This window comes from Myotis nattereri (assembly GCF_964212035.1).
Source record: "Myotis nattereri genome assembly, chromosome: 1".
In the NCBI taxonomy this organism is placed as follows: Eukaryota; Metazoa; Chordata; class Mammalia; order Chiroptera; family Vespertilionidae; genus Myotis; species Myotis nattereri.
This window is the reverse complement of record NC_138075.1, coordinates 7,568,990-7,641,078: the sequence shown is the minus strand read 5'-3', so window position 1 is coordinate 7,641,078 and position 72,089 is coordinate 7,568,990. Positions and strand designations below refer to the sequence as shown.

The 72,089-nt window shown below is 50.8% G+C and overlaps 1 long non-coding RNA gene across 1 annotated transcript; it reads right to left on the bottom strand.

Annotated features, from left to right (window-relative positions):
• Positions 1-19,587: 19,587 nt before the first annotated feature.
• On the bottom strand, positions 19,588-58,578 carry LOC308519266. The gene is made up of 8 exons (XR_013995991.1): positions 58,280-58,578; positions 57,812-58,014; positions 55,038-55,142; positions 54,138-54,824; positions 52,430-52,542; positions 48,050-48,177; positions 39,412-39,486; positions 19,588-19,968 (listed from the first exon to the last, which is right to left on the bottom strand). It is a non-coding gene; the product is annotated as an uncharacterized lncRNA (long non-coding RNA).
• Positions 58,579-72,089: the final 13,511 nt, after the last annotated feature.

The following is a 72,089-nucleotide window of genomic DNA, read 5'->3' as shown; positions in this document are numbered from 1 at the left end:
GAGGGGCTGTCCTGAGTGGCTGGGGGGTGGATGGATGGCCTCTCATGTCCCTGCAGCCCAGGTCAGCACTAGAGGAGGGTCAACGGGGCCACTCCTTAGTTAAGGCCAAAGGGATAATTTGTCACCAAACATTCAGACCTGTCCTTCAGTGGGGAGTCCCAATACCCACTATGGTGCACACGTTTTCCACAGTGACACGCACGTGTGCGTGCACACACAGGGAGACCAGAGGGGCTGCCTGCACTGTAGTGGCCATGGCCTCCTACACCACCTGACAGGGAAGTCCTGGTCGCCCCGGGTCCCACCGAATCCAACCAGAAGGGCTTTCTCCCCACTCACAGAGAACAGAGGCAGCCCCCGGGGCTGAGGACGGCTGAAAAGGCAAAGACATTGGGTGATAAGGTCCCCACTTCCTAGAAACAATTAAACATACGCACAATACAAACCTTTTTTTACTCCTGAAACAAAAAAGAAAGAAAATTCATATTAAATGACATACTGGGCTTTGATATCATGGCCACCACAAAAAAATACAATAAAAACTCAAGACAAGCATCTGATGACTCTGGACAACAGGTGCCCAGCACATAAGCCAGTGGCCATGCTAGACCACGCCCCAATGCGCCATGTCCGCCTTCTCCAGCTGCCAGATTTCTGGCGTCCACCAAGCTCTGACACCATCTGAGAGGCCAGGGGGACCCCTGAGTTCCACCCCAGATGAGGCTGTTGACTATTTCCCACCTCAGCCCACCCCTGCCCTCAGGCAGCTGATGGTACTCACCTCTCAGATCCGGATTTGCCCATCCTTCCTTCACGTGGCCACTGGTCCAATTAGGGGCTCCGTGGGAGAGGTGTGGCAGGAGCTCTGGAAGCTCGAAGCCCCCTCCCCGCCCACCGGGGCAGCCCTGCCCCACTCCTCGAGGGGGAAAGAGGAAAGGACAGACGGAGCCCATCTCCCACCCGCAAACACCCAGGCCCCTGCTGCTGGCTGATGGGCATCACCAAGCGGGGATGGCGGACCCAAACGGCAGCCCTCATCCTGACCCCTGACAAGGTCTCCCAGAACAAACAGGGTTTGTTTCTGATGTGCCTTCCACCTACACCATCGCACAGCCACCCGGCGGCAGAACCCAGGCCTCCGCAGAGGTCAGTTTAGTTCTGCAAAAAGGAATCTTAGGAGAGAGAGGCCCGCCTGCCACCCACTGTCCTCTCCTCTTTTTATATCAAAAAGCGTCACTGAGTGGGATAGAGGCCTGTCCTGAGCTCACAGCATTCCATGGTGGCACCTCCATTCCCTTTGTCACACACACACACACACACACACACACACACACACACACACACGTCTTGCTCCAACCCACTCACCCAACAAATGCACACACCACACACTCCCACTGCCCCACGAGGTCACCCGGCCTTTGTGCAAGCTGTGTCCTCCTCGGGAAGGTCTTCCCGGAGCAACAACCACCTCCTGATGCCATGAAGAACCAAAGTTGCAAAGGTGAGGAGGGGGCACGGGAGAGGGGGTGCGGAGGAGGCAGGGGAGGAGAGAGCGCGGGGGGTAGGGCAGGAAAGGAGGCGGGAGCCATGACCCCTGTCCTACTCTAAGGGCCCTCCCCGCCCTCCTCCCACGCATGTGCCTGGGCTGGCTGCATGGCTGGTTAGTGGGTTAAGGATGCCACTAGCACAGGGAATGAGCACAGGTTACCTCCCACCAGGTACCCGAGATAGTGAGGGACACAAAAGACAGAGGCCCTGGCCCAGGGGGACACTGGTCTAGAGCCCTTTGGGCACCCAGACTGGGCAGGGCTGGACAAGAGCGAAAGCAGGGCACCTGTTGGCAGCTTTCGTCGGAGGGAGGGGACACAGAGCTGGGAGTCCTGGGGAAGCCGGGACTGTCTCCAGACTGGGTTCCAGGAGAGAGGAAGCAGCCGCCTGTGAGGGCCCTCAGCCTCCTGGTCATGGAAGAGTCCTGGGTAGAGGCTAAGGCCCCTCAAGGAGACCCTCCTCTTGTGGCAGCGAAGGGTCAGTCTGCTCAGAGCCCCGCCCCCCTCCCCAGTCCTGGGAACAATGGACACGGTCACCCCAACACCTGCCCCTCTTTCCTGGGAGCTGGATCCCCTCAGAGGGCTCCCTACGAAAGCACAGCACAGCCCCGTCGGTGGGAGAAGCCCTGATCTACATCTGGCCTGTCTGCTCTTAGCCACCAAGTCAGACGGTGGCCCTGGGCTCAGCCCTGGGGAGTGTCCCACTGCGGGTATAGCCTTTCCCTCCAATGATGGGGTCTCAGAGATGGCCCAGCCCCAGGCACCCCTCCAAGATCTCGGGGAGCGGCAGAAGAGAAAGAGAAGAGCATGCTGGGAAGAGACTGGCAGGGCAGCACAAGCGTGAGGGCGTGACCCATGCAGCCAGGGGTGCAGAGGAGGGTCCGGGGCTGCGCTGGTTGAAGGGGATGAAGAAAGGCATCATCTAGGCGCTGGATAACTGGGCATCAACTCCTGGATGAAGCCGTTCTCACCCCCCACTTACTGACTGTGGCCGCGACCCTCCTCCAGGAAGCACAATGCAAGCGCCATGATAGCAGGTAGGACACCTGCTGCTAGCGGTTAGAGGAGCGACAGCAAGGGACAGCCAGCCCAGGTAGCATGGCATGCCACTGGGGACCTGTGGCAAAGTGGTGCAACCCACCTCGCCCTGCCGCTCCCTCTGCTGGCCAGGGCCTGGATTTCCAAGAGAAGCCCAGGAGACTGTAAAGAGGGGCCAGGTTGCAGAGGTGGTGGGAGAAATGGGGGGGAGCGGGGGGAGCATGGCTGATGCTGGCGCAGAAGCTGTGAGTGACATCAGAGGTCTGATCCCATCCCATCTGCTTCACCTTCTATGTCTGCAGTGGGGCTCAGCGGGCACTTCTGGGAGCCTGTGAGGAGTCATTGAGCCCCATGGGAGCTCAGTCTCCCCCAGACAGAAAGCGGATGAGGGGCTGACTAGGGTTGGGGGAGCAGGGATGGGAGCATGGGGAGGAGAGCTCAAGCCTGTGGGGTTTCTTATAGGGGTGATGAAAATGTTCTAAAGTCAAATGTGTGCATGGTCACACATACCTGTGCATGCATTAAGAACTATTGAATTGTGCACTTTAGTGGTTGGATTATATGTCTGTAGAGATCCCAATAAAATGTTGTCTTAAAAAAAAATAAAAGGGCTTCCTTTATTCCTGCACATATTTCTTGCCCACTATGTCCGCCTTCCTCTGTGAGGGGCCTCCCAGTGAACTCACTCACCAACACCACATTCACACAGCCTGCCTCATGGCTGGAGGCCAGTAACTATCCCAGGCCCCAAGGAGAACTGGGCTTGGAAGCGGGAAAGGGTACACAGATGAGGAGGTCCATGTGATACATGGGTTGGGGAAGGGCTCCATGTGACAAATGAGTGGGAGAAGGACTCACTGTGACACCTAAGTGTCATACATAGTGAAGGGCTCAGTTACACATGGATGAAGGACATGCTGCATGAGACACATGAGTGAGGGACTCTATGTGACAGGTGCATTTCAAGGGCTCTGTGACACATAAGTGGGAAAGGGGGCTCAGTGTGACAAATGGTGAAGGAGGTACTACTCTATGTGGGACAGGAGAGGAGGAGAGACTCTATGTGACACGTGAGTGAGTGAGAGCCTTAGCATGACACATGAGTGGGGGAAGTGCTCAGTGTAACACATGGGTTGGAGAGAAATTGGATGTGGTACATCGTGGGGGGGGGCATGTGACATTAAGTGAGGGAAGAGTTCATTGTGACACATGAGTGCAGGAGGTGCTCCATGTGAAACATGAAAGGAGAAAAGATTCTATGTGACACATGAGTAGAAGAGGGGACCAGTATGGCCCACAGGATTGACAGAAAATCAATGTTGTACATTAGTTTGACAGAGGCTCAGTGCAACACATGATTAGTGGAAGGGCTCAGTGTGACATATGAGCGGAGGAGGGGCACAGTGTGACATATGAGCAGAGGAGAGGCTCAGTATGACATATAAGCAGAGGAGGGGCTCAGTGTGACATATGAGCGGAAGAGGGGCACAGGGTGACATATGAGCGGAGGAGGGGCACAGTGTGACATATGAGTGGAGGAGGGGCTCAGTGTGACATGTGAGCGGAGGAGGGGCACAGTGTGACATATGAGCGGAGGAGGGGCTCAGTGTGACACATGAGCGGAGGAGGGGCACAGTGTGGCATATGAGCGGAGGAGGGGCACAGTGTGACATATGAGCGTAGGAGGGGCACAGTGTGACATATGAGCGGAGGAGGGGCACAGTGTGACATATGAGCGGAGGAGGGGCACAGTGTGGCATATGAGCGGAGGAGGGGCACAGTGTGGCATATGAGCGGAGGAGGGGCACAGTGTGACATATGAGCGGAGGAGGGGCACAGTGTGACATATGAGCGGAGGAGGGGCTCAGTATGACATATAAGCAGAGGAGGGGCAGAGTGTGACATATGAGCGGAGGAGGGGCACAGTGTGACATATGAGCGGAAGAGGGGCACAGGGTGACATATGAGCGAAGGAGGGGCACAGTGTGACATATGAGCGGAGGAGGGGCACAGTGTGACATATGAGCGGAGGAGGGGCACAGTGTGACATATGAGCGGAGGAGGGGCACAGTGTGGCATATGAGCGGAGGAGGGGCACAGTGTGGCATATGAGCGGAGGAGGGGCTCAGTGTGACATATGAGCAGAGGAGGGGCTCAGTGTGACATATGAGCGGAAGAGGGGCACAGTGTGGCATATGAGCGGAGGAGGGGCACAGTGTGGCATATGAGCGGAGGAGGGGCACAGTGTGGCATATGAGCGGAGGAGGGGCACAGTGTGACATATGAGCGGAGGAGGGGCACAGTGTGACATATAAGCGGAGGAGGGGCTCAGTGTGACATATGAGCGGAGGAAGGGCTCAGTGTGACATATGAGCGGAAGAGGGGCACAGTGTGGCATATGAGCGGAGGAGGGGCTCAGTGTGACATATGAGCGGAGGAAGGACACAGTGTGACATATGAGCGGAGGAGGGGCTCAGTGTGACATATGAGCGGAGGAGGGGCTCAGTGTGACATATGAGCGGAGGAGGGGCTCAGTGTGACATATGAGCGGAGGAGGGGCTCAGTGTGACATATGAGCGGAGGAGGGGCTCAGTGTGACATATGAGCGGAGGAGGGGCTCAGTGTGACATATGAGCGGAGGACGGGCTCAGTGTGACACATGAGCGGAGGAGGAGCACAGTGTGACACATGAGCGGAGGAGGGGCACAGTGTGACATATGAGCGGAGGAGGGGCTCAGTGTGACATATGAGCGGAGGAGGGGCTCAGTGTGACATATGAGCGGAGGAGGGGCTCAGTGTGACATATGAGCGGAGGAGGGGCTCAGTGTGACATATGAGCGGAGGACGGGCTCAGTGTGACATATGAGCGGAGGACGGGCTCAGTGTGACATATGAGCGGAGGAGGAGCACAGTGTGACATATGAGCGGAGGAGGGGCACAGTGTGACATATGAGCGGAGGAAGGGCTCAGTGTGATATATGAGCGGAGGAGGGGCACAGTGTGACATATGAGCGGAGGAGGGGCACAGTGTGACATATGAGCGGAGGAGGGGCACACTGTGACATATAAGCAGAGGAGGGGCTCAGTGTGACATATGAGCGGAGGAGGGGCTCAGTGTGACACATGAGCGGAGGAGGGGCACAGTGTGACATATGAGCGGAGGAGGGGCTCAGTGTGACATATGAGCGGAGGAGGGGCTCAGTGTGACATATGAGCGGAGGAGGGGCTCAGTGTGACATATGAGGGGAGGAGGGGCACAGTGTGACATCAGTAGATGGTCTAAGTGCAACACATGAATGAAGGAGGAGCTCAGTGTGAAACATGAATGGAGGAGGAACTCAATGTGATACATGTGTACAGGAGGAGCTCAGTGTGACAGATGAGCAAAGGAGGGGTTCAGTATGACACATGAGTAGAGGGGGTACACATTGTGACAAATGAGTAAAGGCAGAGCTCAGTGCGACACATGAGTGGAGGAAGAGCTCAATTTCACATATGAGAAGATAAAGAGCTCAGTGTGACATATAAGTGGAAGAGAAGCTCAGTGTGACAGATAAGCAGAGGAAGGGATCATTGTGACACATGAGTAGAGGAGAAGCTCAATGTGATATATGCATAGAGGAAGGGCTCACTGTGAAACACAAGTAGAGGAGGGGCTAAGTGTGACACATCAATGAAGGAGGCGCTCAGTGTGAAACGTGAGTAGAGTAGGAGCTCAATAGGGCACATGAGTAGCGATTGGGTTTAGGAGCTCAATGTGACACAGACAGGAGAAGCTCAGTGTGACAAATGAGTGAAGGAGAAGCTAATTGTGAAACATGAGTAAAGGAGGAGCTGATTGTGACATGTGACTGAGGAATCTGAGCAGAGGAGGGGCTCACTATAGGAGCAGCTAAGTATGCCATTATCGGTGAAAAAAGAGTTCAGTATGGAACACGAATGGAGTAGGAGCTCAATGTGACACATGTGTACAGAAGGTCAGTGTGACACATGAGCAAATGAGGGGATAAGTGTGACACATGAGTAGAAGAGGAGCTCACTCTGACATGAATGGAGGAGGTGCTCAGTGTGACGTATGAATAGAGAAGGGGCTCAAGGTGTCATATTGGTAGAGGTGGTCAGTGTGACATATGAATGTAGGAGAGAATAAGTGTGACACATGAGTAGAAGAGGAGCTTAGTGTGACATACGAGTAGAGGGGGGGCTCAGTGTGACAAATGAGTGAAGGCAGAGCCCAGTGTGACACATGACTAGAGGAGGAGCTCAATTTCACACATGAGAAGAGGAGGAGCTCAGTGTGACACATGAGTAGAGGAGGGGCTCACTGTGAGACAAGTGGAGGAGGAACTAAGTGTGACACATCAGTGAAGGAAGAGTTCAGTGTGAAACATGAGCAGAGCAGAAGCTCAATGGGACACGTGAGTAGAGGAGGGGCTCAGTATGATACATGAGTAGAGGAGGGGCTCACTATGACACGAGTAAAGGAGGAACTCGGTGTGACATATGAGTAGAGGATGGGATAGTGTGACATATGAGTAGAGGAGGAGCTCCCTGTGACACACGGGTGGAAGAGGAGCTAAGTGTGACACATCAATGAAGGAAGTGTACATGAGTAGAGCAGAAGCTCAGTGGGACACGTGAGTAGAGGCGGGCCTCAGTATAAAACATGAATAGAGGGGGAGCTCAGTGTGACATATGAATGGAAAAGGAGTTCAATTAGACATAAGAATAGAGAAAGAGCTCAGTGTGACACGAGTACAGGAGGGGCTCACTGTGTCACATGAGTAGAGGGGGAGCTCAGTATAGCACAGCAGTGAAGGACGAGTTCAGTATGACACATGAGTGGAGGAGGAGCAAAGTGTGACATGTGAGGAGAAGAGGAGCTCACTGTGAAAGATGAGTGAAGGAGGAACTCAGTGTGACATATGAGTGGAGGAGGGGCTAAGTGTGAAACATGAGTACAGGAAAGACTGGATATATGAGAGAAGGAGGAGCTTAGTATGATGCACGAGTAAAGGAAAGGTTCAGTGTGACATATGAGTGGGGGTGAAGCTAAGTGTGACACATGACTGAAGCAGAAGCTCAATGAGTGGAGGAGGAGCTCAATTTGACACATGAGAAGAGGAGGAGCTCGGCGTGACATATGAGTGGAGGAGAGGTTCAGGGTGACAAATATATAAGTAGAGGAAGGGATCATTGTGGCACATAGTAGAGGAGAAGCTCACTGTGACATATGAGTAGAAGATTGGCTAGTGTGACATATGAGTGGAGGAGTGGCTCAGTGTGACATATATGTAGAAGAAGGGATCATTGTGGCACATGAGTAGAGGAGAAGCTCAATGTGACACATGAATAAAGGAAGGTCTCGGTGACACATGACATGAAGCTAAGTGTGACTTATGAGTGGAAAAGTGCCTCAGTGTGACACATGAGGATAGGAGGACATCAGTGTGATATATGAGTGGCGTGGCTAAGTGTGACATATGAGTGGGGGTGGGGTAAATATTACATGAGAAGAGAAGGGGTTCAATATGATGCATGAATAGAGGAGATGATCAGTGTGACATGAGTAGAGGAGGTACTCAGAATAGCATATGAGTAGAGGAAGAGCCTAATGTGACCTAAGAGTGAAGAAAGAGCTCAGCTGAAAATAAAAGTAGAAGAACTCAGTGTGACAAATGAGTAGAGTGGGAGAGCTCAGTGTGACACATGAGTAGAGGAGGAGCTCAGAGTGACACATGAATGGAGAAGAGGCTCAATATGACACGGGAGTAGAGGAGGGGCTCAGTGTGACATGAGTGGAGGAAGTGCTTAGTTTGACACATAAGTAGAGTAGAAGCTCAGTGTGACACAATTAGAGGAGGAGCTCAGTGTGACATAGTAGTGGAGGAAGAACTCAGTGTGACCTAAGAGTGGGGAAGTTCAGTATGATATATGATTAGAAAAGGAGCTCATGTGAAACATGAGTAGAGGAGGAGCTCAATATAACACATGAGTGAAGGGAGAGATCAGTATGACACGCGAGTTGAGAAGGGGCTAAGTGTGACACATGAGGAGAGGAGGAGCTCAATGGGACACATGAGTAGAGGAGAAGCTCAGTGTGACACATGAGTACAGGAAAGGCTCAGTGGACATATGAAAGGAGGAGCTCAGTATGACATATGTACGAAGGAGGAGCTAATGTGACACATGAGTAGAGAAGAAGCTCAGTAGACACATGAGTGAAGCCTGGGCCCAGCATGGCAGTTCAGTGGGGGAGGAGCTCACTGTGACACATGGGTAGAGGAGAGGCTTAGTGCAATACATGAATAGAGGAGTACTTCAGATGACATATGAGTAGAAGAAGGTCTCTGTGATACTAAGAATTTCAATGTGACACATGAGTAGAGGAGAATCTCAGTATGACACATGAATGAAGGGCGGGCTCAGTGTGACAGCTGAATAGAGGAGGGGCTTAAGGTGATATATGAGTAGAAAAGAGGGTTCGTGTGACAGATGAATAGAGTGACAGAAGAGTGAAGGAAAAGCTCAGTGGGACATAAGAATGGAATAGTAGCTCAGTGTGACATATGAGTGGAGAAGGGGCTCAATGTGACATGTGAGTGGAAGATGGGCTCAGTATGACACAAGTAGAGGAGAGGTTCAGTGTGACATGAGTGGCTGAGGGGCTCAGTGTGACATACCAACAGAGAAGGGTATGAGTGTGACACATGAGGGAAGGAGGAGCCCAGTGTGACACATGAGCAAAGGAGGAGTTTATTGTGACAGATGAGTACAGGAGGGGCTCACTCAGTGTGACACATGAGTGAAGGAGGAGCTCAATGTGACACATGAGTGGAAGAGAAGCTCGATGTGACATATAAGTAGAGGATGTGCTAGTATGAAATGTGAGTAGAGAAGGGGCTCACTGTGAAACACAAGTGGAGGAGGAGCTCAGTGTGACACATCAGTGAAGGAAGAACTGAGTGTGAAACATGAGTAGAGGAGGGGCTCAGTGCAGCATATGAGTGGAGGAGAGGCTCAGTTTGACATGAGTAGAGGAGGGGTACAGTGTAGCATATGGGTGGAAAAAGAGCCCCATGTGACACTTAAGTGAAGAAGGGGCTCAGTGTAGCATGAGAGGAGGAGAGGCTCAGGCCGACATATGAGTAGAGGAGGAGTTCCGTGTGGCATAAGGATAAAGGAAGATCTCAGTCTACCGTAAGAATGGAGAAGCTCAGTATGACACATGAGTAGAGTTGGAGCTCATTGTGACACATGACTACAGTAGGAGGTCAATTAGACACATGGGTAGAGGAGGAGTACAAGAGGGGTGCGGCGTAACACATGAGTGAGGTAGGGGCTCAGTGTGACACATGAGTAGTGTAAGGGCTCAGTGTCACATATTAATGGAGGAGGAGACATAAGAGTAAAGGAAGAACTCAGTGTGACTTAAGAATGGGGTAGAAGCTCAGTTTGACACAAGTGAAGTCAGGGCTTAATGTGACAATTGAGTAGAGAGAGGGCTCAATGTAACATATGGGTAGAGGAGGGGCTTGGTGGGACATATGAGTAGAGAATGAGCTCAGTGTGACATAAGAATGGAGTAGAAGCTCAGTGTGACACATAAGTGGATGGGGGCTCGTGTGCCATGAGAAAAGGAGGAGTTCGGTGTGTCATATGAGTGAAGGAGGGGCTCAGTGTGACATAAGAATGGAGTAGAGGAGGTGACATGTGGAGTAGGCGCTCATTGTGACATATGAGTACAGGAAGGTCTCTGTGACAGGAGTAGAGAAGAATCTCAGTGTGACATATGAGTGGAGGAGGGGCTCACTATGACATATGAGTACAAGAGAAGGTCAGTGTGACACATGAGTAGAGAAGGATCTCCCTTTAATTACGAATGGAGGAAGGGCTCAATATGACACATTAGAGGAGGAGCTCCTTGCTAATTATGAGTAGGGGAGGGTTCAGTGTGACATATCAATAAAGGAGGTGATAGCGTGACAATTGAGTAGAGGAGGGGCTCAATGTGACACATGAATAGAGAATTGGCTTAGTGTGACACATAAGTAGAAGAGGAGCTCCCTGTTAATATAAATGGAGGAGGGGTCAGTGTGACATATGAGTGGAGAAGTGGCTCTACTGTGACACATGAGTGGAGGTGGGGATCAGTGTGACATATGAGTGGAGGAGGGGCCTAGTTGACACAGGAACCTAAGAGTGGTATCTGTCCTCAAAAACATTCCAGAGCTGCAGTCTCTACCACAGTAAGTGATGGCCATGCTGAGGGGAAGGTAAGACACCAAGGGTGCCACCACAACCCTACAGGTCCCTAGACAGTCTGCACACACCACCTGATTTCTGATTCATAATCAAATGGAAACAAGCAACTAAACAAGCCTAAACGTTCTAAAAGTTCATCTACCAAAGGTAGAATTCCAAATGAGAAATCCTGAAACATCTGAAGACCACCAAGTTCCCTCAACTGAGTCCACCCCAATTATTAAAGGAGACCTTTAAAACATCTGAGCCACTGTCATACCCCACAAGTTCATATCCCCTCCCCCCAGAACATCCGCAAGGTCTTCATGGACAGGGTCCAAGGTTCTGACTCTCCAGGACCTAGAAACTTCAAAAATAGATATTTGACAGCCAAAGACATTAAAATCAATAGACAAAACACCATCATGACCACCACCATTTTAGATCACGGAAGTACACTGTAACAGCACAAAGTAGCAAGGACATAGCTCAGGATTTTACAATAGAACAAATTTTGCTTTACAAACAATTCACAATCTAGTCTTCCATTTTCTGATTTTACCCCAGATGCATGACCAGTCCCATCTCAGACTAGCCCACCCATCCCCACTCCCAATAACTCTCCCTCCTCCAACCCACATTCCTATTCTTGAACTCTGCCTTAAATAACTCCAGGGCTGTACAATGAGAAGTAAAGGTCTGCCTCCCCCACTACTACCCCCATCATTCATGCATTTATTCTTTCCACCAAATTCTTTGGTGTAAAGAATTTGATCCTTAACCCTCCACCTGAGTTCCTACATGTGACATTCAAGAAACCTGTCTGAGCATCCGTTTTACCATCTAAACAAGGGAAAGATGTAACCAAGATCAAAGGATCTGGGGAGGATTTTGCATAATCTCCAACAGAGTAGACAGCAAGGAGGCTGGCCCAGAGAATGGGATGCAGAGTGAGAGGACCCAAAGCTCAGGGAGAGGCAGGAACCATACCAGGGACCTGGGAGGGAGGCAGAACTCCTGGCTCCATTTCTGAGATGTCAGCCACCAGTGAGAGAGAAAGGCACACATAGCTTCTCCTTTCTGGGCCCCTCCTACTCCCTGCCCCCACAAAGAAGTCAGGTGGCCCCTTCTCTGTACCACTTCCCCAAGCCACCTTGGCCCAGGCTCTCCGCCATCCGCCGACTCTTGTCCATTTCCCCGAGGTGTGCACTTTCAAGGGCAACATTCGTTTACTCGATGTCTGGCACAGGGCCTGGCACACAGTAGACCTTCACCGAATGTGCAAACGAATGAATGAAAGCCTACCATGTACAAGGCCCTAGAGGCCAGATGAGCCTGAAGCGAGGATGATGGAGGTGAAGTAGATGATAGATGGGTGATGGCCAGGTCCACAGTGATGGAGAGGAGATGCTGCACCCAGAATGACAGAGGCCAAGTGGAGGAGAGGAGAGCCCGAGATGACCCACCCATGGGAAAGGATGGACCAGGCCCTGGGACCTGGCAGTTGCAGGCGACAGTAAGCAGTGCTGGGAGATGGGAGCCATGAGGATGGAGCCCATGGTGACAGACATGCGTGAGATGGACCCCCAAAAGACTAGAGTGGGAGGGAGAAGAACACAGGACCCACACACTGGGCCTGGAAACCTCTGAAGGTCAAGATGGAACATAAAAAGGCTCTTGAAGGTCACAGCCTAACCCAGTGTCCCATTAAACACCTCATCCCGCCCCCTTGCATTATCACAATATCCATCATGTGCAAAGTTTGGAGAACAATGACCAGTCCAAGAACCTTGCCAGTGAGGAACAGCGGACGCCCTATAACAGGGGTGGGCAAACATTTTTGCTTGCATACCCCATAAAGGAATTTTGAGAAGTCCCTTATCCCCCTTTCCTACAGCCCATTTTTAATTAGCAACAAGATTTTCATGCCAATCTTTAAGAGTTGCACCAATGTAGCCTCCTGAATATAACATATTTGTCAACCTCATAGATATCTGAGGTTGACATACATAGATACCTGTCAACCTCGAGCTGCAAATGAAGCTCATTTGAGTTGTCCACACTCAGCGCACTGGCAAGCCAACAGGACAAAACATACTCTCATCAGAAAGTCTGATGTCATTTGGGGCACTTTGCAATCCAAGTCAATGTGTGCCTATGCATCAGTGAGGACAAGCATTGCCCTCTGGATTCTGCATTTCAGGTAGTAGTCACCTGGGTGACAAAGGGAGTGGGGTACCGTGGAACACGGTGGGAACTGACCTGGACGGTGCAGCAGCTGGTCCGAGTGCACAGGTGTTCTCCAGCTCTGAGGCTCTGTTGAGGGTGTGGCACAGCAGCTAGCTGGCCGGTGCCCGCGGGTGGCAGACACCACCGGCAGCAGCTGGAGGAGCTGGGGAGGCTGCGGAGGCTGGGCACAGGGACCCAGCCAAACCGTGCTCAACCCATTCTTGCCCCTCTATCCATGAGGTGTCTCAATAATGTCTATTGTGAGCTGCCCAGAAGCTGGGGTCTAAGGGCTAGTGGGAGGGGGGTTGGTCAAAACCCCAAGCAATGGGGTAGGAGCTGGGGGGCTGTGGGAGGGGAAGGCTCCACTCCGGAACACAGAAGGGAGAGGCTACTTGGGTAGACTGGACAGAGCTGGTGAGAGAGTATTAGCAGCTCCTAGGAGCAAGGTTCCCCATCCATAGCAGCATTGCCAAGGAGCGGCAAGGGGAGGAGGTGGGACAGTGATGGATAAGGGGCTGGGGACTGAGGTGCCGCTGTTCTGCCCACTGTGGCGGAACTAGATGCACAGGTGGGCTAGTGGACAAAGCTCTGAGGGGAATGTGGCAGCGGTGGTTGAGAGCAGGGGTCTTGGGGAGAAGTGGATGTGAAATCCAGGCTAGGGTATCTGGGGTTAGGGAGAGACCCGCTCTGTCTCTCACTTCCATTCACTCAACATCTGTTTCTCTCTCTCTCTCTCTCTCTCTCTCTCTCTCTCTCTCTCTCTCTCTCACCCACACACACACACACACAAGCTCACACACGTGCCACACATGCACACACATACGTACATACATGCATGCACACACAAGCACAGGCTGCACATGCATGCACTCACACATGCACACAAACACACCCAGGTACATGTGGAAACACGCACAGATTGCACATGCATAGCACACATGCACGCGCGCACACACACACCCAACAACACCCAGGCAAGCACAGGCAAACATCTACCCCCAGGCCAGGGTCCCCTGCACACTGAGCCCTCCCTGGGCCAGGACCAAACCTGAGCTTAACCCGGGGAAGTCACCCGAGAGCCGCTGCTAGTAAGCCCTGGACTGTGGGCCCCGGATGGCAGGAGCCCTGGAAGCAGTATGCTGGAAAGTGATGGGCACAGGCTAGGGACGGGGGTTTAGGCTAAGGCCTGGCCCTTGGGGTCCTGGGCAATTCTAAGTAGAAGGATGTGAGTTCCAGCCTGGGTAATAGTTCCTAAAGGCCAGGTCTGGGGTGTACCAAGGGGCTGTCCTCCTAGCCCTATGGCCTTCTGATTCTGGGGCACCGAGGCCCGCCATATGTCACAGGAAAGGCCCCTCCTGACCCCAGGAGAATTAACCCCAGACCTCGGGGACTCACATGTGAGTCCACCCAGAGCACCCTCTGCCCCTCTCCAAGCCCAGGGTCCCACACCTGACCTGGGGGACTGACGAGCACACAGTCCACTGACAGGCACACTTACTCCTTCCATCTCCAGCCAACACCAAGCAAACAGATAAAGTGCTTTGTAAAGTGCAGGTATATAGGTAATACTCCACATCACCCTGCCAGCCCCACCCCCACCCACACCCACCCCCCTCCCAGCCACCACCCACCCCCTCCCCCACCCCCCAACCTCCTGGCCGTTCTTGCCTATAGAGGCCTCTCAGCTGCAACAGAGCTGACAGAGACCACTATGGGCCCTACACTAAGACCACAGCTGCATCCCCTGGAATTTGGTCTTTCCCACAATCGAATTAGTCTAATAAATGTCTCCCTGGGGTGAGAGGAACCCCCTCCTTTGCAGACTAACCCAGTAACATCTGGCCTGAATTTGGCCTCACTCTCTGTGCCAATTAGCTGCTGTCCTGCTCGCCACTGTGCTGCCCACTCATCTGCCCAAGCCACCTCCACCCACCCATGGCTGGCTTCCCTGGAGGCCCTACTGGATAGCTGGGTGCCGCGGTCTGGAGGAAGAGCCCAAAATGTCCCCTGAGCAGCACAGGGAGGGCAGTATTAGGAGCACTGCCTCCCAGGTGGCTGCTGTGAGGGGAGCTTGAGAGAAAGCTTTGCTAGACACCTGACCACCACACGCCAGTCCACAGTTTGGTAATGGCGGCCACTGGTCAGGATAAGGGGAAAAGTATAGTCATCTGGGAAGAAAAGTGCAGCCAGGGCCAATGTGCCCTGCGTCCGAAAGGCTGACCTGGGAGTGTCAGTGAAACGTGAGGTCCAGCTCGGTCCCTTCTGGGAAGGAGGAAGGCTAGCACCTCCCTCAGTAACCACCCCTCTCCCTGCCCCCGATCCATTTAGTCAAATGGCTGCTACTTACAGCGTGTGAGTGGTGACTCCCACCAGAGAACGTCCCTCCAACAAGCAGGAGAAAGACAAAGTGAGTGGTGGGGAAACTGAGGCCCTGAGGGGGAGAGTCGGAGACGAATTATGGCTGGGCCCGGTTCCCAGAACTCCTTGCGCCTTGTGGTCTGGTCTTCCAGCGTGGCACTGGGGACCAGCAAAGTCACTCTGCCCAAGGGGGTGGGAGATCTGGAGCCAAGCCTTCCTATTTCTGCTCTCTTGATGGGTGACTGAAGGTGATCCACTCAGGCTTCCGGGGTCTTCCTGGATCTCAGTGAAATCAGATGCAGGCTGTGATAGGAAATAGTGGTGCCATGGCCTCCAGAGAGAGGTCTGGTCTTAACGAACATCAGGAACCAACCTTTCTCTCGGCCTCAGTGTCTTCAACTGTAAAATGGGGGAGTGAACTGGGAGACCACAATGGGCCCGATGCTGAGAGCATAGCAGCACCATTTGGAATCTGACCTTTCCCACTTGGAGGGCAGGGTCTGAATCGCACTCATCTCTGCCCCCAGAGTCTCAGCACAGTGCCTAGCACACGCCCCCAACATCTTGGAGTTTGACGATCTTCCTGGGAGGGGCTGTATAATAGTCTCCAATCTCTCTGACTCAAGTCGGGGGAAGCTACCTGGTGATCTAGAGGCTCCACCCATCCCTCCTGCCACTACTGCAATTCTACTTTGAGCCTATCTCCCTGAAACTAATAATTTTAGGGAGCAAATTTCACATGTCTTCACAGACATTACAAACCTGGCTCATCCGTTTTGCATTTGGCTTTGAATTTGTTGTCTGGACTTCTAGGAAATTAGTAATGAGTGATTCTAATAATTATTTGTTCTAGGAACTCTCCTAAAAATAACTTGGTCAAATGAGGGTGGTGGTGGGGTGAGGCAGTCCTCTAAAACATTTCTCCTTCATTCCATCCGAAGTCTTGAGTTCCAATTACTCATAAAAGTTTCTGTGTGCATAGTTCCAAATTCTAATGAATTTCCAGGAAATATCAACGAAATGATGTTGGCATCGTCAAGATGTGTTCATTTTGTTTTGTTTTGTTTTGTTTTGTTTTGTTTCAAAAACTCTTGCTAGCTGCTCTCTTTCGTGCAGACAACAACTGCATAAAATATGTCAGTTTCTGGGGTATATTATTGGAGCTGTATCTTAATGGCATAAACTGATGATATCGAATTCTCAGAACCATCAAATCTTGAGATTTCAGAGTCAGCATGCCCAGAATAATACCCAGCAGTCTCTCCTCCCAAAGTTGACACTTTTCATAGCTTCACCTCAATATCTATCCATTACGTTCTATGGTTTCTGAGCAAGTCAATATTTTGGGCCTTATTTCTTTAGTTGTCATCTCTTTCCAACGAAGTAAAGAGTCTGATGTCAACCAAGTTCCTGAAGGAGCCCAGCTATGGTCAAGGTGCTCAGGGCAAGGTCTCCAGGCCCAAAGTGCAGCTGCATCTGGAAAGCTGCCATCTTGTCCCTATGTAGTTGGCGAGCCTCCTTGCCATCCATGCCTTCTCCATGCCCATCATGATGGTCCAGCCCTGTCCCAGTCCCAATCTCAATAAACTTCAGTTGCTGGAAAGAGACAACCAGATCTGACCAGCCCCAAGGCTTCAGCTTCACGCCGGGCTGGCGAGTGGGCGTTTAGCACCTTCCCCTGGCAGAGCAGCTAAGCCGCAGAAATGAGCTTGGGTTACATTCCAGGTTCCAGCCAACTTGGCAGCCCCATGAGTCAAGCCTGGTGTGTGGCCAGCCATGAGTCTAGCACAACTAAAAGGCATAAAACCGTACTTTGCTGTTGAGATACACGCCCATGGGTAGGCTTTGTAGGCAGTTCCCCAGACACAATCCTTGATTTCTGCTACCATGCTCTTCCGAACGCCCTTCCTCCTGCCGGGAGTCTCCACGGCACATGTCTCCTTATGCATCTGGAACCCAGCTTCCCTCAGATTGAAATGCTACCTCCAATGATGCTAATAAGGAGGGCCACAAGGTATGGGTGAAGGGCAGAGTGTCCTCTGTCATCTCTGATCTCAAGTCAAGCCTCAGCCACATCTACTCCTTCCTAGAAAGTCCATGGCTTTGAGGATTTCTCACCAGTTCTGCATATCACAACTTCTTTGGAGGCTGGAGCTAGGATCTTGACTCTAGAACATCAAGGGACCCCTCATCATGGACGTCTTAGCTTCATCAGAGGTCAGAGCTGAGGTCTCAGCTCTACAACATCAAGCAGAGCCATCATCATGGGCATCAAAGCTTCATCGGGGACTCGAGCTGGAATCTCAGTTCTGGAACATCAAGAGGGCCATTCACTGCTGACATCTGAGCTCAGAGGCTGGAGCTGGGGTCTCAGATCTGGAACCTCATGAGGGCTACTCATGATGGACATCTGAGCTCCATCAGAGGCTGGAATTGGATTTCAGATCTGGAACATCAAGTGGAGCCTTCATCATGGACATCTGAGCTTCATCAGAAGGTGGAGCTGGGGTCTTAGTTGTGGAACATCATGACGGCCATTCATCATGGACATCTGAGCTTCACTGGATGCTGGAGCTGGGTCTCAGTTCTGAAACATTGAGATGGCCACTCATCATGGACATTTGAGCTTCATAAGAGGCTGGAGCTGGAGTCTCAGATCTGGACCATCAAGTGGGCCATTCATTGTTGACATCTGAGCTCGGTCAGAGGCTGGAGCTGAGGTCCCAGATCTGGAACATCATGAGGGCTACTCATCGTGGACATCTGATCTCCATCAGAGGCTGGAGTTGGAGCTGGAATCTCATATCTGGAACATCATAAGGGCCACTCACTGTGGACATCTGAGCTTCACTGGAGACTTAGCTGGGTTCTCAGTTCTGAAACATGAAGGTGGCCACTCATCATGGACATTTGAGCTTCATCGGAGACTGGAACTGGGTTCTCAGATCTTAAACACCGTGAGGGCCACTCATTGTGGACATCTGAGCTCCATCAGAGGCTGGACCTGGGGTTTCACATCTGGAACATCAAGAGGACCCTTCATCATGGACATCTGAGCGTCTTCAGAGGCTGGAACTGGGTTCTCAGGTCTGGAACATCAGGAGGGCCACTCGTCATAGATATTTAAGCTTCATCAGAGGCTAGAGTTGAGGTCTCAGTTCTGGAACATCCAGAGGGCCACTCATCAGGGACATTTGGGCTTCATCAGACTCTGAAGCGGGGTTTTCAGTTCTGGAACATCAAGATGGCCACTTGTCATGGACATTTGAGCTTCACCAGAGGCTGGAGCTGAGGTCTCAGTTCTAGAACATCAAGAGGGCCACTCATCATTGACATATGAGCTTCATTGGAGGCTGGAGATGGGGTCTCAGATCTGGAACATCATGAGTGCCACTGATCATGGATGTCTGAGCTTTATTGGAGACTTAAGCTGGGTTCTCAGTTCTGGAACATCAAGAGGGCCACTCATCAGGGACATTTGGGCTTCATCAGACTCTGAAGCTGGGTTCTCAGATCTGGAACTTCAAGAGGGCCACTCATCATGGACATCTGAGCTTCAACAGAGGCTGGAGCTATAGTCTCAGCTCTGGAACATCTAGGAGTCCTTCATTCTTAATGACTCAGCTTCATCAGTGACTGCAGCTTTACCCATTACATACAGGACTCTCCTGGAATGAGTGTTGACTCAGGATCACAGCCAGATTGTACCTGCTTGAGACTACCTGCTTGGCCATCCACTTGCCATCAGTTCTAAAGTAACTGCCTGGCCAGAGGCCCCCACCACCACAATGTGTGAGGAGGACAAGAACTGTAGCCCTGGGGGCAGCCCCTCTGAGGCTGCCGAAGCCAGGACAGTGAACTCAACTCGGACTTCCTCCACCATCTCTGTATATTCCTTTCTGGAAAGAAACCTGGCATCCTATGACCATTAGACAAAGGGGGTCCAGCCAGGTTAGCTCATCCATATGTGTATCAGTCCCAGAACCTCCACCAGGCCAGCCCTGCTGCAGGACATTTTATCACCCTTGAGTGCCAGATGGGTAGGGGACAGGCGGGGACTGGAGCTGGCTCCCCTGCCCCTCCCCACCCATCACACTGCCCAAAGAGAGAAGCCCCAGTGAGAGGCACATTTAACACTTACCCGTCCTTACATTAGTAGCACGTCCATTACTGTGTTTGTTAAGGCAAAAAAAAAGACATTTATTGAGAGCCCAATAGGATGTGCCAAGCCCCAGGTTGGGCACTTTCAGACCGCATCACAGACTCCTCACAACAACCCTGTGAGGTAGGTGCAGAGCCCCTTTCACAGATGCGGATGGCGAAGGCACAGCCAGTCCCCTAAGTCTCAGGGTTCGTAAGGTGTGGGCAGGCGTCAAGCCCACGTGTCTGACCCTCAGCTCACTGAAGTCCATCCGCAAAGGGTGGGCAGCTACCGCAGGGGAGGCTGAGGAGGAGGGCACACCCCTCCTTGCAGGGGGCAGCCGGGTCCAGAGTCTTTGGGTCCAGCCTGTCCCGAGGGAATGTGAGCAGGGCGTCCCCGTGGCTGTGGAGGCTGAGAGAGACACAGGTGCAGATGAAGGCCACCCACTCTCGGTCGCACTGGCCAACAAGCGTTCTCATGCAGACAGGCAGGTCAGGAGCGCAGAGAGGACAGGAACCCCCTCTGCTTACCAGACGGAGCGCCTGAGAACCTGGACATCGCAGGAAAGGCCCTGGCTCCCCGCTGTCATGGGGTCGAGGGGAGCACCCAGCCACCAGCTCCAGCCTTTCTACTTAGTTCCCTTCAGCCTCTGGTGTCCTGCACATCACCTGGGTCTCCTCCACCTGCACAGACTTCCAGAAGCACAACCCTGGTCATGGCGCCCTCCCCGACCAGCCACCTCTCACAGTGCTCACCGCACTAACCCAAAATCTGGAACTCGTAGCCTTTCCAAAGACCACCCCGGCTCTCCAACCCATTACCAATGAAACCTGAGTGTTTTCTAAAATATCAGCCTCGTCCTACTCTGGGGGTTTCTAGAAATTCTCCCTGATCTTCCCATTTTGGCCTCTCTTTCCTGCCCTCCCTCACTGTCTCCCCAGAGTTGGCCAGGTGCCCCTCCCATACCTCCACTCTGTCCCACAGTCCCCTGGGCCAGAGGCCAGGGAGCACAGGGCTCTGTGACCAGCGCCCATAGACTGCAGGGCGCATGGCCAGCCTCAAAGCCCCCAGGAGGGCGAGGGCTTCTGTGTGCCAGGTAACAAAGCATTTATTTTCATATAAATAACCTCACTGAAGCAAAAACCATGTCAGGTATGTGACTAGTTCCAGGTTACAGGTAAGCAAGATCACATAGCTACCACACACACACCCACAAACACACATGTGTAAAAAGGTGCTGGGGCAGCTCAAACCCAGATCTTGATTCTTGGGAACCAATACACGGGGTACAGCCAGGCACAGCCACCTTTCTCGGTGTCTACCAGCATCCCCTGGAGGACACAATCATGATGCACCCAATCTACAGAAGGGAATGTCAAGACTCGGGGTGGTTTAAGTAACCTGCCCAAAGACCACTATACTGGCAAATAGTAACATCAGGACCAGAAACTAAATGGGCAAGACCTCCAGAGCCCCACCCCTCAACATCTGCCCTGCGAGGTGGGTGCTAGGTTCCCCCGCAGAAGATAGACCCAAGCAGTCACCTTAAGTTTAAACACCACATTTGTCTAGCTCCAAGGTTCCGGCTTTGCCCAGTCTACCGACTCCTCAATGCAATAAATAAAATGCTGAATTCTCAATAGTGTCCCCAAGGCCCAAACCTTGTCCCATGCTGGGAACAATAGGCTAAAGGGGGGGGGGGGGGGCGGGTCTCACTATGTCTGGGACCTGCATGGATGCTGGGAGCTGCATCTAGGGTTTGCCAAGCGCCATGTGCCTTGGACACCCTGCTTCACTGATGAGTTGTTCCGTACAGACCCCTCACAGGGCATGGTCCTTGTCATCCACAAGAGCAATCATCTCCCCCAATTTTCTCTAAATAGAGCTGAGCATTAACTAATCTCAAATGGGGCAGGAATGGCTCTAAGATCTCCTCAGTGGCGCCAGACCAAGGTGCGCTAATGACTTGAAAGCCTGCTCACGGCTGGAACCAGCCCTTCAACTCAGGCCCCCTGGCTCTCACTCGAGCCTCTTGAAAATATGGGCTGTGATTTCTGAGCACGCAGGGAACACAGTTTACTGATTACTAATCAACCTCGTTTTGTAAGGAACAAAGTTGGAAAAGATAATCAAACTTTCAACAGAACTCAGACTTGGAAGTGGCAGCTGAATAAGGGTCTCACCTGATGACTGACACACAAACACAGCCCCTTGCAAACTTGCTCAGCTCTCCTTCCAAAAGGAGATGTCACAATGAATCCTTGTGAGCTGGCCCTAGTCTAGCACTAGCTGATTTTTAAAATTGTGTGTTGACTGGGAGTGAATGAAGGAAGGAATTAAGGGATGAAGGAATGGGTTATAACCACGGCCATCTGATGGAGGAACCTGGAAGGTGGAAGGCAAAGGTTATGGCAGGGACCAGGCACCACCAGACAGGGTGGCCTGGAGAGGATGTCTCTGCTGGTGGGCAGGGGCCCTGTCAGACCCCAGTCCTGGATTCATCACTGTGTGTGATGCATGGGAAAGCACCTTAGAGAAGGAAGCCATATGGGTGACTGTGGCAGATGAGATTCAGCTGGGGCTTGCTTACAGCAGTGACTCTGGAGGAAGAAGCTATAAATATGGGTGTTTGCTATATGACCACAGCCCATGGCACTACACACCACAACCAAAGGAAAAGGTTTGCTTTCAGAAAAGGGAGAGGCCAAAACGCCATGTTAAGAAATGTAGGATGAATTCAAGGATGGATGGATGGATGGATCAAATTAAGTTGGAAATCATCGCCAACCTCCCAAGAATATCACTGACAACTCATTACACTTTCATTCATCCCTTCATCCTCTCATCCATCAGGCAATCATTCAATCACTCACTACACATTAATCCATCCTTCCATCCTCTCATCCAGCCACCCACTCACCAACTCACTACATCTACAACCATCCATCCATCCTGCCATCTTCTCTTCCATTAGCCAATCACTGACCATTCACAGCACAGTCATCCATTCTCTAACTGATAGGCCAATCACTTACCCACTCACTCACAACTTCATCAACATTTGATTATCTCATCCACTAGCCAATCACTGACCACATTACACCTTCAACATCCTTCCTTCCATTCATCAATCAGCCAATCATTCATCACTCACTATACCTTCATCCATCTTTCCATCTTCTCATACATCTTTCTATCCTCTCATCCATTAGCCAACCACTCATCCACACACATCTTCATCCATCCTTCCAACATTCCATCCTCTCATCCATTAGCCAACCATTAGTGAGTTTAGTTCTCACTAAAACTTTTTCACTCACTAAAATTTCATCCATCCTTCCATCTTTTCATACATTAGCCAACCACTAACCCAATCACTACATCTTCATTGCTCCTTCCATACTCTTATCCATCAGCCAACCACTCACCCACTGATTCACATCTTCATCCACCCTACCATCCTCTCATCCATTAGCCAATCACTGACCACTTACTACATCTTCATTCATCCCTCCATCCTCTCATCCATCAGCCAATCGATCATTCACTCACATCTTCATCCATCCTTCCATCCATATCATCCATCAGCCAACTACTCACTCACTTACTACATCTTAAGCCATCCTACTATCCTTCCATCCTCACATCTATTAGCAATACACTGACCACTCACTACATCTTCATCACTTCCATCTCTCATCTATCAATCAACCACTCACCTCCCCATTCATAGCTTCACCCATCCTTCCATCCTCTCATCCACTAGCCAATCACTCAATCACTCACTCTACCTTCATCCATCCTTACACTGTCTTAACCATCTGTCAAACAAAACCCCACTCACTACATCTTCATCCTTTCTTCCAGCCTCTCATCCATCAGCCAATCATTTACTTATTCACTATACAGTCATCCACCCTACCATCCTCTCATCCATCATCCTACCATTCACCCACTTACATCTTCATCCATATTATTATTCTTCCATCCTCTCATCATTAGCAATACACTGACTACTCACTACATATTCATCTCTCCTTCCATCCTCTCATTCATCAGCCAAACACTCACCCACTCATTCACACCTTCATCTATCCTTCCATCCTTACATCTTCTCATCCATTAGCCAATCACTGACCACTCCCTACATAATCCATATTCTCATCCATAATCCAATCACTCAGTCATTCACTACACCTTCATCTATCTTTCCACTGTCTTATCTATGAGCCTACCAAAAACCCACTCATTACATCTTCATCATCCCTCCATCCTCTCATCAATCAGCCAACCACTCACTCAATCACTACATTTTCATCCATCCTTCTATCCTTCAATCCTCTCATCCATTAGTCATATACTGACAACTCACATCTATATACATCCCTTTATCCTCTCATTCATCCAATCATTCATTCATTCACTACACCTTCATACATCCTTTCCTCATCTCATCCATCAGCCAACTAAAACCCACTTCCTAAATCTTCATCCATCCTTCGATCCTCTATCCATCAGCCAACTACTTACCCACTCACTACATATTCATGCATCCTTCTAGCCTTCCATGAACTCACCCATTTTCCAGTTGTTCACAACTCACTACATCTTCATCTATCCCTTTATCCTCGCATCCATCAGATGCTCACTTATTCACTCACTATACCGTCATTCATCCTTCCATCATCTTATTCATCAGCCAACCAAACTCCCACCCACTACCTATGCACCAATCCTTCCATACTCTCATCCATCAGCTAATTTTCATTCACTCACTACACTTTATACCATCCTTCCATCCTCTAATTGATAAACCAATCATTCACCAACTCACTTTATCTCCATTTATCCTTCTGACCTTCCATCCACTCATCCATTAGCGATTCACAGACTACTCACTACATCTGCATCCATTTCTTTATCCTCTCACCAATCATCCATTCACTCATTTACTCACTACACTGTCATCCATCCTTCAATTGTCTCATCCATCAGCCAACCACTGACACACTCACATCTTCATCAATCCCTCCATCATCTCATTCATCAACCAACCACTCACCCCCTCATTCATATCTTCATCCTTTCATCCTTTTTCCAATCACCCACTCACATCTTCTTCCATCCTCTCATCTTCTAATCCAACCACTTGTTTGCAACTTCACCCATCCTTTTATCCTTCCATGCTCTCATCCATTCACCAGTCATTGACCACTCACTACATCTTCATTCATCCCTCCATATTCTCATACATCAGTGAATCACTCATACACTCACTACAAATTCATCTTTCCTTCAATCTGACATACATCAGCCAACTACTGACCTATTCTCTACATCTTCATCCCTCCTTACATCCACTCAATCACATCTTCATTTATCCCTCCATCATCTTATCCTTCAGACACCCACTTACCCACTCAATCACATCTTCATCAATCCTTCTATCTTTCAATCATATCATCCATTAGCAAATCCCTAATCACTTACTACACCAGCATACATGCTTCCATCCCCTCAGGCATCAGTCAACCAATCACCCATTCACGACATCTTCATCCATCCCTCCATCCTTTCATCCATTAGCCAAGTCATCACCCACTCATTATACCTCATCCATCAAGCCATTCTCTCCTCCATCAACTAACCACTCACCCAATCATTGAATCTTCATTCATCCTTATATCCTTCTATCTTTTCTTCCAATAGTCATTCACTGACCACTGAAAACATCTTCATCCATCCCACCATCCTCTAATCTGTCAGCCAAGCACTCATTCACTCACTAAACCTTTATCCATAATGCCGGCCTCTCATCCATCAGTCAATGACTGAACCATTAACTACATCTTAGTCCATCCTTCTGTCCTCTCATCCTTCAGCCAAACACAGACCCACACTCCCATCCTCCTCCATCCCTCCATTCCATTAGTCAATCATTCATCTACTCATTCACATACTCATCCATCCTCCTGTTTATTAGCCAACCACTGATCCACTCAGTACATCTTCATCACCCTTCAGCCAGACACTCACCCAATCATTACATTCTCATCCATCTTGAAATCCTTCCATTCTCTCATCCATTACCCAATCACTATGACTTACAACTTTATGCATTCCTCCATCCTGCCAATCCATCAACCAACCAATCATCCACTCACTAAATCTTCATCAATCCTTCCATCCTCTCATCCAGCAGCAAACCATTGACCCACTCAGTACATCTTCATCTCCCTTCTATGTTCTAATCCATCAGCCAACCACTGACCCATACACACATCTTCATCCATCCTTTCATCCTTCATCTTTTCCATAAAAAAAACCACTCACATACTCATTCACAACTTCATTCATTCTTCCATCCTTTCATTAGCTGATCACTGAAAACACTCTACATCTTTATCCATTGCTCAATTCTCTCCTCTATCAGCCAATACATGACCCACTCATTACATCATCCATCCTCTCATTCATGAGCCAACCACTAACCATTCATTCACTTCTTCACTTATATTTACATCTTCCCATTTATCTGCCAATCACTCATTCACATCTTCATCTATCTTTCCATCCTTCCATCCTCTCATCCATTAGCCAATCATTCACCACTCACTACATCTTCATCCATCCTTTTATCCTATCACCCATCAGCCAATCATTCCCTCACTACACTTTCATCCATCTTATCATCCTCTGATCCAGCACCAAACCAATTACTCACTTACTACATCTTTATCCACCAGCAAATCACTAACCTACCCACATCTTCATCTGTCCTTCCATCCTCACATCCATCAGCCAACCATGGATCCACATTCATATCTTTATCCATCCCTCCATCCTCTCATCCAGCAGCCAATGCATCATGCATTCACTACATGTTTATCCACCCCTCCATCCTCTCATTTATCAGCAAACTACTAACCACTACTACATCTTCAAACTATCCTTCTATATTCAACCATCAGCCAGATACTCACCCACTCACTACATCTTCACTGATCACTCCATCCTTTTATTCTCTCAACCATTAGTCCATCATGGACACTCACTACACCTTCATCCATCTCTCCATGCTGTCATCCATCCGCCAACCACTGATCCACTAGTCACATCATCATCCATCCTTCCACTCACTTAAGCAATAGCCAATCACTGATGACTAACTCTATCTTCATCCATCCTTCCATCCTCTCATCAATTAGCCAGTCACTGACCACTTGCTACATCTTCATCCATCCCTCCATCCTCTCATTCATCAGCCAATCACTCACTCACTACACTTTCATGTATCCTTCCATATCTTGTGCATCAGTCAACTGCTGATCCACTCACTACATCTTCACCCATCATTCTAGCCTCTCTTCCATCAGCCAGCCATAGACAGTCATTCATATCTTCATCCTTCCATCCTTCTACTCTCTCATCCATTAGGCAATGACTGAACATTCACTACATCTTCATCCATATGTCCATCCTCTATTCCATCAGTCAACCATTAATTCACTCACTACATCTTCACCAACCCTCCTATCTTTCTATCCACTAATCCATTAGCCACACCCTGACCACTCACTACATCTTCATCATCCTTCCATCCTCTCACTCATCAGCCAATCACTCATTCACTCACTTCACTTTCATCCATCCTTCCATCTCTCACCCATCAGTCAACTACTGACCCACTACATCTTAATCTAGTCTTCCACCCTCTGGTCCATCAGGTAACCATTGACCCTATCATTCACACCTGCATCCATCCTTCCCTCCCCTTATTCATGAGACAATCTCTGACCTAGATCCCTCTTTGCATCCTCTCACCCATCAGTCACGCTCTCATCTGCATCCAACCTTTCATTCTCCTATCCATCAACCCACCATTCACCTACTCATTCACATCTTCATTCACCCTTCCTTCCATCTTCTCCTTCATTAACCAATCACAGACCACTCACTACATCTTCATCTATCCTTCCATTCTCTTATTAGCAAACCAATCACCTATTCATTACATCTTCATCCCTCCATCTGATTATCCAGTCAACCACTGAGCACTCATTCACATCTTCATTTATATTTCTGTCCTCTCATCCATGAACCAACTATGAACTCAGTCACATCTTCACCCATCCTTCCATCCTGTCATCCATCCACCACCACTCACTCACCCACTATTCCCATATTCTTCCATTCTTCCATGCTTCCGTCCTCTCATCCAAAAGCCAATCACTGATCACTTACTGTATCTTCAATCCTTCCAGCCTCTCATCAATCATCCAATCATTCATTCACTCACTAGACCTTCATCCACATTTCCATCATCTTATACATCAGCTAATCACTTACCCATTTTCATCCATCAATGCTATTATCTGTTAGCCAATCACTGACCACTCATTAAGCTTTTATTCATTCCTCCATTCTGTCATCCATCAGCAAAACAATCATGCACTCAATACTTCATTCATCTTTCCAACCTATTTCCATCAGTAATTCACTAACTTCTCATTCACAGATTCATTTATACTTACATCTCTCATTCATCAGCCAATTATTCTCCCACTCACTGCATCTTCATCCATCCTTCCATCCTCTCAGCCATTAACCAACTATAAACCCACAGTCACATCTTCATCCAACCCTCCATCCTCTCATCCAACAGTCATTCACTCACTATACCTTCATCCATATTTCCATCATCTCATCCAACAGCCGACCAAAAACCCACTCACTACATCTTCATCCATCCTCCATCCTGTCAATAATCATCCATTGATTCATCCATTCTTCCACACTTCCATCCTCTCATCCATTAGACAATCACTGATTGTTCACTACATCTTTACCCTTCTATCCATTCTCTCATCCATTAGTCAATCAGACATTCTCTCAATACACATTCATCCATCCTTCCATCCTTTCATCCATTAGACAACCACTCACCCACTCATTAAATTTAATCCCCCCTTCCATCCACTCATCAATCAGTCAACCACTGACCACTCACTACATATTCATCAATCCTTCCATCTTCTCATCCAGCAACCGACCACTCACAGTCATTCACATCTTCATCTACCCTTTTATTCTTCTATCCTCATCAATTAGCCAGTCAGTAACTACTTGCTACTTCATCCATCCCCCAATGCTCATTCATCAGCCAATCACTCATTCACTCACTACACTTTCATCCATCAGTCAACTACTGACCCACTCACTTACATCTTCATCCATCCTCTCATCCATCAACTAACAGTCTTTCACATATTCATCCTTCCATCCTCTCATCCATTAGGTAATCACTGACCTTTCACTGTGTCTTCATCAATCCTTCTATCTTTCTATCCTCTAATCCATTAGCCAATCATTGACCATTCACTACATCTTTCTCCATTCTTTCATCCTCTCTCCCATCAGTCAACTATTGACCCACAATCATATCTTCATCCACCTTTTATTGTTACATCCTCTCATTCATCAGCCAATCATTCGTTCACTACACTTTCACCTATCATTCCATCTCTCATCCATCAGTCAACTATTGACCCACTCACTACCTCTTCATCAAGTCTTCCATTTTCTGATCCATCAGGCAACCATTACCCTATCATTCACATCTTCATCTATCCTGTCATCCCTTATTCATTAGGCAATCACTCATCATTCACTACATCTTGATCCATTCTTCCATCCTCTCATTCATCAGCCAATCACTCATTCACTCACTACATCTTCATCCATCCTGTCACCCATCAACCAACCATTCACACTATCATTCACTTCTTCATCCATTCTTCCTTACCCCCCACCTCATTGGTTAGGCAATCATTGACCATTCATTACCTCTTTATCCACCATTCCATCCTCGCACCCATCAGCCCAGCTATTGACCTACACTCACATCTTCATGCAACCTTCATTCTCCTATCCATCGAACAACCACTCACATATCATTCACATCTTCATCCACTCTTCTTTCCTTCCATCTTTATCTTCAATAACCAATCATGATTACTCACTACATCTTCATCATCCCTCCATCCTCTTTTCAGCCAACCAATAACCCACCCATTACCTCTTCATCCATCTTTCCATTCTATTATCCATCAGTCAACCACTGAACTCTCATTCACATCTTCATTTATATTTACACCCTCTCATTCATCAACCAATTATTCACCCACTCACTGCATCTTCATCCATCCTTCCATCTACTCAGCCATGAACTAACTATAAATCCACAGTCACATCTTCATCCACCCATCCGTCAGTCATTCACTCAATACACCTTCATCCATCAGCCAACCAAAAACCCACTCAGTACATCTTCATCCATCCTCCATCCTGTCATCCATCATCCATCCACTTATCCACTATTTAGGTCTTCACCCATTCTTCCACACTTCCATTCTCTTATTCATTAGCCAGTCACTGACTATTCACTACATCTTTATCCTTCTATCCATTCTCTGATCCAACAGTCAATCAGACATTCACTCAATACACATTCATCCATCCTTCCATTCTTCCATCCTTTCATCCATTAGACAATTACTCACCCCACTCACTACATCTTCACCCACTCTTCCATCCTCTCACCAATGAGCTAATCACTGACCACTCATACATCTTCATCAATCCTTCCATCCTGTCATCTATCATCCATCCACTTATCCACTATTCACATCTTCATGCATTCTTCCACACTTCCATCCTCTCATCCATTAGCCAGTCACTAATTGTTCACTACATCTTTATCCTTCTATCCATTCTCTCATCCATTAGTCAGACATTCACTCAATACACATTCATCCATCCTTCCATCCTCTCATCCAATAGGCAATCACTGACTATTAACTACATTTTTATCTATTCTTCCATCCTTTAATCCATTAAATAACCACTCACAAACTCATTAAATTTAATCCTCCCTTTCATCCTCTCATCAATCAGCCAATCACTGACCACTCACTACATCTTCATCAATCCTTCCATTCTCTCATCCAGCAGCCAACCATTCAGTCATTCACATCTTCATCCACCATTTATTCTTCCATCTTCTCATCTATTAGCCAATCAGTGACCACTTGCTACATCTTCATCCATCCCTCAATATTCTCATTCATCAGCCAATCACTCATTCACTCACTACTTTCATCCATCCTTCCATCTTTCATCCATCAGCCAACTACTGACTCACTCACTACATCTTCACCCAGTCTTCCATCCTCTGATCCTGCAGCCAACCACTGACACAGTCACTCACATCTTCATCCTTCCATCCTCCTAACCATCAGCCAACCACTGACACACTCACTACATCTTCATCCATCCTTCTATCTTTCCATCCTCTAATCCATTAGCCAATCACTGACCACTTGTTACATCTTCATCCCTCCATCCTCTCATACATTAGCCATCCACTGACAACAGTCTTTCATATCTTCATCCTTCCATCCTCTCATCCGTTAGGCAATCACGGATATTTCACTGTGTCTTCATCCATCCTTCTATCTTTCTATCTTCTAATCCATTAGCCAATCAGTGACCATTCACTACATCTTTATCCATCCTTTCATCCTCTCTCTCATCAGCTAGCTATTGACCCACACTTCCCATCTTCATCCACCCTTTTATTCTTCCATACTCTCATCAATTAGCCAATCACTGACCACTTGCTACATCTTCATCCATCCCTCCATCCTCTCATTCATCAGCCAATCACTCATTCACTCACTTCACTTTTATTCTTCTTTCCATCTCTCACCCATCAGTCAACTACTCACCCACTCACTACATCTTCATCCAGTCTTCCATCCTCTGATCCATCAGGCAACTATTGATCATGTCATTCACATCTTCATCCATCCATCTATCCCCTTATTCATTAGGAAATCACTGATCACTCACTACATCTTTATCCATCCTTGCATCCTCTCACCCATCAGCCAATAGTTGACCCACACTCACATCTGCATCCAACCTTTCATTCTCCTATCAACCAATCATTCATCTACTCATTCACATCTTCATCCACCCTTCCTTCATCGTCTCCTTCACTAATCACAAACCATTCACTACATCTTCATCCATTCCTCCATTCTCTTATTTATTAGCAAACCAATCACCCACTCATTACATCTTCATCCCTCCATCTGATTATCCAGTCAACCACTGAGCACTCATTCACATCTTCATTTATATTTCTATCCTCTCATCCATGAACCAACTATGAACTTAGTCACATCTTCACCCATCCTTCCATCCTGTCATCCATCAGCCACCACTCACTCACCCCACTATTCACATCTTCTTCCATTCTCCCATGCTACCATCCTCTCATCCAATAGCCAATCACTGATCACTTACTACATCATCATCAATCCCTCCCATCCTCTCATCCAATAGCCAATCACTGATCACTTACTACATCTTCATCAATCCCTCCCATCCAATCATTCATTCACTCACTACACATTCATCCATATTTCCAACATCTCATCCATCAGCCAACCGCTCACCCACTCATTCACATCTTCATCCATCCATGCTCTTACCTGTCAGCCAAACACTGAACACCCACACCTTCATCCAAACATCCATCCTATCATGCATCAGCCAAAGAATCATGCACTCACTACATCTTCATCCATTCCTCCATCCTGTCATCCATCAGCCAACCACTCACCCACTCACTACATCTTATTCTCTTCTTCAATCTTCTCATCCAATAGGCAGACACTTATCCACTCATTATATCTTTCCCCTCTCAATTATCTCATCCATTATCCAATTACTGACCACTCACTACGCCTTCATCCGTTCCTCCATTGTTATTGAACAGTTAAACAATCATCTACTCACTATCTCTTCATCCATCCTTCCATCCTCTTATGCATTATTCAACCACTGACACACACTCACATCTTAAATCCTTTCATCCTTTTATCCATCAACTAGCCACGCACCTACTCATTCACATCTTCATCCATCCTCCCATCCTTCCATCCTGTCACTCATAAGTCAATCACTTACCATTCACTACATCTTCATCCATCCCTCCATCCTCTCATTTTTCAGAGAATCTATCGCCCAGCCATTACATCTTCATCCATTCTTCCATCCTCTCATTCATCAGCCAATGACTTACCATTCATTCACAACTTCATTTATACTTACAGCCTCTCATCATCAGCCAACGAGTCATCTACTCGCTACATTCATCCATCCTTCTATCCTCTTATCCATCAGTCAACCATTCACCCACTCACTGCAGCTTCATCTTCCCTTTCATTCTCTCATCTATCAGGAAACCAATCACCCATTCACTACATCTTTTTTTAATCCTCACCCAAAAAGTAAAGATATTTTTTTCCATTGATTTCAGAAAGAGTGGAAGGGATGGGGGAGGAAGGAAAGAGAGAGAAACATCAATGCGAGAGAGACACATCAATTGGATGCCTCCTGCACACACCTCAACCATGGCAGGAATAGAGCCTGCAACCCAGGTACATGCCCTTGACCCAGGAATGGGACCTGTGATCACCAGTTGTGTAGGCTGACACTCTAAACACTGAAACTCAACAGTCAGGGCCCATTCACTACATCTTCATCCAACCTTCCATCCTCTCATCCATCAGCCCACCATTTATCTTCTCATTCAGATTTTCACCCATCTTTCCATCCAATCATCCAACAAAGCAATATTTAGTATTTATAACTTGTTGGGCATTGGAGATGCAAAGATCAATTCAACATTGTGTTGCCCTTAGGGGCTCACAGTCTAGCAAGAGAAACTGACATGCCTATGAAGCAATGATCATTTCTGGGTGTAGGAAGATAATTCATAAGAATGAGAGAAAGTGGGTGTGCTAAGCCATTAGCTGTGACATAATTTATAACATTAAAAGGAAAGATGCTATGCATAACAATAGCAGGTAGGTGTTGTGAATAATAAGACACAATGCATCTAGTGAGGTGATGAAGACTATGCAAGCAAGAAAATTGTTGATGACAGCATATTAATGGAAAAGGCAGGGCATTAAAACAGCGTATGTGGTGAGGAATGGCAGTTAGGTCATTTAAAAAGAGATGTTCGTTTTTTAAAAGTGTGCATTAGACAAGAATTTGAAGGGAATAAAGAAAGATGGGTGCTATGTCAGGTTGATGGATGACCTCATTCTCTAGGTCATGTGCCATTTACACGGTTTATATTAGGAACACAAGAGGGCCTTGGCTTGTCTTACCTAGAGGCCCAACCTCCATCCTCCATCCTCACAGGTGACCCATGCCCAGGGAGGGGCCAAGACACCCACCTGGCCCAACACCCCTTGCTCATGCAACCTTCTGCAGCGCCCTACATTGAGCCCTTCTGCCTATCTAGGTCACAGAGCACTGCCAATAGGCATATAAGCATCTGCCCGCCCCCCCCCCCCCCGCCCCTGATCAATCCAAGTGGGAAGCTGATGCATTCCAAGGCTACAGATGGAGAAACTGAGGCTGAGAAAGCTGAAGTAAAATGGAGTACACACCAAGCAATGGCAATCACTTGACAGCTTCCTGAGCCAGCGCCTCCCTGCCAGGTACAGTGCATATAACAGGCACATGACTTGCCAAGAGCTATCCTCCCTGGTCCCCACTTTCTTCAACTGGCTAGATCACAGGAAGCCCAAAACAGGACGGAAGATTCCTCCCTTCCTTTCTTCCTCCTATCCACTCCCTCCCTTTCTGTTTTCCTCTCTCTTTTCCTTCCTTCAGTCACTCATCCATTCACTCACTTGAATCAAATCAGATTAGATTTGATTATCTTATTTATGGACTTCAGAAGCACAACTTTAAAGGAATCATAGCCCTTAGTTCATAAGCCCTCCTTTCACAAGTCCTCTTTATTCATTCATATATAATTTTTATTCCTCGTTATTTTTTTTATTTCTTCCCAAATTTCATCTTTCTCCCTTCCTCTCACTTTTCTGTACATTCTCTCATTCTTATAAATTCAGGTGCATAGGATGCACCAGAGTCCTACATGCAACATCCTTATCCCTGGTCTATGCAGCTCCAACCCTCATTCATCCATTCATTCATTCACTCATTCGTTCATTCTTTCACTCGCTCATGCATTTGTCCTTTCGTTCTTATTCTGGGTCTTCTTTTACTTATTAGGTCTCCCGTGAAATTGTATTAGTCAAAACCCCATGTGCAAAATGAACCTCACTGGCCCGTGAATTTATTTTCCCTTGCAATCTTTCTTCCCTGCATTTAGTCACCTTTTACATTCAGTATTTATTATTTTATTTATGTACCTCGATTGCACATATTTTACTGCAGTGGCTGTTTCTTTGGCCAGTGTTTTCTCGATTTTTCATTTATTCTTTGAAAGGTGTAATGTATTTATCTATTTAAGGAGTATGTATGTAAACCAATTATAATCCCCGTTCAGACAACCTCTTAACTAGCCATTTATCATTTTGGGTGTTTATTGTTTCCTTTTTTGCCTTTTTTTTAAATTCTCATTTTCCCTTGCCCTAGACACAGGATCGGATGATCTCATCCATCTTTAGGACTAATGATGACCCATTACCAGCCCCAACAGGCTTTTCTATCTGAGACCCACCCACGTTACCTTTCTACGGGGGTTTTTGGTGGGGGTTTTCCTTCTCTTTCACTTCGTTTCATCTTGCTTTCCTCATCTCTTTCTTTAACTCCGATGCTTTTTTCTTGCATCTGTTCATGTTTAGGGACCACAGGTGACATGCTCCCTAGAGTGACATGAGCAGCCATCCCATGGCAGCCCAGCCCTGGCTGGCACAGCATTTCTAAGGCAGCCGCTCAGATATCTGTTCATCCTTCCTGTCACTCCTTTATTTCAATATTTATCTTTTTATCTATGGGCCTCAGGTGCACAGAATTGGATTAACCATCATCTGTGGTTCCTGGAGCCTTCTCAGCACCTGTCCGTGGGGCGCCCTTTTGCTTGTTAATTTCTTGTACTGGTGCTTGGCTTTAGGGTTTATTTAATTACATCAAAAGCCCAGTTTTCAATCAGTCATAATTTGGGGGTCCAAGATATTGTCTCATTTTTTTGTTCTAGCATGGTCCCCTCTCTCTCTCTCATACATATGTGTGTGTGTATACATACATATATACATATATATTCACTTAATGTTTTTATTGCTTATATTCATCTTGTCATAATTTTCTATGCCTCCCATTCCTTGTTTTCTCAAATCATCATTTATTCATTTATTCACACAGCCATTCCTCTGCTAATTCCGTCTTTCGTTTTAGCCACTTGGGGTTTTTTTACTGTGGAAACTCACTTTTTATTACTAATTATATTTAATGAATATTTGTTCATTATATTTAAATACTTATCTAGTAAGTGCCTTTTCCCCCACATGTCTATTTTAATTTCTTTTCCTACATCTTTTTTCTCCCAGTCTTTCCTTTTATTTTCAAACTCTTTTTCTTGCTCTCTCATGGAACACGTGGATTTATTCTCTGTGTCTTTTGCGTGTGGTATTGTTTTTATTATTTATAAACTTCGGGGCCACAGAGTTGAATTAATGTGGAAAATCAGTGTTAAACCAGTCCTCTCTCATACATGGTAGTTGTTTGGCCTACTTATTTATTCTTTCTTACTCCTTTTATTTATGTTGATTTTTCCCCATCTTAATTGGTTTTTCTACCAGTCTTTCAATCTTTCTTTCTTACTGCCTTTCATTCTTTTGGAGGCCAGGCACCAGGGATTGGCTGAACCCTAACCCCCTCTACAACCCCCTCCTCATCAGTCAATGCAAAGCTTTTTCTTCGTTCTTTCCCTCATTCATGCCTTCATGCATCCATTTAGTCTTTCTACTTAAATTGTTGTCTTTCCGCTTCTGGATGACAGATGCAGCTAATTGGATACATGATAATCTGTAGTCAATGGGTCCTCCCCTCCCTGGCCTCACGGTGGTCCTCCCTTATGTGTGTCAGCTTTGAACTGTTTCCTGGGTGGGTGGGTGGTTGCCCATGTCAGAAGCACAGATGTGAATTAATCAGAGTTTGGTTCATGCACCCTCATTCTTATTCCTAGAATGGCTCTCTCTTATATATTTATTTGTTACCTAATTACCTTCTTCTTCTTTAGATAATTTTTACATTTCTCTCCAACTTTCACTATTTCTCCCCTTCACTCTCTCATTCTTTCTTTCTTTCTTTCTTTCTTGGAGCTCAGCTGCCATGGTTGGATAAATCCCACTGCCACCTGCAAACACCCTCCATGGCCCCCACAGGCCCAGTCTCATTAATTCCTTCTGTGCTTCCTTCAACCACTCATCCATTCATTCTTCCTTCCTGTTTTCTTTCTTTTTATTAGGTATTTACTCCTCTGCTAGTGAATGGAGGGCTCAGATTTGGACCAGTAGTGATCCAGTTTGTGAGGGCCCCTCATTACCAGTCCTAGCCTAACCCTCTCCTGAGGGTCTACCCCTTGTTCATTTAGTCACTGTCCCTGTGTATTCTTCCTGTCTCTTTTGTTACAGCTTTCTATGTCCCCCCTTTCTCACTTGCCTTCTTTCATTCTCCTAGAGCTTCTGCCCAGAGGGAATTCATGAACCTCCACCGTCCCCCCGACGCACCCACCCAACCTCTCATCAGGAGTGCTGTCCTTAGGGTCTCCTCTCCTTGTTTATTGATATGCTTACTATTTTATTGTCAGCACTGCAGTTTTAGACTTGGATTCACCCTACCCCTTGATTCGTGGCAGTCTTTTACCCCTCCTCTCAGCATCAATACACCCATTAATGTACTTCTGGACCTAACACCTGCTGCTTTATCTTCCCTATTTCTGGACTTGCATTTAGATGTTTTATTTATCCTCTTGTTCTTTCATCATTTCATGCAACGGACCTCAGCTCCCAGGGACTGACAACGCAAAGCCCCTCACACCACATGCCCAACCCAGGGCCAGGTGTCTCACCGCTCGCACAGCCTTTCTATTGCTCCTTTCTTTTTGGCCTTCTTTCATTTCAGTATTTACTTATTTATATGCACCCAGAGTTAAAAACCACTGTTGGTTAAAGTTATTTCTCATCTGTGGTCCCCTGAATCCTCCTTCCTCTTTAATTATTCTTATAACTCCCTCTGTTGTTTATTTTTCTATGCCAGGAGCACCTACTCAAATTAATCAGCTTATAATAACCCAACATAGTCCTTATATTTACTCATCTCCTAAGTTTTAAAAGTTATCTTTCTAAGGACACATATGTAATAACTTAATCAATAAAAAACATTTTTTAAAGTTATCTTCCTTCCTTTTCTTTAATGTTTTGCTTCTTGCCATTTTCTTTCTCCCTTTCAATCACCTGTCCCGTCTCTCCAGCATCTGTCCCACCTGGACGGGTCTCGGAACCTCACCATTGGTTTGTGGGGTTTTCCACAGTAACTTTCTCTTTATTTTTTTAATTTTTACCTTTTTGACAAAAAGCTGTACAATAAATGTACACATGCACATCAGAACTTGGAGATAAGTGTGCACTGTGAAACCATCACTACAATCTGTGTCATAAACTTGTCCATCGCCTTGAAAAGTCTCTTCTCACCCTTGTATGTGTTATTACCATTTATGATAACAATGCTTTACATAAAATCCACCCCCTCAGCAGGCGTTTACACATACAATACAGTACAGTCACCATTGGTTTATGCATTTCTACTTCCTTCTTCTTTCCTTTACTTAGCTTTTATTCTTTTGTTGAAAAACTTTAGGTGCTCTCTATTTGAATGACACATATTCCTTGGTCCATGATGACCTGATACCAGTTCGTGTGCGGCCTTATTTACACACTGATTCAGTATTTGATTGACTTACATAGTAATCTCCATTGGATCTTGTTCAGCGTACGCTCTCATTCTGGCTCGTGGCTTCTTTACCTATTTGTTTATTCATTCCTTCATCGAACCAATAAAATCACCACACCTTAGGCCTTTTTTTTTTTCCTTCCCGAGTTAACCACCAAGACCAGGGTGTGCACAACCCACAGTCCTTAACACATTCACATGGCAGGAGCAGGCACAGGTATAGTCAAAGTTAGTGTAGCCTAGACCCACTGGGGACAGGGCGGGCACTCCCCCCAGCCCTGTGAGTGGCTATCCCATGAGAAAGCAGTTTCAGGCCCCAGGAGTACACGCAGAGACACACATGTCGTACCCGGTCTCCCCGGTGGGAAACAACGGATATGGAGTTCATTTTTAAATAGGCAGCTTTGTTTGTAGCAATATAAAAATATTTTGGCCTTTCAAGGCAAATACAAAAGGAATGACCCATTACCATTGCTGAGTGTCTCAGTTCTCAACAATAAAGAACTTGAAGAGGTTTAGCCGGACACCGTGAAGACAGAAAATCTGCCCATTCTGTTTTCCAGACATTTCAAGGGGGTGAGCGAGGTCAGTGGGGCTGCAAGCCCATTTGAAAGGCAGGTCCCTCGGCCCGAGCGCTTTCAGTGGCCTGTGAAGGCCCCCAGCTCAAAAGGGCACTTCCATCGTAGGCTGCCCTGAGCACAAGAGCCATAGGGACCCTCGGGAATGAAAGGGCCATTCATTTCGAGGAGTGAAAGAAATTCTTTTAGGGTCTGGCACTCGAAGCCGCCTATAGAATTCTTTGCCACAACACAAGAGGCTGGAGGTCCTGCCTTAGAACATGAGCCCCCCAAGGTCCTCATTCGACTCGCTTGCTGAGCGCCCACCTCCCTGCAAGCAGACCAGTGCTCAGCAGTCCCTCCCACAGGCTCGCCTGGCAGTGTGCGGAGTGGCGGCCCCCACCCTCAGTGACAAGGCCACAGGTATGCGCTCCGCTCTCCAGGAACTTACGATTTCGCAGGTGGAGGGTGCGGGAGCTTGTGTCTGAGGTCGCGTCCCACGAGGAATTCCGGACGATGGCTTCGTCTGGAAAGACAAGGCACTAGTCACTGAAGAGAACCTCATCCAACTGAATGGAGCAGGGACTCCCCAACGTCTAGCCAAGTATGGAACTGGTGATGCCAAGCATCTCTCTTCTTAATACACTGGTCACGCACTCACCTGCCTGCCGAGCTCCCCACCCCAACTTCAGCCACAGATGGAGAGGACAGGGCAGGGGACAGCATGGAACATGGCTCCTGTGGTTGGTGCTGCCCATGGACTAAGTTCTGTTTTGTGAAACCCAAGAGTTTAGGGCCACTGCTCAAGGGAGAGCTGAGCTGGACAACAAAAGTGTGGACGGGATGCTCCTTGGAAGGGCCCTCTGCCTGGCTGGAAGGGCAGAGCGGCCATCGGCGTGTGCTCAGGGAGATGTCAACAGTGCAGCCAGGTGGTGGCCAGGTGACCAGCAGAGCAGCAGGCCCGGGATGACACAGAGAAGTGGGTTGTGGGCGGCATTAAGGGTCCCTGACTTCAAGCATTTGCCTTAAATTTTGAGTTTAAAGAAAGTGAGTTGGGTAATGGCAGGTAGGTCATGATAGAGTTTTGCCTCCGCGCCCACGGGGGACTGGTTCCAGGACAGCCCTCAGATACTGAAATCCACGGGTGCTCTGTCCCTCACCCGAAGTGGTGTAGTGTTGGCATGTCACCCATGCACACCCTCCCGCAGACTTTAAATCACCTCTAGGTTGCTTGTCATGCCTCATACAGTGTAAATGCTGTGTACGTAGTTGTTACAGGAGATTGTTTAGGGAATGGCGACAAGAAAAAAGCCTGTGTGTGTTCAGTAGACGCAGCCAGCAGCCACTGTAGGCCTCACGACACAACACACGCTGTCAGCAGCAATGTGACTATTTTCCCAAATATTTTCAATCCACGTGGGGTTGAATTCATGGGTGCAGAACCCATGGATCCAGAGAGCCAACCGTATATTGGCTCATCGATTATAACAATGTGCCACACTAATGCAAGATGCTAATGGCAGGGGAAACTGGGGGTGTGGGGGTTGAAATGGAATTCTCTGGATTCACCACTGATTTTTTCTGTAAACCTAAAATTACTCAGAAGAAATAGTCTATTCATTACAAATTTTTAAGTGAGTGGATTTTGAACATACATTGATTAGAGTCTAGTGAAGGTAAGTAGGTGTGGCCAACAGGTGGTCTGCAATGGCTGAGGTTTGAACAGGCGAGGGGGCGGAGCCTGAGACTGGGGAGACAATGAGAGGGTGCAGGCTGCCCCTGGCCCTCCAGGGAACCCCAAGAAAAAGGCTCTCGCCAACTCCCCTGCCCTGACGTAAGCCACTCGGGATACCCCTGCTGCCTTTGCCTCTCCATTCCCTGCTGCATCACTCACTGGGGCCCCCAACATCTGGACGGGGCACTGGGGATACACCTTTTACCTCTAAACCCTCCTCAAAACTCCTTCCCTGGTCTTGAGCTTCCCAAACACTGTTATTCCCTAATGGGTTGCTTTTCTATCCAAAAAAAACAAAAAGTCTTTTAAAAATAAGTACTGATGAAGCAGTTACAGCTCATGAGTGCCCGAGGGCGGACTGGATATCTGAGGGTTCCGGGACCTTGTGCGGGATACCTACCACCTGAGATGTGCCCCGCCCTCCCAGGAGCCTGAGACACCTGCAGTGGCCCTCCCACCACCCACGGGGCCCTAAGAGGACAGAGGGACTCCAGAGCCTGAAATTGCAGCCGGACAGACAGCGGGCACGGCCACTTCCCCCCGGACAGGAGCAAGGAAGTACTTTGGGGATTGTTCTGCTCTCTTAGGTAGTCTAATGGGACCTGCTTCTGCTGGGGGTGGGGGACCATGCGCCCTCAGAGTTCCTGGTTGCCCTGGACGAACTTTCGTGCAGGCCCCAGGCTGCTCGGGGAAGACACAGGCCTGGATTTGCGTGTTGTGCTAATAACCCGGTCCTGGGCTGAAATCTTAACAAATGTCAGAGAAGCTGCAAAGATGAGCCAGTGCCTGGCGCCACAGGAAAACACGAGGTCCCCTTACGGGGTCCAGAGGGACAACTGTCACACACTGGTGCCTGGGAGACCTCGCAAAAGGGTGTGCAGAGCTCCAGATCCACCCAGAAGGCACCGTGGACAACACCCCTATCTCTTCCCCGGCTTAATGGGGTTAGAACATTCTGGTTCAGCATCCCAAGATCTTTTTTTTTTTTTTTTTTTTTAAATATATTTTATTGATTTTTTACAGAGAGGATGGGAGAGAGATAGAGAGTTAGAAACATCGATGAGAGAGAAACATCGATCAGCTGCCTCCTGCACATCTCCCACTGGGGATATGCCCGCAACCCAGGTACATGCCCCTGACCGGAATCGAACCTGGGACCTTTCAGTCCGCAGGCCGACGCTCTATCCACTGAGCCAAACCGGTTTCGGCCCAAGATCTTTAAACTCACTCTTTTCTGGAGGCACATGGAACCTAAGTGATCTGACCTGTCTTTGGGGACAAATCACTGGATGTTTAGAGCCCGCCCTGAGACGCAGGTCTGTGCAGAACTCATTTCCTGGACCTTTGTGAGGGCCAGGGCCCTGTGCATTATGGGCCCATTTACAAAAATGAGAGCGGTAATTGGAACATCTTTTGAAATCCTGTCCCCTCTCTCTGTCGCCGGCCCCCTCAGCCGCCTCACCCCCCTTGGTGGGTGGTGAAGGATGTTTACATATGCCTCTTCCTGGAATTTCACTCTTTGCTCCAGGAGTGGGCAATTAGAGAGAATTAGGGCCTATTTGGCGTATGGGTACCGTTAATGGATAGAATGGCAGAGGCAGCCTTGGGAAAGGCAGTCTGCTGGTCTAATTGAAGCTGGCAATTTTTTGATTCCTTGTTTCAGCTCGCAGGTATTGTAGTAACCAAGGTCACCAAACAAAGCGCAGCCCACCATGGTAATGACGGGTGCAGCCTGACCGAGGCTCCGGGAGCTGTTTATTGGCGCCCACTGAAGCACAAAGAGATGGCTGGGAATGTTTGCAAAGCTGGGGCTGAGGCGCACAGCGGCACAGGGCCGCTTGCTGATCACTTTTCCAGAACTTGCCACCCCGACGGCTTCTTCAGGAAGTTCTCGGCGGAGCGGGCCAGGCTGCCAACGGGGGTGTTGTGTGTTGCCAAGGGTCTCGTGGCCCAAAGGCCCAGGGCGAGCCACGGGGGAGGTGTGGCCGCCGCACCCTCCTGGGACTGCAGCCGCGGGCCGGTCTCATTACACAGGGACTGCTCCCCTGCCCAGAGGTTTTCCAGGACTGGCCGGCGGCCCACACATTTGGAAAAGTGCTCCATAAAATGCAATCCTCGCACCACACAGCCCCTTGGAGCGAGTGTGGGGCGTGAGCACTATTAGAATCTGTGTTCGCAAGAAGCTGACCGGGAGGCCGGCTACTGGCTGCAACCCCACCGCCAGGCTGGTCGAGCGGAGCCAGCGTGACAACAGGTTCACAGCCAGGCCTGCCACCCTAAAGTACATCTCTTGGAAGCTAATGGACCAGTAATCTCAGCCCCTGACTCTAAAGACCCAGCAAACAAACAAACAGGCCACGGATGGCCACCGAGGAAGCTGGAAGGGTCCCAAAGCAACAGGGGCACTCAGATAATGGTGATTAGGCACCGCCCCATTTCACAGATGGGAAACCGAGTCCCAGAGGACTGGAGACAGGGGCCAACTGCAGTCAGTGCCATGCATAGGCCGGAACCACGTGTCCAAAAGGCCTCTTAGGGCTGCTGCCTGACCCTGGGTCCCAAGAAGCTCTCCTCTGACCAGTCCCAAGTAGCAGGGGTGTGCCTTCATCCCAGTGCCCAGCTAGGAGACTTATGGGGGCCCAATCTGGACACCTGGGACCTCCGACCCGTCCCCTGGTGAAACAGGGCCTGGCCTGTCCAACACTGATACCCAGGCTTCTTCTGCCTCATGGATTATGCACACCTGACACGCTACTGCCTCACTTTACAGATGGGAAACCTGAGGTCCCGAAGCCAGTGGTCACAAAGACACCAGCCAAGACTGAGACCTGGGACTCCTTCCTCTCTTGCAGGGACTTTGCCCTGGTTCCCAGGGAGGGGACTCAAGCCCTCGGGGCAGTTTGGGGCAATGGTGGCTCTGTTTTCCCTCCATCTCTACAGGTCCCCTTGCTCCGGGCTGTTCCTGCTCCAGGGGGGTCCCTACCGACTCTCCCCCAACTTTCCTGATCCCAGCACAGTTCCATGAATTCCCCAGGTCGTCAGCCCCAACTTCTTAGCCTGGTGGGAAGGACTCTCTCCACCCGGGGGTGGCCTCAACGAAGGGCCAGGAGGCGGCAGGAGCCACGCAGCTGCGGCCCTGGACGGCCGGCACAGACATGCGGTCAGCCTTTGGCCCCCTGACTGTCCTCCTGCCCCAACTTTCCATCCTGGAGTTTTGTCCTTGGCCCCATTCTGTCTCTCGGGCGTCGGGCCCAGTTTGATCAAATTCTTGTTTATAGGCACAGCCACTGATTCTTCCTCCTGAGAATCTCGCAAAAAGAAAGCCCTAGAACAGGGAGCGCGAGCACGGCCGGGGTCACGCGCTGGCATGGCTGGCTAAGCACGCCTTTGTGTCGCCTCTTGTCTGCGTCTCTGAAGACACACACAAGGGCAAGGGAGCCCGCGGGGGCAGCAGCCCCCAGAGGGGACACACACACACACTCCCACACCCTCCTCCTCAGGGGAAGGTAATTGAGGTTTTCTTCTTTTCATCTGAAGAAAAGGCACCTTCTATTGAAAGAATGTATTCACAGACCTGGGAAAACTCATCTGCACTCAGCCCTCCCAATTACCCCAGGTGGCTGTTCTCCACGGGGCTCCCCCACATTCCATTCTGCCCGCGCCTTTGTTCCCAGCTGAACCGGCCCTGGGAGCTCCCAGGCTAAGAGTCTCCTCCTTAAGCCCCTGCCAAAGACCCTATTCACTGCGCAGAGCGACGCCAAGCAAAAGGTGGTGGGGAGCCTTCCTTGGCCCCGACCCCCAGGATGGGGGATTTAAGAAGTCTCCATCTGGATTTTTTTTCTAAGCCCAAAGAAATTGGAGAGCAATTAAGAGAGTCATGTCTATACCCTCCGCCATCCTTTCCCTTAATTAACTCCTCTCTCACACACATCCCCCCAAGGTGGGGCCACCCTGGCCTCAGCCACCCAGCACCTGCTCTGCTCACTGGTCCCCGTGACCACCGAGGACTTAGGCGGGCAGGGAGCTGAGAAGACAAATAGAGACATATCTGGAGACTTTCTAATCACCCTGAGTTCCCCCAACAATGGCTCGAGCGATCTGTTTTCCAATGAAGACTGGAATATGGGTCCAAGTGTCTAAAACGCACTAGGGAGGCACTAGAAGTGCCAGGATGTATGGGCACCTCAACAACGCCCCTCCTAGGTACCAGGCAACTTGCCTTGGCAAAAGTAGGGGGTCCCCCCACCTCTACTGGCCCCAAGTGAACTTGGGACCCCTCTCCCTGTCCCGTCCTACTGCAGTGCCGGGGTACCCAGGAGGGTACTGTAGAGGGCTCCCTCCCTTCGCACCTTTCCTGACTCTGAGACACTGAGCCAACGCTGCTGGTTTCTACACTGGCCGTGGCCCTGTAACTCTTGGGACCTTAATTTGGGTCCGTTCTGTGTAACGCCACCTTCCCTTTTTTTTTTTTTATTCAAGGAAAAATTGTGTAAATTCTGTGTAAAGCCGCCTTCCTCTTTTCAAGGAAAAATTCATTAGCAAGCTCATTAGAGATGGACAGATTCTCCTTTTCTTTCTGGACGTCAGATTGCACATAAAAACACGGCTAAGTTTCTGCATGTAAATGAATGAATGAGAAACACATGCATCGCGCTGCCCTGGGTCTTGCCAGGCTTCGACATGACTTGGAGAAATGTGCTTGGAAAGACATTTGGGGTTTGAATCACGAGTCAGGAGGCACAAGGGCAGGGACCCTGGAGGCTGCGCTCAGCCCCACAAGCAAACCTACAGGTGGGCAAACTGGGGGGTGCCAAGAGGGAGCACCTTCTCCCTCCCCACGAGTCTAGCGGCTGGGTGACACACAGCCCCTCTCCCTTGCCCCTGGGGAGGCAGGCGGGGCGTGAGGGCCAGCTTCCAGACAAGGCCACCGCCTCTTCCCCGACATCTGTGCCCATCCGGAAGCATCCGGGTAGCAGCAGACCCCGGGGAACAGCTGAGTATAAGGACAAAATGGCCAGAAAACTGCCACCCACCACCACGACAGAGTCCTCTGGCTGTTCCGGGTCTCATGTCTACCCCTTACTGCTCAAGGGCGGACCGATCCACCGATCCACCGGAAAAGAATTCTCCTGAAAATGTTTTTTGACGCTTAACAACGGCCCTTCTGCCATTCCTGGGATGACTGGGATGCAAGGCTGATTTACGATACATTCAACTTCTTTCATTGAGAATTTGATCTATTATTATCTATTTTGTGCTTATGCCACACGAACCCCAGCACGTGTATTTGCCTAGAATTGACCATTCACAAGTGTACCTGAAATACAGCTCGGCCAAAGCCACCCTAAACTACTGAGCAGGGTGAGGGGCCAAGTCTGGAACTGGCTGGGCACTTGCTCTCACCTTGACTCTGCCCCTCAGCTCAGCCCACCCTGAAGGAGTCCTGAGATGGCCCTAAGGAAGAGTCTAGAAGCCCTGGGCATTTGCCTCAGGCTAGCTCCACGGAGCTCTCCAGTAAGCTCTGGATCGAGCCCCCCAGGAGTTCTGTGTAAAGTTCCTGCCCCCGCCTGTCTTCCTCGGCACCGTGTTTGCAGGTGGCTTGGCAAATGCCAGCTGTGGAGTAAATATCACAGGGCACCATCTTCCTGGGGCCCCTCCCTGGGCTTAGCCCTGGGCACACACACCCCACCTCTCTCCAGCCTGCCGGGCTCCCCCAGGAGTGAGAACAAGCACACACGGGCAGCAGTGCCCAGGTCCGCGTCCCTCGCCCCTCTCTGCCTACACCGATGTGTTTTATTTCAATATCCGCACCCCGGTTCCATTTCGGGGAGGAGGCGGGGCTGTGACGGGGCTGCCTTGCAAATGCCCTCAAAAGCATTGTGGGTGCTGCGTGGGACCCCAAGGCATCTGGGGGACTGAATCTGATTCACCCTGGCCTACAGGTCTCCCTCACCTCCCGGCTGGACGCCTGGCAGTCTGCGCTCACCGTTCACCCAGCAGCTCCCCCGGGAGCAGCAGACGAGAGGCTGGCCAGGCACAGGGCCAGCCGCTCACCAGGACACCCCCACTGGGCTGCCACCTCCGAAAACCCCCAGTGTCCCTCCACGGGACTCAGGCTTCACCTTTTCCTGAACTCGGCCACCGGGACCCCAGAAAGGAGGGTGCCGGCCGCAAAGCCTCTTCTCTTCCTGTCACCTTGCTTAGCTGTCCCCATCGCTGCGTGCAACCTCCCAGGACACCCAAGTGGACCCTCTGGGCCTGCAGGCAGACCTGATCTCGGGCACCGCAGAAGGACCCCCGTCCTGAGCGCCCAGGCGGCGCGAACGAGGGAACCGCGGAGAGACGGATGACGCCTGGGCTGGTGTGTGGCTGCAGCCCCGCTTTCTTCTTCCTCCCCACCATCACTGACTGTGTGTAAACAAACACAAACATTCCCGTCTCGCTGCAATTTCAGGGGGAAGGAAAAGAGGCCAAGAGGAGGACTCACTCAAAACCACTATTTGATTAAAGGACATTATCAAAGCCTCGTGTGCGAGGAGCCCGCATTCCCTCAGGGACTGACGTTGCCATGGCTTGGGGCAGAAATGTTTTTCTAGCTGCGGAGCAGACAGGCATGCCTACTGCCGCGTCTCCACAAGTGGGGGGTGCTCGAGAGAGAGAGCAGTGCACCCTCATTCATCTCATGAACACGCTCAGTGAAGCTTTGTTGAGGACCTATTATGTGCCTGACCCAAGCCGGCTCTCGGGGCCCAGACCAGAGTTGGACGCTCCTCACTTACCGTACGGGGGGAGGGGGGCGGGTGGGGGGTGCCCACAGCATCCGGTCAACCAGGTGGCCCCGTCACACGCTGGCTGGTGGGGCTCCAGTCAGCAGCCAGATTCCCAGGCCCCGAGTTGGAGTAGAAGGTCGTGATCCCCCCAAGCTAAATGTGTACATTCTTGAATGTGAGGTGGACTTAACACATTTCGTACCGCTCAGGAGTTTTCTCGTGTTTCGCGCGCCATCTGTTAAGGACCGCTCACGAGTGTTCTCGTTTCTCACGCCCATGGAAAAAGCAGCGAATCTAGATACTTATGTAAATTTTGTTTGGTCCCTCTTCGTAGAGGAAAATGTTTTACACAGTACCATACGTTAAAAAAGTACCAGGAACGTTAATTGTTTAATTGTTTAATTGTTTAAGTAAATAAAAATGTTATAATTATTGAAAAACAACACCCAAAGTGCATTATGATGATTTAAATAACGTGCAGTTTGCCCAAAGACGTGCGGTCCCTGGCGTGTGTCTTAGAGATTTCTATGCGGTACGCAATGTGTTAAGGAAATCTTGGTGTTTCAAGAAAGCAAAACACTCACCCCAAACCAGGACGGAGGCGAGAGGCTGGGCGCGGGGTTGGGAAGGAGGGCTTGGTCCAGGGCGGTGTCCTCCGGAGGCTCTTCTGCCTCTTCCGTCAGTTCTTCAGCTGACCCGGCCCCGGGTCAACCTTGGGGAGGAACAGAAAGTTAGAATACAGCGAGGCCAGCACCCCAGAAAAGCCACACTCCAAGAAAAGGCAGAGCCGTCTCACCAGAAGTCTGGTTTTCGGTGGAGGGAGGTGGCTCATGGGAATGAGCAGTGATGGAAAAGCCAAAGGCCAGGGTGGCAGCTCCCAAACCAACTGGAGACCTGGGGTAACGTGGGGTGAGCAGGGCCAGGGACTCACAGGGGCGGGGCAGGCCATGGGATGACCTGCTTGGGGACAACAAGGGATCTGTGAGGGAAGGAGGCAGGACCGAAGGTCGCGCAGACCCTGGGAAGCCAGGCAAGTTGGAGTAGGTATTTGAGGGTGTTTGCGGGAGGTAGCATGCCAGCAGGGGCTTGTCCCATAGGCACTGGGGGCCTGTTGGCAACCTGGGCAGCAGGATGGAGAAATGGCTCCTTGGCCCGTGGGGTGTCTGGACCTAGCAGCAGGGCCAGAGGAAGCAGGTGAAAGGTGGGTGACGCAATGTAGCAGCAGGGGCAGGTAAGACATCGGGCTGGCAGCTGAGGCCCACAGGGTCATAAGCCAGGTGAGTCAGGCACAGAGAAGGGGAAAGCAGAGCTCCTAGTGGACAACAGACCAGGGGAGGAGCCGCCAGGTAGAGCAGACAGGTAGGCAGCCAAGCGGAGGCAGAGCCTACCGAGCTCCCTGGAGGTTCCCAGCCACCTATCCTTTGCATAGGACAGTCTCTAGCCAAAGAAAGGAGCTAGATTTAGCCCCAGGCGGGAGGCAGGTATCATGGAGGGAGGGGTCCAGCTCAAGGACCCCAACTCAAGAGGGAGACCATGTGGCCAGAGCCCAAGGGTACACATACCACATTCCGGGGTGCATTCAGCTCTGGGCTGAGTCGGGGAGGCAGAGAGGGCAGGAGAGGCTGGCTACGTAAAGGTCACCGGCCAACTGGCCCAAAGGCAAACCAGGCCAGCCCCTCGCAGTCCCGCTGTCCTGCCTTCTACAGAGCAGTCGCTGCGCCAGTGCTGGGAGGCCAGGCCGCCCTCGGCAACGACACCCCCCGGCCCGCTCTCCCGAGGGCAGAGGCCATCAAGGGACCGGCTAGTGTGGCGGGTGCTCAGGCCGGGCCGGGCTATGGGCTAGCTCAGTAATGATCAACTGTTGGATGAAGGTTGGCCGCGTGAGTGAATGAAGGGGCGAGACCGGCAAGGCCCCTGCTCAAGTGGGGGTGCCCACCCCTCCCTAAATTGAAATCCACTCTCCATCCTTTTGACCTACATGTAACTCCTAGCATCCCAACAACTCCTCTAGCAGCCGAGGTCCTTCGTTGACTCACCTGCCCAAACAAACAAACATCCCACATACTTTTACTGAGCCCCACGTGTGCCAAGCTGGTGCTGGGACACCCAGAGGAGGTGTGGGCTGGCCTAGGGCACCCCCAAAACACTAGGTTAGGAAGTGGCGATGGAAAGGTGAGGGAGGAGAGAAGGTAGCATGAAGAACAGAGGTGGGAACAAACAAAAACAGGAAACCGGAACTCAGAATAGCTGGAGAAGGGGGAGCATCTCTGGGTCCTACTCATCCTCTAGGATCCCACCCCGCTGGCTACAGCCTCCTCCTCCATCACCGGACCCTCCAAGGTTGACTTAAGGATGGATGTGGAGAAGCGTGGGCTCTGGAGGTCAGGGGTCAACCCAGGAAGTCACCCAAGACCTCTGAGCTGGAAGAGTGGGACGCAGGGTCCCACGTGAACAAGCAGGTGCCACCCCTAAGGGAGCCGTGAGCTCAGACCCCTCTGCTGGTGAACACAGAAAAGCTAGAGACCAGCGGGCCCAGAAACCCAAGCAGGAGGGGATGTGGGAGCCAGTTCCCCTAGGGCAGTGATGGCGAACCTATGACATGCGTGTCAGAGGTGACACGCGAACTCATTGTTTGGGTTGATTTTTCTTTGTTAAATGGCATTTAAACATATAAAATAGATATCTAAAATATAAGTCTTTGTTTTACTATGGTTGCAAATTTCAAAAAATTTCTATATGTGACACGGCACCAGAGTTAAGTTAGGGTTTTTCAAAATGCTGACACGCTGAGCTCAAAAGGTTCGCCATCACTGCCCTAGGGCCAGGCAGCTGGGGCTCCAGGAATAACACAAACCCCCAAGATCCTGGCCAACTAATGCCTTCCACCCCTCCTCAGGTGCTCAAATGCTGAAATACCAGTGACCTTGGGCTTGTATTTTAATTATCAGTATGAATTTGAGGTGAGAAGGGTCCTCTGGATTTTTTTTTTCCCTATTAAAATGCATCCTCTCATTTAGAAACCCCAGGAATTGTTCTATTCCTTTCCTCTCCAGTCCCCTCATCTGAGCAACATCTGGGTCACCTCTAAGGTAGGGCCTTCAACCTTTTTATTGGGGAGCTGGGTGCAAGCTGGTTTTGCTAACTGGGGAAGAGGGCAGAACCCTGAATCAGGCCTTCAGCTGACAGGTAAGTGAAGGGAGAGGCGTAAATTTCCTACTAATCAAGTTTTAAAGCTCCAAGCACCCCGCTTCGCTCCTAGTTTTTTTCCATTTGGCTGCAGGTCTGGCCAGAGCCTGAAGTGTAATTAAAATAACCTAATTTAACTGATTGATCTACCTCGGGGTGGGAAATGTCCAGAACTGGAGACACACAGGGCAAGTTTCAGGCTCTGGCCAGACCTGCTGATATTAACGGGCAGGGGGAGTTTCAAGTATCAGGATAGAAGGGGGTTCAGGTGGGACGCAGGCCGTATGAGAGGGGACAGGACACGTTCTGATGCAAGATCTATTGTAAAGTCCCCTTGGCAATCCTCCGGTGCTCTGAACCTCACTCTCCTCAGAATGCGGGACCAAAGTGTGAACCCCAAACCATGCCCTTCCAGGGGGGTGCCTTTGTGATAATCCCCCGGGCCCTACACCTGTGACATGGCATGCTTTTCATGTCCGGTGGATGCTGAAACAAGTGAGGTGCATGCTGGAGTGGGAGCCCTGCAGCCCATGTCCTCATCCGTGAGTGACTCCCACAGGCAGGCAGCCCCTGGCCCAGTGCAGCTGCCCGCCGGGCCCAACAAAGGAACCTTCTGCAAAGCAACCCTCTCCCCAAAGCCGCCTTCCACGTCCAGCCCCGCTCAATGGGCCTCGCCAAGGCTGAAATGAGGAGCAAAGGAGCCCTGGGCCCCGGCCCCGGCCCCGAAATTACAAGTGTGGCCTTGGGACCATCGCCTCTGCCCTGCAGACGGCAGTTCGCCTCATTATGATAATCAGTGTGTTTTTCCTCCGCAGACAAAGAAGGCTCCTTAGGAGAGGAGCACTGGAGCCCAGCAGCTCCCTCATTAGCGGCTGCAGCCTCTTCCTTGACAAGGTCCAAGACTAGCCCTGTGTTCATTAAGGGAAAAGGGCGGAAAGTGCAAGGAAACTGAAAAACACAGCTGGGGGGAGGGGAAGGGCTTTCTGTTGGCCATTCATTCATTGAAAGACTATGTGTACCTTCAGGACTTAATCACCAGCCGAGGGGCCAGGGAGAGTTTAACCAAGATGAAGGCGGTAAAGAGGTTAGACTCGATAGGCGTTAAAACCCCAAAACGGGGCAATTTGATTTGAAAGCTTCCTGGGACTTGTCACTTGGATCATTAATTTAAAACCTTTTTCCTGTTTATTTTAGCCCAACCCGACACTAGAGGAAACCTTTCCCTAGATGTGTTTTCCGTCGATGTTAATATTTTCTAAGTCCCCTTCCCTACTTTATTGTCTTTGGTGCCTTTGCTCATTCTTTTCTTTCTCTCCCACCTCTTCCTCCCCGCCTCCCCCCTCTATGGTCCTCCCCGTGGGAACTTTACCTGTAAGAAAATCTGCTGGTGGCTCTAATTGAATTTTCTCACGAATACTTTAATGGCCTTATTTCAAGTCCCTCAAATAGTGTCTGGTTCTTACCTGCAAGAGAGTTCGCCAGACCTGCCAGGTGAACATTATTAATCCTATTCTGCAACTGAGAAAAAAATGGCTTGGAGAAACTGACCTAACTTGGGGCCTCAGCACTAGGTGGGTCAGCCTCATGTAGCTCTGGCTACATGAGGTCCTACGAGAAGGGATGCTGGGTGGGGCAGGTGTCCCTGTGGATTCTAGAGGGAGTGCATGTCAACAGGTGTGAACCAGGGCCCAAGAGCCACATGAGAAAAAGACTGGAAAGGTGTCCATGTGTCCATGAGCTGGAAACTGCCCGGGCTTAAGCTACAGAAAAGTCATTACCTGAGTGAAAGCCGCTCGACGGAGTAGAGAAGGCAGGAAGCAGTGGATTGAAGAGGAAATTGGAGGTGAGGAAGGAAGACAGCAAGTGGAGACAGGCCTTTGGAGAAGCGTGGCTGCGAAAGGAAAGAGAGAGACGGTAGTGGCCAGACAGGAGGAGCCAGTGGCTCAGGCTGCAGAGAGAGCAGTTAGGAAGTCGGAAGGGATAACTGGAGCCTGGAGGTGAGACAGGAATGACCAGTGCAGAGGACACCTCTTCCTTTACAACGCAAGAGGCAAGGGGGGTGCAAATGCGTGTGGACCCCAATCTGAAGGGCCCCTTGACAGCCTCGGATCCCCTGGGAGGGGGTAGGCCAGCCCCGGGTCGGGACAGGGAGTTGTGAGGTTCAAATGAATTGGCAATTGCAAAAAGGCCTTTGCAAACCGCAAAGGAAGACTTAAGGTTCACTGTATTTACTCGCTGGTGGGGGGAGGCCTGCGTTTACAGCCCACTCAGATCTCACTGGGGCCTGGATTTCACTGACCATAAATTATGCGTCCTTACATTAAGGATGTAAAAAGCAGTGGCAAAAGCCTCTGGAAGACAAAAGGCTCCCTCCTAATAGCCTGGATTAACTCAAAGCAGATCTCCGCCCACTTCATTCGCCACCTTCCAAGTGGCCCTTCCACCTTCATTTGCCATATAATCCAATCAGGCCCTTTCAGAGGCGCGGGAGCTATTGTCTACGCCAAGCTGGGCTTCTCAAAGCGGCCTGAGTTGTTTTTGTCTTGTCTGGACAAAACTGCTTGGCTTAAAAGGGGACGAAAAGAAGTGCTGGGCAAATGAGGACCCCAATTAGCTTCCAAGAGACTGTTTGCTTCATCTTTGTGTCACGTACCAGGCCTGGTGTGCTGGGCATATTGTTGGTGTTCAGAAAAGGTTTGTTGAATTAATTCTGTTTTTATTCATTTTGAAATTTATTTATTGAGCGCACACACTCACAGCACCTACTGGGTGCTAGCCCAATTACTAGGGCCGGGCATGCGAACAATCAGAGTGTTAAGGACCTTGCAATTTCCACAGCAATTTGCAAAGCACTTTCCTAGTAGTGACATCATTTGGTCTTCAAAAGCACCGTGTGGGGTAGATAAAGGCGGGTGGGGTTTTTTTTTATTTTTAATCCTCATTTAGACCATGAAAGGAACTGAGACCTGGAGAAGTTAAGCGACTTGTGTAAGGTCACACCATTATTGAGGTGGAGCCAGCACATGGTAGCAGCATTGGGGCCACCCAGACCCCCAAGGCCACCCGAGGCAGCTAGGATTTCAAACAGACGGTCCTGCTGTCAAATGCTTGATTAGACATCAAGAGCTCTGAGTCTAACTCTGGGCCAGGGGGGTAAGAGGTAGCGACAATGTCACCCAGGGTCCAACTCTGACCCCTCGTCTTGCCAGCAGTATGACAAAATACTTACGTTCCTCCAGCCTCAGTGCCCTCACTGTAAATGTGAATAAACCCTGTCCCATAGAAGGGCCATTCAATCCCCACCCACCTTTATAAAATGACTCAAGTCATGGCCAAATTCATTCTTATCTGTAAATGATCATCACCTATATGTCCGACAAAGAAATAACATATTCAAAGATCACAGAAAGTGCTCTGGAAATGACTGCATGCATAATTGATGTTCCTATTCAAGTCAGCCCATCACCCTTCTTGGTGGCGCCCTACCTGTGCAGGAGAGCCCCGTGGACAGGGGCTGGCGGAGAGCTGTGGGGAAAATAAACAAGAGGCATCAGACAAGTGACACTGATGGGGATGGACTGACCTATCAAACTTTCAACAAATGTTTGCTGAACACCTCCTCATGCCCAGTCCTGCCCCAGGCTAATTTGGCTCATTTAATACTCACAACAACCCTAGGAGGTTGCTCTTCTCATCACCATTCCCGGAAAGGACAAGGATGCCCATGACGTCAGGGCTCATGCTCATTCCAGAAGCCCACCACGGCTTTGGAATTGCCAGTGAGATGCTGGCGGAGCCCTTGGCCCAGGTCCCCCTCCTGAGAAGTTCCCAAAGGGGTCCTTCTATTCAGGACATCGCCCGGGCAACAATAGGGTCAGCTGAGAAAAACTGACACCTCCTTGGGGAGGGAAACACTCCAGGTCGCTGGCATATTAACACAAGCAGAGACTTACAGGAAAGTATTCATAGCAATAGGCACAAGCATAGCAAAGGTCAGGGGTTAATGTCCAATGCCCCCTCACTAGGGCATTGGATTAAGTCTTTAGCCAAGAGGAACAGCTGGTTGGTCAGTTCTGGTCCTCTTCAGCCTCCGTGGTCCTGGTCCTAGGGGGTCTCTGCCAGTGGCTGCTTGGTATGCTGGTGGGATCCAAAAAGGGGCGCTCCTGAGGTCTTCTGCAATTGATCAAAGGTTAAAGGAACCACTTAAAAGCCCAATTCTAGGTATTAATTAAAATTTAAATGAGTTAATTATAACTAAAACTAATTAGTTAAAATTTAAAATTGTCCTTTAATTGCTCATGGGTCTGGGGATAGTGGGAGGAGTGTGGCAGGGGCGGATTTGGCCGCCATGTTGTACATAAACCACCACAAGGAGGGGTTGCATACCATAAGGTGGAGATGAGCAGCAAGCACCTTGGCAGCAGCTGGGCATCGACAGGTGGTCCTTGAAGACAAGGAGGTGAATGGTGATGTCATCCCTGAAGAGAGAACCTATAGCATAGGAGGGGGCCATATTAGAAACCATCTTGATGACCTCTAATGGCCAGCACAGGAACAGCAGAGAGAGGGAGGGGGCAATCAGAGGGAAAGGAGGGGGGAGCGGAAGAGAAAGGAGGAGGGAGGGGTGAGGAGGGAAGTGGGAGGGGTGAGGAGGGAAGAGGGAGGGGTGAGGAGAGAAGAGGGAGGGGTGAGGAGGGAAGAGGGAGGGGTGAGGAGGGAAGAGGGAGGGGTGAGGAGGGAAGAGGGAGGGGTACAGAGCTAGGAAGGAATCAGAAAGAGGAGGGGGTAAAGGGGGGATGAGGGAAACGGGAGGGGAGGGGGAAGGGGAGAAATGGGAGGGGGAGGAGGGAGAGCAGAAATGGGAGGGGAGGAGGGAGAGAAGTGGGAGGGGGTAAGGAGGACTTGATTGACAGGACACAAGTGTTAACTATGCGCACGCGCAAACTCAAGCCGAATTTGGCGGGCTGAGAACATTTGCAGGCACCGACCGCTAGGGGGCGCACAGTCAGCTCCAGAGCCCAAGACCACAGCCACCTGCGGAGGGCGCCTCTCGCCCCTCCCGTGCCTGGCCCGCAGCTGCCAGGGCAACAGCTGGCATAGAATGGGCGGGAGAGCGCCCAACAGGTCTCAGGCTATGAGGGTGGGCACAGCCCACCCCAGCTCATCACACAAGACCACTCAGTCCCCTAAAACGCAGGCACGCCATCACCAGCCAGAATCCACCTGTGGACATGCGGCAGCACCCCCACGCAACCGCCCAGAGGGCCTTCTGTGTCTCGCAACAGTGGGGGTCACCAAAGAGACATGAGGATATCAAGAAAACACTCGCCATAAGGGTCTTTCCAGAACATGATTCCACTTTTAATAAGTACAAACACAGAAAGCTGGGCCCCGACCTTCGGTAAGTCCAATTAAACAAATTAAAACGTAAAAGATCCCGTTCTCGATACAGCACTTTCACTCATTTCAGTGGTCTCTGGACACATGATGCAAAATATGGTATTCTACAAAATAATATAAAGGTGGCCAAAACCACCGCAACTCATCCAAACCACCATTGCCTCCCTCCCCCCACCCCACCCCCAACCCCAATCTAGCCTCCCTCCCTTCTCCACAGCAAGAATTCCAAGACCCCGCACGATGGCGCCTAATTGACTACTGCATGGCCTCTTCATCCGGCTCAGATGAGCCACACCTTCCTGATATCCGAAAACCGAAAACCAAATGAAATAAACTAATCCGCGTCCACGCATTTCCACGACCCCCAAGTCACGCAACCAGTGTGGATCAGGGCATCTCCGCCCAGCGCGAACCCTGCAGCCGTTCCCCAGTGAACCTAGGGATCTTAAAACATTCCCCACTTGGGTAATGAATACAGAATTCTCCAGTAAATCTCATGCCTGACCCCCTCCAGCAGAAGAACAAAGGCCACCTCCCCTCCCCACCCCGCCCCCCAAAATTCCGCAGTGCCACCAGCGCCCTCTGGCGGCCATCAAGAAAACATTCCAGAAACCTGCCACGTAGCAACCCGCTAGCGCCCCCCCACACACACGCACGCGCGCGCGCGCGCGCACACACACTCACACTCACACTCACACACACACACACACACACACACACACAGCCCGCCATCCCTGAGTGGGGAGGGGGTGGTATGGGGGGGCTTGACAGGGACAAAGGAAATGGCAAACGGCGACTTTATCAAAAATCAAAAGCCCGCAACATGTCAGAATCTTCCAGAGACCATCACGCAATGCTGAAAGGACCCTCCGACCCCCAATTCCCAGCTCACGGCACCCAGACCTCCCAAACACACCCCCTTTTCTGCTTTTTCCTCTCTTCCCTCTTGCTTCCCAGACACAGCTTTCTCTCCACGACAACCCACCCCCCTTTTCTCCCCTGCCAGGACCCCCAATTACTGGGCCCTCCCTCCATCCGCCCTTCCTACAGAACTGATCGTGGGGGGCTTCTGGCAGGTTTGCACTTGGGCGCCATCTCTCTCCACCGTTAACAAGGAGGTTTATCCGAGTGAACCCAGATGATATCGGTTAGAAATTTTACTCTTCGTTTTTCACTAAAGCGGGCTCTGCACTCAATCTGGGTGCTTGCCTCGGGAATCCCTGGCGGGTAAGAACCTCTACTCCTCACGCCCACAGGCCACCAACGTGCTCAGCAGAACCTGGGGGGTGGGAGGACTATGCCCAGGAGACCTTTCTCTTCGGGTGCATTTCCCCCCTAATCCGCGGGGCATGCAGAATGCGTCGGCCGCCATATCTCCCACCATTTGTGGTTCGAAAGGTAGCTTTAAACACAGAAAATCGGGGCTTTGGACCCCAGTGACTACGGGACACGGGATCCCGACATGGGTTTGGGGCCGATTCCTCCCACTCCTCTTCATTTAAGCCCCCACCACCCTCCCTACCCTCATGAACTGGATGAAAATGGGGCCCTGATTCCCCCCCCCAAAAAAAAATGTGCCTCGAGATTTTCCTTCCTGACAGCATTTTGTTGCCGATGCTTGGGACCAGGCGAGGTGGCCACCTTTCAGAGAAGGTCCCGGCGGTTGTCCTTCGGCATGTCCAGGAGGACAGCGGCCGACCCGGACGAGGTGTAGCCTTTATTTTGCACATCCTTTCCGCCAAGGATGGCCGACGACTCACCTGGCGGGGAGATTCTCGCGTGGGCGCCCCGGTTCTTCGGAGGAGCTGCGGCCCAGGCCAGCAAGGCAAGGCGCGCTCCATCCAGCTCGTCGCCGTCTGCGCTAGGGGCTGGCTGGGTGGGGTTTATATGGAGGCGCAGAAGGGGTGGTCTCTGACGTCAGCGCATTCTGCTGCAATGCGCTCATTTCTCCAAAAGTGATTGGCTGGAAAAATGAGCCCCCCAGATTCTATGACAAATTGCTCTAGCCGCACCCAGATTGCAGCAAAGAAGGGAGGAAAAAATTCTGCCGCAGTGCCCCTCGCCGCCATGACCAACACCCAGTGCTCACGGGTGTTTTTTCCCTCCACGAGCCCGCTCGCCACCCGGGCCATTTGTGCGCACCGTCTTCCGAGAGAAGGGGACCAGGGGTGTTTTTTCGCGGGTGGGCCGAGGGTAGAGCGGGGCTCCAGGGGTGCTCGGGCACGCACCTGGCTTTTTCGGAACCTCTATTCGAGGAGGCGTCTTAAGGAGAGAAAAGGATGCTGCCTGCGTATTGTCCTGGAAAATCACATCCCGGGCAAGATAACCGATTCCCAACCGTCAATCCGCGCCTGCCACCCCCTGTCAGCCCACCCGCCCATTTCCGATCGGTTCCCTTTGACACGGGAGACTAGGCACACAGCGCCTTCGACTCCGAAAAATAAAAAATAAAGAAATAAATGAGGGGAAAAAAAAAAAAAACGGGTTTTGAGTCCAGGCTCTGCTGCTCTTTACAACCCGTGTACCCAGAACCTGCAGTACCCCCTCCTCTGCTAGGGGGCCCGTTTCTCCACGCTAACAAGGCGGTACCCCCTAACGGGATTGTGATAGGAACCTACGCCTGAGCTTTGTCCCTCTAGGGACAGGACTTTTCGGGGTCTGTGTCCCACCTGGAGGTGAATGGGGTACCCCCAAAAAATGGAGGTGCTTTGCCCACACGTTCACTTTGGAAAGCAGCCCCCCACTCCCCCGCAGCGCCCCGGGAAGACGGGCAGTGACACATGTTGCCGCAGAGCCGCGCCGGGCCCCCGGGATCCGATCCCTAACAGGTGGCGCTCTCGGCAGCTCGGCCGGGCACCGAGGAGCAGAGCGGGCAGGGCCGTCAATCAAATGTCCTCCCGCAAAGGTCAACACGCTGTTGAAAGGAACTAAGGATCTATCTTAGGGTGACAGGTGGGTGCCAGCCGGGAGGGCACGGATGAAGCGCCTGGTGACAGGAGAGGGGTGAGCATGAGTGATGGGTCCCCAAGGGGCAAGGGAGCGGGGCCCCGCGGGGGTATCGGGTTGGAACAGCGCCCCCCGCCCTTCCTGCAGGGCAGCTTCCGAGAGAGCCCCCCCCCCCGCCCCCGCCCCGGGCCCCGCGGTCCTTCGAGGCGGCTGTAGCACAGACGGGGTGTCCTGGGGCAGAGACGAAGGGACAGGCTTTTTAGAGGCCACGGCTAGTGACGGGGAGGTGACCATGGGCCACCAGGCCGCGGAGACACCCAGCGCCTTGGGCGCCGGGCTCGTGGGTAGATCCACGGGCGCCGAGGACAAAGTGGGCTTTGGGGTTCACGGCGGGGAGCCGCCCTAACGTGTCAGATCATGGGAGGGAGGCAAGGACACCCCACTGATAGCTTGGGGGGCGTGCAAGGTGCCTCGGGGACGAGAGCCCCCCCAACAGGAAGGCCCGCGCCAACCACAGACGTCAAGAAAGCTTCAAAAAATCATGGCTCCGAGCATCCCCGTCAACAGGAGAACGTTTATTAGCCACGGTATTAATAGCTAGGAAACAGCCCGAGCGGCCCGGGCCAATCAGCGGCCAGGAGCCCCTGTCGTCAGGCCTGCTCGGCCAATCAGGCGCCAACAGGCCGAGTTGCTAGCCTTCCCGGGCAGAGGAGAGGGGCTTGCATTGTCACGGGGGCTCCAGCTCGCCCTCCACGCGTGGGAGGCCAGTGTGGGAGCCCAGGCAGCCACCAGAGAGCGTCCATCGTCACGCACTCGGGGTCCCTGGAGTCTGTCTTAGAGACAGTGCTTCCTGGCATGAGTCCTGCAGCCCCAGAGATCATGAGCTGACACTCTGGCAGGAGCCCCCAGCCTGGGTTGGGGTGCCTCCGGGAGGCCCAGTGGAAGGAGAAACTCCAGACATGCAATGCGCATCTCTCTCCAACAAGCTGGGCCCCACGAGGGGAGCGGGCCTCCCAGCGCCAAGTCAGCCTCTCTGCTTTTTTTTTTTTCTTGCTTTTTTTTCCTGGGCTCCCTGGCTCCTCGCCTGCTGCTCTGAGGTTCACAGTAAACCCTGCTCCTCTTTTTCAGGGTCTTCACTGACAGGCCAAGGCAAAGGACCCTGGAAATGATGTGTTTCTGACAAAAGTGGGGCGGGTGTGCGTCCCAGCGCTGCCCCCTCCTATCTGGGAGGCTGGGGTCCAAGCCCTTCTCCCAGGGCCCCCTATGTCCTCATCTGGAAAAAAGAAAGAGTTGGACAAGATGGTCCCCAAGGAGCCTTGCAGCCCTGCTTTGCTTGATTTGAATGTATACATCAGGCGAGTCAAATGTCTTCCAGAACATTGTGCCTGACAGTAATTAGTATCAGGTGTGCCCTGCAGCCCATGTGGTTACTTCATCACGCTGCTTTTCTTTCCATTGTATTTTATTTTAAACAGAACTCCATGGCAACATGTGTATTCTTCTGGCTCCCTAAAAGAAAGGAAGAAAGAAAGAAAAAGATAGAAAAAGAAAAAGGCTGCTGTAAACGGATCTCGCTGAGTGTGGTTTAACCACACTACAAAAAAATTAAAAAAAATAAGAAATCCATATGTTTAAATGTTTTTGTTGGCTTTTCTGAAGCTCAGAACCTAACTTTTAAAATATTTATTGGTCCAAAGCAATGGAAGAAATAACTTAAAAGAGCCAATCTATGGTAATCTCTGGATCCCAGCGGTTCCTCCATGCGGGCGGTATCAGGCATGCGTTCCTCGCTCGAAAAAGACCTTGGAGGGCTCAGATTCATATCTAAAGGGCAGAACAGACGAGGAAATCCAGGTTGAGGAACGGCTCACTGTCTTTTCTGTACATGCTGAAACCCAACTCTCCTGAAGGGCCCTGGAGGAAAGCCATGTCCCAGACGCACGGCTTAGCCTGCTGCCTTTTTTTTCCTTCTTCACGTAGATCTAATTCAAAGCACACATTTTTCTTCTTTTTTTTAATTCATACTTGGGAACCCTCAAAAGCCATGTGAGCGGTCTCCTATCCACATGTACATACTTGTGGGCAAGTGTACAACCGTCCTAAGATTCAGCCAGGAATGGAGGACAAGGTCCTTCTCTATCCATCTCCCGGGTGTGGGTCAATGCGCTCTCCTCTCAAAACTATACTGAGAGCTTTTACAGAACAGGATCCCCTCTAAGCAGGCCTTTTCAGCCTTCTAGGTACTCTCACCGCCCCCACCCCCTCAAAATCGTTGTGTTCCCCAGAGATCTCTCCGGACCCTCCTCTGAAACTCCTTTCAGTTGCTGGGCTGGGTGTCAAACAACAGCCCCATCCATATCCCAGGGTCCTGGGATTGATGGGGTCTTCTAGAATGCACACCAACCCACACAGCCTTTCAGGGACCTGATTTTGCCTTCAAAATAGAGGCTAACCTCTTTAGTTGGACATTTAAGGACTCGTGTGATGGGCTCACTTCTTACTTCTTTTGGCTTATCCAACTTCAGCTCGTACCCAAATTCCCTTCACGTTGTATATTTGGGGGGGGCGGTCCCTGCTATGTTGTGATCCTGGGGGTGGGGAGTGAGGAGCACCATGGCTGCCGGCACACTTCTGGACTTCTACCCAGGACCCCGATATCAGGAGCACTCTGCTCCCCTGAAACCTGAATTCTGGAGGCAGCGCCAACGTTTGCATAGAGGCGTATGCCGAATTGTAGATATTAAAAGACAAATAAAATTCGGCCTTTTGCAAAAGGCCAAGGATAAAGCTTACTTCCCGGTAGACCTCTGGGCTTCCAGGAAGAGCAGAGCAGAGCGTGTTGACTCTGAGGTCCGTGTACGTGGGAGAGAGTAAGCATTGCTCCTTGGGGATACTTGTCATGACCACAGACAGGGAAAAAGAACTAGAAGGTAACACCCCCAAATTACCCCGTAACACCCCTAAAAAACCATGACTTGTTCTGGGCAATAGATTCTGGCCATTTTTCTTTTTTCTACTTTGATGGATTTCTTTATTGGCATATATTGCTTTCATAATGTACATTTTTCTTTTTAATGTAACAATCCAAGAAGACTGAGCCATCTGAGCCTCTTCCTTAGGGACCTCAAATATGTAATATTTTTCTAATAAGTAAATAAAAATCAAGACACTCCGGATACCCTGCCTGAGGAGCTCGAGGCACAGTCCCCACCAGGGGCTCCAGCGCGGGGCGTGCACCGCAGGGGCCTGGAGCCGGCCCCACAGCCACATCAGACCTCTGGAAGGCCTCTCTTGAACCCACCACAGAGGTGAACAATTCCAAGCTGGGAACGACAACAACAAAAAATGAGCTCCATTGGTTTCGTTCCTGCAGGAGGGGCCTAGAAAAATCCATCGCCTAGGGAATGAGGGAGGCCAAAAAAATGGGGTCTTGGCAAAGCAGGCCAGCGCCAGGGGTTGGATTTTAGAAGAAGTCACATCCTGACACCAGGAAAACGCGGCCACGTCGCTCAGCCTCGCCCCCACAGGGCCCCCCTGGCTTTGGGCGTGGGCCAGCCCCGGATTTAAGCTAGGGGTTTTCTTGGCCCAACTCCATGGAAATATTTCCTTCGTGGAGCAAAGAACTGCTTCATTCAACTGCCTGCGGCTAGGGAGGGGGCTGGCTTTACTGTGTTGACAGAGAGCGCAGAGGCCTGGGGAGGGGCCCCAGAGGAGAAAATGTATTCCAGGTAGAACAGGACTGGAAAGTTTGCTTTAAAAAAAAAAAAATTCTTTTTTTTTTTTTTTTTCAAAAAAAACCCGAAAAGATTGCTGACAGTTGAAAAACTGCCACCCCACCCAAGAGGCTCCAAGAGAAGACATTTGTTTGTACGAGATTTCAGGGAGGACTACAGCGGGGGCCTGTCTTCTTAACGGCAAGGGGAAGGGGGCCAATTCCGGGCATGCTTTCAGTTTAAACATTCGAGGTCTGGATCCTTCCGGAGCCCACAGTGGGCCTCCCTGAGCCAGGCCTGGTGATAGCTGTGTCAGCGCTGGCCCAGAAGCCACCAGCTCACTAGCGGAGAGTCAAGGGCACCCAGGGGGCCCCACGTTTAGATGCCCGGGCACAAAGAGGCTGTGGGGCAGGTTCCCGGGGGCGAGTTGACCCTCAGTTTGTGAGACCCAGCTCCCCTGCCAATGATAGGAACGTGGAATATCTTCACCAAGAGATGGGATGGTTCATTCTACCACCTCGTGCCATCCAGGGGAGGCCAGAAGATGGGAAAACAGCCCAGGGCAGAGCATGGCAGGCAGGCAGGTGCCACTCTGTGCGACGGCCTGTGCCGCCTTGAGTTGGTAGCGCCGGTCTCTCCTGGCACCTGAATTGAAGGGATAGCTTCAGGACATCACCAGGGAGACTGCTGGCTTTTTCCCAGCTCCAGGTAGACCGCTCGTCCCGCCTGATGGCCCTGCCACTTGCTGCCTGTGTGGCTTTGGGTCAGCTGTGTAACCTCTCTGAACTTCATTTTCATCCCCACCTTGAGAATGGGGATAAATGCCTCCTTCCGGTGGAGAAGATCAAATGGGGGGAAGTGGTGTGCTCTCCGGGGATGTAAAGCACAGCATAAGGAATATTGTCAGTAATATTGTAATAACTGTGTATAGGGGCAGGCGGGGTCCTAGATGTGTGGGGAGGAATCCCTTTGTAAAGTATATCATTGTTTAACCACTATGCTGTCCACCTGAAACTAATACAAAATAATATCGGCCGTCAGCTGTAATTGAAAATAAAATAAAATAAGAGAAATAAATAAAAGTAAAAGGAATCCTTTTATTGTGTTCAAAGCTCCCTTGTCCCATCCTTCTTCCATAAAAACCCTCCACTTGTACAACCCCTAGGAGGGCCCTTCTAGTTGTTAGATGGGAGGCTGCCCAACAGTACAGCCAATTAGATCTTTAAAAAAAGAAATAAATCGTGTGTTGTGTTCGCCGTGTATCCCCAGCTACAGGAAATGGAGGGTGGGCGAAGAAACCTTCTGGTTTTCAATGTTGTTTGCATTTATTTTCTAAGAAGCATGCATCTATTCTGTAATTTTAAAAAGTATATTAAATCTGCGATAGATAACTGCTAGGTCAAAGAGCAAAGGCACCCTGTTGCCCTGCCCCGGCCACACAGGTGCCCTTCTCATGTAGATGGGGCAGCCTCGAACCCTGCGCTCCAAAATGTCCAGGCTGCCGACATTTGGGGGGTGGACCCTGCCAGTCCCACCGGGGCACTGAGGAGATTAAATCACATAGAGCCTGTAGATGCTCAATACTGAGGCGGCACCTCCCTCCCCAGGCAGACAGCCGTGCTGCCCCGGGGAGAGCAGGTCTGACAATGCCGTGTTTCCCACAGGAATGCAGAACCCAGAACCTCTACCACCTGATTGAGGAGGAACCCATCTGGGCCCGGCAGAGGAGAGCTGTGAGCCTCTGGGTCCTGGGCAGCCCAGGACAGGGGTGGTGGCAATGCTGCTGGGGTGGCCAGGCACCCCCAGGCCAGCCTCTGCTGTGCGCCATGTCTCGAGTCAGGATGCAGAGGCGTCTTGCAGCCTCTGCTCAACAAAAAGCATTGTTTCCCCCTTTTGGGGGGTAACTTCACCATCCAGGTCCGTGGGGGTGACTACGGGTCACCGTGGTGCCTCGTCCCCATCTAGCCTACCAGCTTGCTCAGGCTTATGCTCTGCAAACGCTTCGCCCACTGAGACGTGGGCTCAATGTTCAACATACCCTTTAGGTGTTTGCAGAAAGGATGAGCTTAGAGGCGCCTGCCTTTAGGTAAACGGAGCTGCCCTGGTACATTTAATGATAAAGTAAAGCAAACAGAAGCCGCCTTTCCGGGGCCGGCCTGCTCCCACTGCCTCCCAAACGGAAGACACCCCTGCCTTTCGAAACTGTTGGGGGTGGAGGGCTTCAGGAAGGCTGCTGGGACCCCCAGCCCTCTTCACCGCACTGAGCTTCCGTTTCCCCTCTGCAAAAACATGAACAGCATCACTGGTTTGCTCTGAGCACAGAACAAGACAGACTCACAGACTGTGAAAAACAAAAAGCCCGCTGACTCATTCGGCAGGACCAGGAGGGTGACCATCCAGGGTCGGAGGTGGCACACTCAGCCTGGACACACTTAAAACCAGCTCCCCCCCCTCCCCAAAACACACACACACACACACACACACACACACACAAAACCACAGCTGAGATTTTGCACTTTTAGCCTGAGTTTTGTTGCCTTTAAAAAGTGAATTCCAGATAGTTTTAGACAGGCATTCATCCATTCACTCATTCATTCAAGAAACACTAGTAGGGAATATAGTCAATAATATTGTGATAGCTTATGTATGGTGTCAGGGGGGTACTAGACCCCATCGTAGGGATCACTTTGTAAGTTATAGAAAGGTCTGACCACTATGCTGTACACCTGAAGCTAATGTAATATTAAATGTCAACTATAATTGAAAAATTAGAAAATAATAACATAAAATATGGCTACCATCAATGAGTCAACAAACAAGGGCTGGTGAGCATGTGGAGAAAAGGGAACCCCCATGCACTGCTGGTGGGAATGCAGACTGGTGCAGCCACTGGGGAAAACAGGGTGGCCTTTCCTCAAAAAATTAAAAATGGAACTCCCATTCGACCCAGTAATCCCACTTCAAGGAATGCTAGTGTATACTAAGAATCCTGAAACACCAACCAGAAAGAATATATGCACCCCTATGTTCATAGCAGCGTTATTTACAATAGCCAGGATCTGGAAAGAGCTCAAGTACCCATCAGGAGATGAGTGGATAAAAAAGCTGTGGTACACGTACACAATGGAATACTATGCAGCTGTAAAAAAAAATAAAATAAAAGAGATCTATTACCCTTTGAGACAGCATAGAGGAGATGACTAGGCTAAGTGCAATAAGCCAATAAGAGAAAAACAAATATCACATCATCTCATTTCTATGTGGAATCCAATGAACAAAATAAACTGATCAATAAAATAGAACCAGAGAGGTGGAAGGATAGAACAGACAGATACACCTCAGAGGGAAGGGAGAGAAGCGGGAAGAGATTAACCAAAGAACTTATATACTTCAATGCATAGATGCATTGCACGTGGACACAGACAATGGGGTGGTGAAGGCTGGGGCAGGGTGGGAGCCAGGTGGAAGAGTTTAATGGGGGAAAAGGGGACATTTGCTTCCTCTCAACAATAAAGATTTTTAAAATTAAATATATATATTTAATATAAATATTATATATAATAGATCTATTGGAACATAAACCTAAACTAGATTTCAGTAAAAAGCAGAAAGAAAGCAAGCAAGCAAGCACTGGGTGCCTAGGGCTGCACTGTTTCCTGTGTTGGGGATAAAACGACAAGTGGAGGGACAAGCTCCCTGCCTCGTGGCGCTCGGGGCGCCGGCTGCACACCTTGGGTGTGGTGGGCTGGGCTGGGCCCTGGCTGCCTCTGCCGCCATCTCAGGTGCACAAGAAGCTCAGTCCCGGGCCCTGAGAGCAGTGAGTGCCCCCCACCCTCCCCGGGAGCGGGATCAACAAGGGGGGACTTGTCCGTTGAACTAGGAGGGCCGGCTGAGGGGGAGCTGGGCCGCCGTGGAAAGCTGGCACCTCCGCCTGCTGGCTCTCGGAGTATCAGGAATTCTGGGCCCACGTCCTTTCCCGACAGTCTGGCCTTAGGTATGTTTCCCAGAAATCTCACTGTTTACTCTGAGGGGCCTCCCACAGCAGAGGCCTCCAGCTCCTGCTCGGGGCTGTAAGTCACTTTCTGGCTGGATCCCCGCACAGACGTCTCAGAGCGTTGAACGTATGGCCACGCGGCCGCCCCACGGATCCAAGCAAAACTGTCTGGCTGCCCGGCCTGAGCGTCCTGAAAGGCTTCAGTGTACACCCCGGCCCCCGCTTTGGGGGAGCGCACGGGACACACACACACACACACACACACACACACACACACGCCCCGAGCAACCAGCACAGACCCAGGCCGGACCGACGGCTGGTTTCCGCAGCCCAAATCAGGGCCTTATTTGGAGAAACCTGAGTGGACCTGGGCTGAAGGGTCAGGGAGGGTATCAGCTGCCTGCCCCCCCCAGGCTGGACAGGAAGCCAGGTGACAGCGGGGGCAGAAAGTAGAGAGAGAAGATAAGGCCAGGGGCAGAGGGGTCAACACAACAAGCAAGCCCGCTCCGAGCCTGCTCTGGGGAGGGGCTGCCACAGGGAAGAACAACCCCATGAGACAGGAAGGCCCCTGACCCCCAGGACCTTGCTGGAGGACAGACGTGCAGGCCGGCACCACCTGGGCGGGGCAGATGCGGCAGAAATGTGGACCGACAAGCAGGACCAGGTCAGGCTCCGCCACCTGAAGCCCTTCCGTTTCCGGGCTCAGTCACTGTCGTCTCTGGTCAAAGCACAGGGTCATCGGGGTCTTTTAGTACAGAAAGAAGAACAAAGGCTCAAAAAAAAACCAAAAAAAAACCCGCCCGAATAAATAAAGCAGAAGACAGGTGCCAGGAACCTGGGGGACACGCTACCCCTGTGTGTGCCATGCCCATCCAATGGGTGACATGGGCTGGCCTCCCCAGGGTCCTTACACATTCTTTTTTATTTTTACTTTTATTTATTTTATTTTTTAAACCTGTATTGTTGAAAGTATTACATATGTCCCCTTCCCCCACTCCCCCCCATCGACCTCCTCCAGCCCACCCAGGCCCTCACCACGCCACTGTCTGCATCCACACCTTCTTTTTTCAGATGTTATTTATTTAATTGATTGGGGTGACATTGGTTAATAACATGATGTAAATTTCAGGTGTAAAACATTATAATCTAACATCTGTATAGTCTATTGCGTGAAGTCTCCCACCAACAGACTTGTTTCTTTCTGGTACCGTATATTTGACCCCCTTTCCCCAATTCACCCTCCCCCCACCCTCACTTTCCTCTGGTACCACCATTCTGCTGCCTATATCTATGAGGTTCTTGTGACTTAAGAGCCCGATTGGGGTCTAGGAAGGCAAGCCCGCAAGGCTGTGCCCCTCCCGCTCAAGAAATGTGTGAGGGTCTGTGTTGGACCAGAAGACACTGCAGCCTTTCAGGGACACCCCTGGGCGGCCCCAGGCTCCTGGCAGGTCTCCGGAAGGGGGGCTGGGCCCTCAAGAGAAGTTGTTGCCACGCTCCCATATGTTAAAGACTACCCTGTGCCTGCATTTCGAGCCCCAGTGGGAGGCAACTGCAGGCAGAAACAAGATGGGAAGAACTTGAGCATCTGCTCTGGGGCCCCTGGAGTCAGTCACAACAGCCTCAGTCTGAAGGCTACCTTCCTGGCAGGCTGGGCGCCCAGCGTTGCACCCCCCCCCCCCCCCCCCCCTGCACAGCAGTCCATGCTCAGCAAAGTACAGATGCAGAACGGTGTTCCCGAGATGAGGGTCTCACACTTAAACCCATATTCCCTCTAAATAAAGGGAAAAGCCCAGGGCCATCCGTCCCCCTGGGAGCCAGGGTTCTCTTGTCCCCAGCAAGGCTGTGCTCTGGCTGACCCTTGCTCAGTCGGGTTCAGCCTTGGGACTCTCCAGCACCCAGGGGTGGTGGCCATGGGAGTCCAGGTCCCAGAGGCCAGCACACCCCCCCCAGGGGGCCTACAGAAAGTAGAAAGTAAGGCTGGCTGAAGACCCCATCAGAATGTCCCCATAGGACTTCTGTTTATTTAAGATTTACATTCTTTTACTAAACTACTGGGAAACTTAACTACCAATCATTTAAAAATGCTACCCGCCCGCCCCCGCCCCCACCCCCACCCCCCCAGGCTCGCTCATCGACGATGTGATGCCATGTCTACGGTCTAAATGAGCAGGGCTTTCTGGAGGGCAATCTGGCAGCACGGAACAAACAACTCGCACCGGAGCCCCAGCCCAGCCATTTCCTCTAGAAATGGCTCCCGCTGAAACGCCTGCGCCCGCCCTCGCGGAAGGTGCCGGGCGACCGGGTCCTTAGGGCTTTTGGTACCTCTGAGCAGCTCATTTAATCCTCGCCCAGGAGGTGTGAGCTTCATCATGCCTGGTTACAGATGAGGAAACCGAGGCACAGGGCAGCCCTGGCATTTGAGCCGAGAGGCGCTTCTCCCTGCTGCGCGGCAGTCACGCAACAGGAATTCCCTCGGGTCCAGGAATGTTGAACCGAGTTCTTGGCCGCAGGGAGACAGAGAACCTCAAAGGAGGTAGAAGGTCACCTGAGCACCATTTCCCAACCTGGGAGTTATCTGTGTCCCCCCCTCCAGATATGATAAGCTTTCAAGGCTCCTCCCTTGGCACCGGACGGGGACATCGCGGCGTCTGGCTGGCACCTGGCCAGCACCGTGGTGCAGGGAGCTCCTTGCAGAAATGAGTGTGAGTTGACCTTCCAAAGAGGGCCTCTGGGTAACCTGGGAGGAAGAAAGGCCTGCAGTGTCCACTCCAACCCTTCAGCAGTATCAGGAGGGGGGGTGCCGCCCCCAGGATCGGACTATTGTGAGGTGCCTGTCGCACCACAGGGAGTCGCGGTGAAGCGCTAGGAACACCGGCCCCACGATGTGCCCAACGCCGTGTCAGCCATCGCGGTGTGCACAAAGCCCCAGGCTGAGTGTGGCCAGTGCCCACCCTGGGACCGCGGGCACTGCGGTGAACTCGGCTGCACCACAGGGCAGCGAGCCTCGGTGAGCCGGTCAGGGACTCTCGCAGGCCCATAAATGGTTCGAAATCGCTAGACCATTCGACCTATCCCATTTCCAAAGCCACCAAGCAGCCCAGGCACACATCCGCACACCCCGAAGTCATCTTTCCACTTGTTCAAAGGGTGAGGGTGCCGGCCAGAAGCGCCCAAAAGGCTTCTGGCAGTTTTGGGGTGAACCCCTGGGGTGCTACACCTCCTCTGAGACTCACAAATCCTGAATCTCATTCCTCAGTCCTCAGGGCTGAGCGGGGAGAGGGGGATGGGCCGCCTTCAGCCTCACCCCTTCTCCCAGAGCAGACACAAGTCATTTGCAAACGAGCAAGAGCAGGCTGGGGTCTGAGAACTCCAGGCTGGAGAGCCTCTTGGCCTTCTTAAGGGAACAGTGAGCGAGGCCAGCGGGAAGCAGCCTGGACCCAAGACCTCCCTCCCTCAGGGGAGTTAGTTCTGTTGACTTCCTGGGCTAAGTCACACCACCCCTTGCTCCAGGCTGGGAGAAGGAGCCCCCGGGTTCCGTGGGTGTTCCTCGCTGCCTCCTGGGGCCTGGGAAGGGGCTGTACCCCATCCCAGGCCCCAGGAGGGCTTTTTGGGGATCCCCAGGGAACCATTTCAGGCCTCCCCTTACAATTTAGCGTGACTTCGGGGATTGTGTCCCAGATTTCTGTTCTCATTTTTCATCCTCCAACTCTGCCCAGCAAAGCTCCCATCTTTCCCTTTTACAGAAGCCTCAGCTGCGGTGCCCCGAGGCCCAGAGACGTGCCCCGACTCCAGCTCCGACTTGGCAGCGCCAAGGGGGAGGGCAAGGCTCTGGACCGCCAAGCATTTCTCCTCACTGCCCCAGGGAAATCGCTGACCTGGGGATTGCAAGAGATGGTCAGGGCCCACCATACGGGTTCCTGCGTAATAGGCCCTCCTGGCAAACCTGGCGAGAGGCCAATGTCAAGGGTCAATGTCCGAAGGAAAAGGGCGCCATACCGGACTGACTGGGGCGCTTCCTGTGCAAGTCAGAATGACACAGCAAAGCCCATGCAATGAACCAGGGGCCGAGAATCAGTCAAGGTGAGACTTCACTGAAAGACACAATTGTCATGAGAACCTTATCCCGACGAGACAGGCATTTCAGGGGGTGCCGAACTGCTCCCCAGTCTTCCCTCACACCAGCTCTTCTGTCTCCTGACAGCCTTGTTGCCCTCCCTTCTGGAAAAGCAAGACCCAGGGCTCTGTTCAGTGCTGGGGAACAAGAATCGCCCCTCCTGAGTCCCAGCAGCTTCGTGTGTAGGAAATAGTGAAGGTCCACCTCCAAGGGCTGGAGAGGCCCACACAGGAGCGTGGGCGTGCGAGATGTGAGCGTGCGCCTGCTCACGTGTGCGTGGGTCATAGCGAGGCTGGCCACAGCACAGGGCACGGCTCTCAGCTCTGTGCTCGTCAGAGTAGCATACGCAGCTGGGCGTCGTACCCAAGCACCACCAGCAGCGCCAGGCCTGCACCACCGCTGCTCAGACAGCTCCGAGGGCTGAAGTCGGCCTGGGAATGGGAGATGAGGCTGAGCCACCCTCGGACGCCACCATCCCCCACTTTGGGCTGTGGATTCACTGGTAACCGAGAGCCTTGGGGGAGGGTCAACTAAGAGTCAAGTATCAATTCCTCTTGAAATGCTGAGTTTCAGCTGGGGGAGGTGCAGAACGAGGGCCTGGAGCAGCGTTGCTACAGCAGCTCAGCAAATACTTGCGTCTTGCACAAAGTGGCCCGAGGCCCGTAGATAACCCTCAAGATCGAGAATCCCGGACGCTGTGAAATCACGAACCACGAACCACGGCGAATTGTGGTGAATCACTGGACTGCCGAGAAACACACCCTAAGGACCAGGGGGACAGGGCAGATCAGCGTGGCCAGCTACAATGCTGAGGACTACCACGCGGCGGATCACAGGCACTGGCGGACCGCGGGCAAGTGGCCGGTCCGCGGCAACGGGCGAACCCTAAGCACGGCAATTGCCGTCTCCTCTCCCAGACCCACACGCAAATCAATCCCTGATCTGAGGCCGGGGCATGACTATCACCCTGACTTGCAAGCTGCCCAGCAGCCCACCCTCAGAGATACAGGTGCCACACTTGCTCAGATCCCAAAACTCAATAACTTGAGCGCCAGGCCTAAAAGAGCAGGGCGTCCCAGACCGCATTCTTGGAGCAACACATTAAGGCCAGTGGGAGAGTCATTTGCAAAAATGCCGGGCCAGCAGGGGGGCAGCCCCATCCTTGGAATTCAGGAGATGAGTTGATCTATTCAACTCTAGTCAGTCCCTTTTTTTTTTTTTTTTCTTAAAGGAACAGGGCATCCCTGGGCAGGTTGGTAGGAGCAGCTCTG